Source organism: Pan troglodytes, chromosome 19, assembly GCF_028858775.2.
Source record: "Pan troglodytes isolate AG18354 chromosome 19, NHGRI_mPanTro3-v2.0_pri, whole genome shotgun sequence".
NCBI lineage: Eukaryota > Metazoa > Chordata > Mammalia > Primates > Hominidae > Pan > Pan troglodytes.
The window spans coordinates 26,612,242-26,679,222 of NC_072417.2; the positions used below are offsets into that span (position 1 = coordinate 26,612,242).

At 52.1% G+C, this 66,981-nt stretch overlaps 6 protein-coding genes and 1 non-coding gene across 9 annotated transcripts in view; 6 read left to right on the forward strand and 1 right to left on the reverse strand.

Moving 5' to 3' along the window:
• Positions 1-4,102: 4,102 nt before the first annotated feature.
• KRT19 (keratin 19) lies at positions 4,103-8,945 on the forward strand. Its single transcript, XM_511487.6, has 6 exons — positions 4,103-4,695; positions 7,287-7,369; positions 7,561-7,717; positions 8,020-8,181; positions 8,292-8,417; positions 8,565-8,945. Exons 1-6 carry the CDS (start codon positions 4,276-4,278, stop codon positions 8,817-8,819), a joined length of 1,203 nt encoding a protein of 400 aa, XP_511487.3. The 5' UTR covers positions 4,103-4,275; the 3' UTR covers positions 8,820-8,945.
• An 87-nt stretch (positions 8,946-9,032) lies between these two features.
• On the forward strand, positions 9,033-18,835 carry KRT15 (keratin 15). Of its 2 annotated transcripts, none has more exons than XM_016931830.2 (9): positions 9,033-10,881; positions 12,694-14,247; positions 15,411-15,493; positions 15,612-15,768; positions 16,314-16,475; positions 16,569-16,694; positions 16,887-17,107; positions 17,906-17,931; positions 18,460-18,835. In XM_016931830.2, the coding sequence occupies exons 2-9, from the start codon at positions 13,750-13,752 to the stop codon at positions 18,510-18,512; spliced, it is 1,326 nt and encodes a 441-aa protein (XP_016787319.2). In that variant the 5' UTR covers positions 9,033-10,881; positions 12,694-13,749; the 3' UTR covers positions 18,513-18,835. The 2 variants fall into 2 exon arrangements, with proteins under 2 accessions (XP_016787319.2, XP_063654658.1); XM_063798588.1 differs by having other exon boundaries at positions 10,635-10,881; positions 14,116-14,247.
• Positions 18,836-26,947: 8,112 nt separating this feature from the next.
• Positions 26,948-31,636, forward strand: KRT13 (keratin 13). Its single transcript, XM_003315439.5, has 8 exons — positions 26,948-27,504; positions 28,836-28,918; positions 29,117-29,273; positions 29,462-29,623; positions 29,748-29,873; positions 29,966-30,186; positions 30,816-30,841; positions 31,259-31,636. Exons 1-8 carry the CDS (start codon positions 27,010-27,012, stop codon positions 31,363-31,365), a joined length of 1,377 nt encoding a protein of 458 aa, XP_003315487.1. The 5' UTR covers positions 26,948-27,009; the 3' UTR covers positions 31,366-31,636.
• An 8,512-nt stretch (positions 31,637-40,148) lies between these two features.
• On the forward strand, positions 40,149-46,576 carry KRT36 (keratin 36). 2 transcript variants are annotated; one of them, XM_054670287.2, is made up of 8 exons: positions 40,149-40,393; positions 42,713-43,307; positions 43,989-44,071; positions 44,314-44,470; positions 44,975-45,136; positions 45,236-45,361; positions 45,542-45,762; positions 46,141-46,576. In XM_054670287.2, the coding sequence occupies exons 2-8, from the start codon at positions 42,777-42,779 to the stop codon at positions 46,334-46,336; spliced, it is 1,476 nt and encodes a 491-aa protein (XP_054526262.1). In that variant the 5' UTR covers positions 40,149-40,393; positions 42,713-42,776; the 3' UTR covers positions 46,337-46,576. The 2 variants fall into 2 exon arrangements, with proteins under 2 accessions (XP_054526262.1, XP_001168025.3); XM_001168025.6 differs by lacking the exon at positions 40,149-40,393 and having other exon boundaries at positions 42,384-43,307.
• Positions 46,577-51,590: 5,014 nt separating this feature from the next.
• KRT35 (keratin 35) lies at positions 51,591-55,926 on the forward strand. Its single transcript, XM_054670488.1, has 7 exons — positions 51,591-52,115; positions 52,961-53,043; positions 53,239-53,395; positions 53,764-53,925; positions 54,273-54,398; positions 54,899-55,119; positions 55,433-55,926. Exons 1-7 carry the CDS (start codon positions 51,645-51,647, stop codon positions 55,578-55,580), a joined length of 1,368 nt encoding a protein of 455 aa, XP_054526463.1. The 5' UTR covers positions 51,591-51,644; the 3' UTR covers positions 55,581-55,926.
• Positions 55,927-64,471: 8,545 nt separating this feature from the next.
• Positions 64,472-64,662, reverse strand: LOC112206203 (U2 spliceosomal RNA). The gene has a single exon (XR_002940396.1). It is a non-coding gene; the product is annotated as a U2 spliceosomal RNA (small nuclear RNA).
• A 535-nt stretch (positions 64,663-65,197) lies between these two features.
• KRT32 (keratin 32) overlaps positions 65,198-66,981 on the forward strand; it is a 7,884-nt gene continuing 6,100 nt past the window's right edge. Inside the window, 3 exon segments of the mRNA NM_001098552.1 lie at positions 65,198-65,760; positions 66,442-66,524; positions 66,689-66,845. Coding sequence (NP_001092022.1) covers positions 65,293-65,760; positions 66,442-66,524; positions 66,689-66,845 — 708 coding nt within the window. The 5' untranslated portion in view covers positions 65,198-65,292.

The following is a 66,981-nucleotide window of genomic DNA, read 5'->3' on the forward strand; positions in this document are numbered from 1 at the left end:
TGGACACCAGTCTGTCTCCTCTGCTAGGCTCAACTTGGAGGAAACTTGCTTGAATGGCCCATTGACTGACCAAACAAATAATTGTGCATCAGAGCAGGCAGGGCAAGTTGGGATCTTGGCAGATGATACAATGCCTTCCCCAACTTGGTGGATCTTTCTCCAGGGCAGCAGAAGAAGGCACCTTGATCCCTTTCCCATGAGAGGAGGGCAGCATTAGCAATTGGGACTGTGGCTTGAGGGAGTGAAAGATTTTGGCCCAAATACCCAGTCCACTACTTACTTGTGTGACCTTGGACAAGGTATTAACCGTTTTGAGCCTCAATTTTCTTGACTGTAAAATGGGGACAATAATACTTAATTAACATGATTCATTGAGATAATATATGCAGAGTGTTTAGCATGGAGCCTGGCCCAGTAGATGTTGGCTATGATTATCTACTGTATTATTATCAACTTGGTCATCATTATTCTTGTTGTCATTATCACACCATTCCATTCTATCCAAGGACTAGGTGTCTCACCCCCAGCTTCTTTCCTGTGGTCTCCAACGACTATCCCATTTCTCCTGGGATGATGAAAAACCCCCTACCTTTAACCTCTCCACTCTGGGAACCACCTGCATCTGCTGAAGGATAAGAAGCTTCGTGCGTATGTCCAAGTGGAGATGCAGAGGGGGCCTCAGCCTCAGTGTTAGGACTTAGAAACGAATCCCAGATCTGCCTCAGTTCAGTTGGTTGAATCATCATGTGACCCCAGGAAAGTCACTTTACCTTTCTGAGCATCCTGGGGCTGGACTGGCTTTTTCTGTAATTCATGGGTTATTAATAGATATTTAAAGATTCCATGGTCCAGTACACTTGGGAAATACTGGTTAAAGGAAGTTAAATAATAACACTTGTAGCCAAAATTATAGTAACAAATACTATATAAAAATAACATTATATAATAATAATAATAATGCTGTTTGAGTGCTATTTGCCAGGTGTTGTGATAAACCTTTTACAAGCACCATTACATTTATCACTTGAAGCAACCCTCTGAAATAGGTATCCTCCTCCTCCTCCTCCTCATCATCATCTCTATTTTACAAATGAGGAAATGAGGTTTCCAGGGCTTCTGGTACTGTGCCTTGTGAAACTCCAAAAGGGAGTCAGAGAGAGCAGAGTTTCCGATCTTATTTGACAGGGATCTCTTTTCCTACAGGGATCTCATAGTGCTGGGGTTCTGTAGAATCCAGTTGGGGAAGGCTGGGCAGGATCCTCCCTGGGATTCCTTTGAGCTCACCATTCCATACCCATCACTTCTGACCCTCTGTACCCCTCTTCTGCAGACCCCAGACCTGAGACTGGAGACATGAACATTGGATGGGTGCTCCTCTGACCAGGTTCTGCCCTCCTGAAGCCAGAGGCTGATGGGAGCCTCCTGGTTGTGAGCACTGTTTCCTAAATGGGAGCAGCAACTTGACCCCCAGTTCCATCTCTGGGTAGGGCAGCCTCTACAGACTGTTCTCCTGAGTTCTTGATGAATCGGAAAGTGCCAAAGGCCACATACCTCATGGCCAGGCACTGTTTCTGGCCAGAGAGAGGGAACAAGGTATTCTCCCTAGCCCAGCCAACAGTTCAGTCTGGGGTTGACTGCCCTTGGCACTGGCGTGATAAGATTTTGAGGGAAGGCACCCAAAGGAGTTGTTTTGGGGGCCGAGACTTCCTTGGAAGGGAGAGCAGGGCCTCCGTTACTCTTGGCTGATAGTCAAGAAGCTGGAGGCCAGAATCTGATACTCCTAGCAGTGGACCTTTGGCAAATTACTGCCTCTCACCAAGCCTCTGTTTCCTTATCTGTAAAATGGAGATAAGAATACCTTTTCCACTGGGCTGCTGTGAGGATCCAGTGAGATCTGAAAAGGCTGTAAACTGTGCTACCCTATAGTCAACTGTCCTTCTGTTTATGGTCTTAGAGTAGGGGGCTGGGACTCCAAGTGCCTCTGAAGGTTAGGGAGCTCAGAACACCTTAATCTTACGAATAGAACTGTTGATTCTATTCTTTGCCCTTTAATACAAAGTCCCTCCCCAGACCCTCCTATCAGGCCAGAAAAACAGAGCTGCCTATTGGGGCTTGGTGTGCATGGCAACTATCTGGCCAATCTCCCTTCCCTAGCGGGAGCAGGCCTCCTCATCAGGGCCTGATAAGGGAATGACTCAGAGCAGACCAGTCACAGGGTGCTGACTTTTATGGCTGGTCTTGGACTCCCCTTTCTCCCTCTTGGGCTCTCCAAAGACCTTCAGTCTTTCTGCAACTGATTCACTAGTTAAACAGCCTCAGACTGGCCTTCCTGAGGGCTCAGAGCAGTTCCTGGTGGGTGAGGGGTGTGGATTTATGGGGTTTCCTGCCCCAGTTCAAGGATGAGTTGGCAGCTAACAGATAGTTTGCTGGGAACTTAGGTTTCCGAGGCTGGAGACAAGTCTCCACCAGTCGCAGGTGACCCAGGTGATAATACACAGACAGGAGGACTGAGCTGGGCCACCCCTCTTTTTATGAGGGAAAACTGAGACCCAGAGATGGGCAGGGACTGGCCTGTCTCCCTTAACACCTTCTCAGGAGAGCCTCTGTTCCCAGCCTGGGTGAATGCTTTGCCATAAGGACAAGAAGGAACCATGGGGACAGTTCTGGGGACAGGGGGTCACTGGGGACAGGAACTGGGGTGAGGTTGTTGCAGCACCCTGCAGTGCCTGGCAGGGGGCATGGCCCTCCAAAGAGATCCAAAAAGGTGGGTGGAATTGTTGAACAGAGCAAGGGGTGGGGCTGTGTGGGGAGGAAGGCCCTGCCTCTATTGTCAAAACCCTTACCTTGTGCCCGGGCACTTTGTGTCGTTCTGCCCAGCTCATTCAAGCACTCATCTTTATACAAGGATGAGGACATGCATTCAGCAGCCCTCTGACAAGGAGGGCAGGGATTCATCCTATGTTTGCCTTTCAGTGGCAGATGCTAAATGCCTCATGGGCAAGTTACTGGCCTCTCCCAGGCTCTGCTTCCTCATCTTGGAAATATTAAAGCAGCCCAATACTCGTGTGGTTGAATGAATGCATGCTTTGGGGGATGGAAGGGAGGGGATCATCCTGGTGGCCAGGGATGAGTGGGCTTTGAGGGTTCCAGAGTGGGGATCAGGCTGGAGCTTAGTGTTGGAAAGGTGTCAGCTGCCAGAACCGCTCCCTGCAGCTGTTCTCAGGAGACTGTTGTCACCTGGGGCACTGAATGGCGACAGCAGGGTGAGGCAGCTTTGTCTTGAGAGGGCTGGGTTCGTGCAGCTCAAAATGCCCGGATGTGCCCTCATCCGGAACCGGCGCCTTTGTCAGAGGGGACAAAAGGGGAGTTGGGCATGGGTGTTCCCAAGAAGCAGGTTCTGAGAGGCTGTAATCTCCAGTGGAGGGCAGGAATCTGTGAATGCACTTTGTGGGGGGCGGGCTGGTTAGGATCGCAAGCAAGGGGCTCTTAACAGGGAGCACTCTGGTTAATCACTGGGGCTGGGCGCAGGGGCTCACGCCTGTAATCCCAGCACTTTGGGCGGCCCAGGCGGGTGGATCACTTGAGGTCAGGAGTTTGAGACCAGCCTGGTCAACATGGTGAAACCCTGTCTCTACTAAAAATACAAAAATTAGCTGGGAGTGGTGGCGCGTGCCTGTAATCCCAGCTACTCCGGAGGCTGAGGCAGGAGAATCGCTTGAACCCGGGAGGTGGCGGCTGCAGTGGGCCGAGATCACACCACTGCACTCCAGCCTGGGCGACAGAGACTCGTCTCCAAAAAAACAAAAACAAAATCACTGGGTCAGGAGCGTGTAGGAATATGACCCCAGAGGGACTGTAATTCCCAGTGGTGTCAAACTCTGGGTGATCTTAAAGGGTGAGGCTCAGAATGTGGCTTCCAGGGACCGGGGTGTCTAAGTACGTCCCTGACGGGGGAAAGGCCAGAACAGGGTCTGCAGAGCGAGAGTGGGGGAGTGCGGGTCGGAGCTTCTGCGCGGACCGGGGCGGGGCACCTCTGGAGGGCAGGGGCCTCTGGTCTCTGGGAGGGGAGGGAATTGACCAATGGGGAGAGAGCCCATATTTGCTCTCAGGAGCCTGCAAATTCCTCAGGGCTCAGATATCCGCCCCTGACACCATTCCTCCCTTCCCCCCTCCACCGGCCCCGGGCATAAAAGGCGCCAGGTGAGGGCCTCGCCGCTCCTCCCGCGAATCGCAGCTTCTGAGACCAGGGTTGCTCCGTCCGTGCTCCGCCTCGCCATGACTTCCTACAGCTATCGCCAGTCGTCGGCCACGTCGTCCTTCGGAGGCCTGGGCGGCGGCTCCGTGCGTTTTGGGCCGGGGGTCGCCTTTCGCGCGCCCAGCATTCACGGGGGCTCCGGCGGCCGCGGCGTGTCCGTGTCCTCCGCCCGCTTTGTGTCCTCGTCCTCCTCGGGGGGCTACGGCGGCGGCTACGGCGGCGTCCTGACCGCGTCCGACGGGCTGCTGGCTGGCAACGAGAAGCTCACCATGCAGAACCTCAACGACCGCCTGGCCTCCTACCTGGACAAGGTGCGCGCCCTGGAGGCGGCCAACGGCGAGCTGGAGGTGAAGATCCGCGACTGGTACCAGAAGCAGGGGCCTGGGCCCTCCCGCGACTACAGCCACTACTACACGACCATCCAGGACCTGCGGGACAAGGTGGGCGGAGGCCCGGCCGCGGGAAGTGCAGTGCACCTGCCGCGGAAACCCAGCCCCGCGGGCCGGGCGAGGTTCCAGGCGGGGCGGCGGGCAGGAGCCCGTTAGGACGTGGGAAGGTCCACAGGTGGGGCCGAGTAAAGGGGGACAGGAGACGTGCGGGGCAGGACCTCGGGGCTGGATGCAGAGGCCGGGGTGGTGGAAAGGGGAGGAGAACTGGGCAGGGCAGATAAGTGGGTGGGGCCTCTGGAGGTGGCGGGGGCAAGGTTGGAGCGCCGGGACGAAGAAGGGACGCGGGTCAGCGAGGCCTGAAGAGTGGGAGGAGATGGGACCCGGCTGTAGAGTGCCCAGAGGTCTAGGCCAGGGGCCGCGCTGCCGCAGGAAGATGCGAGAGTTTGGCTTTGGTGATCTGGTCCACCCGGGGCCAGTCTTGCCCCCTCTGCCACCGCAGCGTGGGGCCTCCTGCATTCCGTTTCTCTGGCCGGAAGGGTCTGGTGTTCATCCCTCTCAGGCTTTGGCCTCCTCCCACTCTCCCGCCCTGGGGCGCATTCGTTTAGGAAGAATGGGAGAGCCGGTTGTGGCCCCTGGGCGGGGTAAAGGAGGGAGGCTTGGTAAACCTCTGCTGGGGAGGACCCAGTACAGTGGCAGCTCCTTGTCGGGGAAAGAACGGATCTGCGTCACACGCTCTTACAGGGGAACCCTAAGGGGCCTGAGGGGTAGGGCTTGGTCTCCACCCAGAGGGAAGGAGAAATTTTTCGAGTCGTAAAGAAATGTATCAGAAGCCATGGAACATTTACAGCCGCACACGCTGGGTCTCCCAACACACAGATCCCCAAAATATTTTCCAGTGCTGTACTCGTGGCATAGACCCAGACCCACAGACCAGGAGGAAGCGCTAGAGATGTCAACAGCCAATAAAAACAGTGCTTTACACACTTGTAAAATTGTGACCTACAGGGGCTGGGCACTGTGGCTCACGCCTGTAACCCCAGCACTTTGGGTGGCCAAGGTGGGAGGATTGCTTGAGCCCCAGGAGTTCGAGATCAGCCTAGCAAACATGGTAAAATCCTGTCTCTACTAAAAATTCAAAAATTAGCTGGGCGTGGTGGTGCATGCCTGTAATCCCAGCTACCTGGGAGGCTGAGGCAGGAGAATTGCTGGAACCCAAGAGGCGGAGGCTGCAGTGGGCCGAGATTGTGCCATTGCACTTCAGTCTCGGCCACAGAGCGAGAGTCCGTCTCAAAAAAAAAAAAAAAAAAAAGGAATTAGCTTGGCATGGTGGCGTGTGCCTTGCAGCGAGCTGTACGTGATCAGTGCCACTGCCCTCCAGCCTGGGGCAACACAGCGAGACCCTGTATCAAAAAAAAAAAAATTGCGACAATAAGTACATTTTACTACGCACCCTTACGCATTCTTTTTCTCACCTCTGTGTGTGTGTGTGCGTGCACATGCACACACACAAATGGGTGAAACAATTCTCACCATACTAAGAGAAATCCCCTCTGATATTTTGTAGCCTATTCTGTTGCATTAAAAAACTACACAATCGGCCGGGCGCGGTGGCTCATGCCTGTAATCCCAGCACTTTAGGAGGCGGAGGCGGGCGGATCACGAGGTCAGGAGATCCAGACCATCCTGGCTAACACGGTGAAACCCCGTCTCTACTAAAAATACCAAAAAAAAAAAAAAAAAAAAAAAAAAAAAAATTAGCTGGGCGTGGTGGAGGGCGCCTGTAGTCCCAGCTACTCAGGAGGCTGAGGCAGGAGAATGGCGTGAACCCGGGAGGCGGGGCTTGCAGTGAGCTGAGATCGCGACGCTGCACTCCAGCCTGGGTGCGTCGCACTCCAGCCTGGGTGACAGAGCGAGACTCCGTCTCAAAAAAACCCCCCAAAACAAAACCAAAAAACCCCCCAAAAACACAAAACTATACAATCACCACCTGGTGCCTTGACTAATGAGTGATGACCTGCTCTTTGAAAAACAGAACACAATTACCTTATTCAATGATAAGCTGGCTGTTGCGAATGCGCCCTTTAGGTCAGTAAGACCTCAGGTTGGGGTGAACTTAGATGAGGCATCATCCTAAACTTTAGTTTCCACCTCTGTAAGATAGGAGTACCCACTGACCTAGCAGTGAGGTTCCAGAAGCTATAAAAGATGAGATTCAAAGTGCCTGGCACATAATTGATACTCAACAAATGGGATTCTCTTCCCTGGGGCAAAATATGCTTCGCATAGTTGGTGGGGGGGCAGGTATAGACAAAATCTACCCCCCATCTGGTTTATAGACCCCCTTCAGGCCATTTAGAGTTTCATTGCACACAGGTCTCAGAGATTTCCTCCCCAGGCTTGCCTTCCTGCCCTCCCACACCCAAGTCCCCCTGGCTCCAGTTTTCTTCCTGCCCCAGCTTCTGGGCATGGACTGTTTCCAAGGCCTCCCAGAGAGCGGGCCAATGGGTGGCAGATGTTGGCTAGGGCTTTGGTCTCTAGGGTGCCGGGGTATATTCATTTGCTCCCCTCTCTCTTCTGGGAAGAAAGTGAGTGGGCAGTGCCTGTGTGTTGAACTGGTACCAACCTCTGCCTCTGCCTTCCAGATTCTTGGTGCCACCATTGAGAACTCCAGGATTGTTCTGCAGATCGACAATGCCCGTCTGGCTGCAGATGACTTCCGAACCAAGTGAGTGTCTCTGCCCTGGGGGCTGCAGAAGCCAGGACTGGGGTAGGGGTTGGGGGGTTTGGAATCTGCCCTCACCTAGCCTAGATGGCCTGAAGCTAACCCCCCTATGGACTCCTGAACTCTGGGGAGGTAGGGAAGTCTTCAGAGATGCTGAGGAAGCTCTGCCTGGCTGCAACTATTTCCTTTGAAAGGTTTGAGACGGAACAGGCTCTGCGCATGAGCGTGGAGGCCGACATCAACGGCCTGCGCAGGGTGCTGGATGAGCTGACCCTGGCCAGGACCGACCTGGAGATGCAGATTGAAGGCCTGAAGGAAGAGCTGGCCTACCTGAAGAAGAACCATGAGGAGGTGGGTTTCAAGCTGGGCCTTTCTTCCCTCCTTCCCTAACCTCCCAGGGCTGAAGACTCTTTTATTCTGTATTCTCTGACCGTGGTAACACTTGGCGCACCCTCACCATGGCCCTGGGTGTGGGATCATGGATCCCAGGGTTCCAAGAGGAATCAGTGATGACCCAGTCTGTCCCCCAGTGCTAATTACTAGGTCTGCACCTGAAAACTAAGCCCCTTTAGCCTGAAGGGTGGGGAAGTGACCTGGGCCAGGCCCAGTGGGGTCTGGGCCCTGACATGCCCATCTCTGCTGCATCTTTTCAGGAAATCAATACGCTGAGGGGCCAAGTGGGAGGCCAGGTCAGTGTGGAGGTGGATTCCGCTCCGGGCACCGATCTCGCCAAGATCCTGAGTGACATGCGAAGCCAATATGAGGTCATGGCCGAGCAGAACCGGAAGGATGCTGAAGCCTGGTTCACCAGCCGGGTACGTAGAGGGAAGCAGGCACCCTTTGGGGGTTAGGAAGGGGAGGGCTTGGTGTTCCCTACGCGAAGGTCTGACTCAATGCTTATTCCCTCTTCTTCCTCTCTCTGCAGACTGAAGAATTGAACCGGGAGGTCGCTGGCCACACGGAGCAGCTCCAGATGAGCAGGTCCGAGGTTACTGACCTGCGGCGCACCCTTCAGGGTCTTGAGATTGAGCTGCAGTCACAGCTGAGCATGGTATGTGTCCCCCCCCACCGCCACCGCTTCCCTGTGCAATTCACACTTATACCCCTGCAGCCTAGGGCAGCCTGGCCGGTGGCTGTGCCCATGCCCTCTCCGGGAACCAGACTCTGCTGAGTCACACCCCCCTCTCCCTATCCTCAGAAAGCTGCCTTGGAAGACACACTGGCAGAAACGGAGGCACGCTTTGGAGCCCAGCTGGCGCATATCCAGGCGCTGATCAGCGGTATTGAAGCCCAGCTGGGCGATGTGCGAGCTGATAGTGAGCGGCAGAATCAGGAGTACCAGCGGCTCATGGACATCAAGTCGCGGCTGGAGCAGGAGATTGCCACCTACCGCAGCCTGCTCGAGGGACAGGAAGATCACTACAACAATCTGTCCGCCTCCAAGGTCCTCTGAGGCAGCAGGCTCTGGGGCTTCTGCTGTCCTTTGGAGGGTGTCTTCTGGGTAGAGGGATGGGAAGGAAGGGACCCTTACCCCCGGCTCTTCTCCTGACCTGCCAATAAAAATTTATGGTCCAAGGGAGGAAGGACGTTTGGTTTTTATTTCAGCCCATGGAGAGAATAGGTCGTTCGGTTTGTTATTTGAGCCCATGGAGAGATGGGTCCTGCCTTGGCCCTGTTTAGGTTTTATTTGAACCAAAGTTCACTCTGTCCCAGGAAAGGGAGGGGAGGGTACTCACATACTTTGCCTGTAATGGTAATTCCTGTTTACAGAAGTCTTCATTTATTTAACCCGTTCCTTAAAATAACCTCATGAAATAAGCATTGCTTCCATTTTACAAAGGTAAACTAAGGCTCAGAGAGGTGAAGTGTTTTTTTCTATATGTAACTGCTCTAATGCATGGCAAAGGTGGGATTTGAAATTGTTTTTGCTTCTAGATTTCGTTTTCTTTCTACTCTACTCCCCAGGGCGTTGAGGTATCTGTGTGAAATTAATGTTTATTGAACACCTACTATGTGCCATTGAATTAAAAACAGCCCTAAAAGGTACTTAGTATGAGCTGCATGTTATAGATCAGGAAATAGGCTCAGAGAGGTTCAGTAACTTGTCCAAGGCCACACAGCAACTACATGGTAGAGCCGGGACTAGAACTTAAGTTGCCTGATTCTTAGCCCATGGTGCCAGCCCCTGCCAGGTGGTCTCCTGGAGTTGACGCCACTTGTGCCGGTCTTGCTGACATTCCAGTCTTGTGCCCTATGAAGGCTCAGGCCGGGGATCCCTAGGGGCAGTTCCTCCTGACACATTTCTCCACCTCACTGAAACTGGGGGTTTGGGGCCAGGCATCCTGCTTGGAGCAAGGCTGGGGAGGCTGTACCTGTCAGTGTGTGTTGTGTGTGTGCATGCACTAACACATTCACCCATTTTGGGGGCAGCCCTGCATAAGCCCTTTAACGCCGACCAGCCCATACCTGGGCCCAGAGCCCAGAATGGGACCCAGCAGTGACCCAGACCTCCCACAGAGACCCCCAACCCTGGCTTGCCTGGGGCCTGCCCTGGGCCAGCAAAAGAACGAAGTCCCAGCTTCCTGGTACAACTCTGCCCTTGGGTAGGTATGGCCCTGCTCCTGTGGTTTACATCTCAGCTGCCAAGAACTGAGGCCAATTCAAGGTAAGGAAGAGGCCCCAAAAGAAGTCCCACTTCTTCCTGGTGGAGAGGTGAGGGCTGCAGGCCCAACCCTGTGAGTGACGGGGGCAAGTGAGGGACACTAGTTCCACGCCTGCATGCTGCCAAATGTACTCAGCACCCTGCTAAGGAGGCTGGAGACCCCATCACGGCCATGGCAATCCCGAAGGAGGAGCTGTTTCAAGGTTGGTTATGAACATGTAACCCCAGAGCCCCGCTGCTGTAGCCTGGACTGGGACCCCCTTCTGCCCCCTCCCTAGCTGTCCTGTTCTGGCCTCCAGCACCCACAAACCACCACCCCCAACTTAACTTCTCAGGAAGCCTTGGAGCTGGAGGGAGAGGCCTGGCTGCACCCCCAGCTGGGACTGCCCAGAGGCGCTTGTCCCTGCCCATGAAAGCCTCCCTTGTCACAGCTGAAACCTTCCCTCTGCCTCAGGGGCCCCTGGAATGTGGCTGCAGGGCGGGGTCTGGGCCCACACAGGTGGGGCAGGTGACTGTCAGGTCTCAGGCCTGAGTGTCAGGAATGAAGCCTGCCTTTGTGTGTGCACAGTGCAGGGTGGGGCTGGACTGGGGACACCTTTCTGTCTCAGCCTGGAGACCTGGGATAGGAGAGAGAGGGGAGTGGGGAAGTTGAGGGGAGTGCCTTTACATCCTGCTGGTCATCGTGGCCACTTCAGTCTGTTGAGCATTTTCTGTGAGTCATCTTGCTCCAACTGAGAGTCAGGCTGAGCTGGAGTTATTTCCATTTTCCTGATTGGTAGACTAAGGCTCACAGAGAGGAGGTGGCATTACCCAAAGCCGCACAGCTGGTAAATGGGAAAAGAGGGGTTTAAAGGTAAGTCTCTGGGCTCCAGGACACACCCCCTGTCCCTGGCATTTCCCTGGGGAACAGGAGAGGTGTGGGAGGGTTCTAAGGTTGTTGGAGACTTCATTCTCCTTGTGCCCTCAAATGCTCACTATGGCCCTGAGGGGAGTCTGTGTTAATGGCCTAAGTTTAAATCAGGAACCAGGCTCAGAGAGGCTGAGTCTCTTTCCACTGGGCTGCACTGCCTCATTCTAAGGAGAAAAGGCCAGCTCCACAGATGGCCCCATCTGGCTGCAGTGGGCAAAGTTCAGAAACTGGCACAGCATCCTGGGCAGGCTGCCTGGGGCAGGGCCCGGGGCTACAGCCTGGGCTGGGGCCAGACAGAGCTTTATCTTCGCAAGGCCATCCCACCTGGTGCTAATGAGGAGGCTCCGGGCCCCACCCAGATCTGGAGCTCACAGTAGTGGTTTGGACTGAAACCAGGGATTTGTGCGTGGGGCAGCGAGGGGGGCAGCTGCCGCCCCTGGCCTGGGTCTGGGAGTATAGAGAAAGCCACCTCGAGGGGCTGCTGGAGGAGAGTCAGGTGCAGAAGGGGATCTGGCTGGGGTCCAGCCCTTCCTCACCCTGGGGTGAAAGGCGAGTAATTGTTCTTGAGTTAATTGCTGGGGCCACAATGTCTGCAGAGGCTTTTAATGAGCTCTGGATGATCTGAGTTTGATTATTTTTCTTTCGGAGGAAAAGACAATACCCTCCCACCCATGAGACAATACCACACTGTCTGTGCCCAGCATTGGAGGCCAGGCTCACTGCGAAGATGGATGAGAAGGAACCCACCCCCAGCCTTGCTGGCTGGCAGTTCCCCTTGCCAGCCCAGCTCAGATGCAGGAATTTGGGGTCTGCAGAAAGGACTCTTTCCCTGTGCCCTGTTTGGTTGAGGGTGTGAGGACCCGTTTGAGTCCTGGCTTTGCCCCTTACCAGTGGTGCCACCTGGCACAAATTGCTTCACCTCTCCAAGTTTCAATTTCATTCTTTCTGAATCTTGGGTGGGGGTCACCCTCTGTTGTGAGGATGAGAGGAGGCGATGGATGCAAAAGTGCTTTGTAAATCACAAAGTGCAGGGTAGAAGTAAAGGATTATGCTATTATAGCAAAATAAGAACCTAAGAACAACCTGCGTTGCCCCATAGGAGCTGGCTATGGAAGATCGATGCCGTTGAGCCTAAGAACATGTTCAGGCTCACAGGGCATGTTCTGATGCCCAACGACAAAGCCCCTCCTGGTGAGGGCACTCAGGCCCAGGTGCCGGTCATGCACCCTGGCCCCTGCATGTCTGGCACCTGGGTGGGGATCCAGGAGGGGGCAGGATGGGGGCTCTTGGGCCACAGGGCTTCCCTGGAAGTGAGAGTTGAGAGCGCCTCTTGCCACAGGGAAACAGAGACTTAAAAAGGTAAATGTCCACAGTCTTACCATGGTAATTGGTAGGGTCAGGATTTGAACCCAGGCCTCACAGTCTTACCATGATAATTGATAAAGCCAGGATTTAAACCCGGGCTTGAGGGACTCCAGAGCCCTGTCCACTTCACCATGCTGCAACCTGGGCTAGGAATCCTCTTCCTGAGTTTCTGTAAGCCCTGGGGCCAGGTCCAGAGGGCTGAGCCACACCTCCAAGTGGCACTGCCCACAGGTATCAGGTGTCCCTGGAAAGGTGTCCCTGAGCTGGTGGCAGAGAAAAGGGCTCTCCTGAGTGTTCAACTCCCCATCTGTGTGAAGCAATGCCTTGGTCTTCAAGATCTCCGGTGTCTTCCAGCCTGCCTGCCAGTCTCCCTTCTCTTCCCTTCCACAGCATTCAGGCACATAGAGCCTTCTGCAGCGGCCCCTCCCCAGCCAGCACTTGACAGGACAGATGGGGGCTAATCTGGCCCTGCTAAGCAGCGACATGCCTCTCCTGGAGAAGGCAGGGGCTTCCTGGAACTTGCCCCAGCCTTATCAGCGGAGGTTTGCCCCAACACATCCCAGAAACGAGCAAAGGTTCAGCGCCGTGCAGTTGGCAGGTGTTGGGATCATCCTTCATCCCCTTGTCAGTCCCAAGCCTGCTGGGCTTTTGTGAGGGTGCCAGGAACACAGGCTGGAGGATGGCAGGAGGGGAGTAGAGGTGGGAGGAGGGGAGTCCATCTGCAGCACCAGGTAAGGGATGGATGCTGGCTCCTCTGGTCACCTCAGCTGGAACACTACTCAAGGTCCCTGGCTCCTGTCCTCCACCTGCCCCCAGGGGCCCTGCATTCCCATCCCCAGGGCCTCCACTCTCCCTGAGCCCTGCAGTCTCTCTCTCACTCACTCACTCACTCACTCACTCACTCACTCACTCGCTCACTCACTCACAGGGTTTTGAGTTGGATAACACAGCGTAATGATCGGCAAGTGGACTCCCAAACTGAGAACACGGAGCTGTCCTCTTGGGGAGAGGCTCAGGGCTCGGGGAAGTGAAGTCCAGCTGAGGGCACAGTTGGCCTGAGCTGCTCTCAGTACAGGCAGAGGCCTTGGTAGCTGTGCTGTGATGAGAGTTTGCTCCCTGCTGCTCTCTTCTGGCATGGAGAGATGAACCTGTAATCCAAGTGTTAAAACCGTGCCCTGGGGAAAAACACTATTAATTCTGAATCATCTCTTTTGTTGCATTAAAAAAAAATAGAAGAGAAAAACTTCACATGAGCCACTCAAGGTGTGCAGGCAGCTGTGTTTGTCAGGAAGGCAGAAGGAGTTGGCTTTGCTTTGGGGGAGGAGACGAGGTCCTACAACACCCTCTGAAGGGTATATAAGGAGCCCCAGCATGCAGCCTGGCCTGGTACCTCCTGCCAGCGTCTCTTGGGTTTGCTGAGAACTCACGGGCTCCAGCTACTTGGCCATGACCACCACATTTCTGCAAACTTCTTCCTCCACCTTTGGGGGTGGCTCAACCCGAGGGGGTTCCCTCCTGGCTGGGGGAGGTGGCTTTGGTGGGGGGAGTCTCTGTGGGGGAGGTGGAAGCCGAAGTATCTCAGCTTCTTCTGCTAGGTTTGTCTCTTCAGGGTCAGGAGGAGGATATGGGGGTGGCATGAGGGTCTGTGGCTTTGGTGGAGGGGCTGGTAGTGTTTTCGGTGGAGGCTTTAGAGGGGGCATTGGTGGGGGTTTTGGTGGTGGCTTTGGTGGTGGCGATGGTGGTCTCCTCTCTGGCAATGAGAAAATTACCATGCAGAACCTCAATGACCGCCTGGCCTCCTACCTGGACAAGGTACGTGCCCTGGAGGAGGCCAATGCTGACCTGGAGGTGAAGATCCATGACTGGTACCAGAAGCAGACCCCAACCAGCCCAGAATGCGACTACAGCCAATACTTCAAGACCATTGAAGAGCTCCGGGACAAGGTGAGTCCTCGGATGTCAAAGAGAGGGGAGCAGGTGGCTGGTACCCTGTACACAGCTCTAATGTCAGTGTTACTGCTGACTCAAGGAAATCCTTTCCTGCCCAGGCAATGACTGTCTGGTATGTAATCTCAGCAAATTTGGAATGCACCTGCTGTCCAGGTGCAGAGGCCAGTGCACATCTTCTCAACTTGGTGGTGCTGGGGGAGGGAGAGAGGGGTCTTGGGAATCTGGTTAGGACCAACAGGGGCACAGGTGGGGGCAATTATAAAGAGCCAGAGGCAGTAGCTCACACTTGTAATCCCAGTGCTTTGGGGGGCCAAGGTGATAGGATTGCTCATGTCCAGGATTTAGAGGCTGCAGTGAGCTATGACTGTGCCACTGCACTCCGGCCTAGGTGACAGAGTGGAACCTGTATCTAATTAAATAAAAATAATTAAAAAAAAGAGCAACTCGCCCTCCCTACCTCATGCACCCTGCAGGCTTCTGCATAAAGTATTCCTTTACCTCTTTTGCAAGAATGGGATTGGAGTGTGGCCTCATGAGTTCCAGATGCTAGAACCTCTTGTCTTTTCCTATAAAGAGGTCTTTTGTGCCAAAAGTACTGTTGGGTCTTAGGAGACCTGGGAACTCATTACACATTCTGCCACCCACTCACTCACCATTTTACTCCCTAAGACTGGGTTCCTCATTCATAAAATGCCTTCTTAACTGCCCTCCAGGTTGCTACTGGCTGGAATGTTCTGTAGATCCATGGCTGTGTCCAAGGTGTGCAGGAGGCAGTGACCATGAGTTGTCCACAGGGGGGCTGGTGGAGTGTCTCTGAGAGAGCTATTGTCAGAGCTGGCTGCACCCCACTGCCCAACTCTCCTGGGCAACCAATTCCCACAGGCAATACTGCCTCCTTGGTCTTTCGTGCCCTGGAGACAAGGAAGGCAGCTCCTTAGGTGTCTCAAGGAGGCTGGATGGGACAAAACAAGAAATGGACACTGAAAGTGAGGCTGGACTTTGCCCACCCCAGAAGCCGTACAGATTTTTGTTGGTGGTGTCAGAGGGGTGATTGTCAGTGAGGGGTGATTTTCAATGAGGGGCTGGCCTTGGGTGCAGAACAGAGAGCAGCAGGGGAGAGAGAGGAGTCCTCTAGACACCGACTCTGTCTCCTGCAGATCATGGCCACCACCATCGACAACTCCCGGGTCATCCTGGAGATCGACAATGCCAGGCTGGCTGCGGACGACTTCAGGCTCAAGTGCGCTCCCCCGTCTCTCTCCTCTTCCTGCATTGCCCACTTTACTTGGCCTTCTCCTGGCTCTGACTCAGGCAGCCAAGACCCCTCCCACTTCCTTCTTTGGCCTCCCTCTCCTCAGGTATGAGAATGAGCTGGCCCTGCGCCAGGGCGTCGAGGCTGACGTCAACGGCTTGCGCCGAGTCCTGGATGAGCTGACCCTGGCCAGGACTGACCTGGAGATGCAGATCGAGGGCCTGAATGAGGAGCTAGCCTACCTGAAGAAGAACCACGAGGAGGTGAGAGCTGGCCCCCATCACCCCTGAACCCGAGAGAGGTGGGGAACCTCTTCCCAAAACTCACTTAAATTGCCCAGAGGGAAAGACAGCGGCTCCAGGAAGCCCTCCCAGATTTTCACGAGATTAAGTCAGTGGGAGGCAGAGTGGGGCTGTTGGCACTTCCTCATAGTTGGCCTGGGGCTTAGTGGTTCAGAAACACACCTACCCCACAAAACCAGGTGTCCTCATGGAGAGGAAGGGGCAGTGTCCTCTGGTAGCCCAGGCCCACAGCCAGGCCAGGTGGCCCGTATGAATGGCTGACTTCCTGATTGGCTTTGTGAGCTCACATCAGGGCCCTACAGTCTCGGGGTCCTCCCTTGGTAGGACCTAGAGCAGCAGAGAACTCCTTAGAGCTGAGGGGTCCATGTGACCAAACCTCTTCATGTGCAATGGGGAACAGCGGTTGGGGTGTGTTAGGGGCAGAGCCAGGATTGGCATGTGTGACGCCAGACTCTCAGGTCTCTCTTCTGCTCTCCGTCTCTAAATGGGTCCCTCCCATCCTGCAGGAGATGAAGGAGTTCAGCAGCCAGCTGGCCGGCCAGGTCAATGTGGAGATGGACGCAGCACCGGGTGTGGACCTGACCCGTGTGCTGGCAGAGATGAGGGAGCAGTACGAGGCCATGGCGGAGAAGAACCGCCGGGATGTCGAGGCCTGGTTCTTCAGCAAGGTGGGCCTTATCTCCTGCCCTGCCCTGCCTGCCCCAGGTCCCTGAGTCTCCGAGGAGGCCCCGGGGCTCACTTCTGTTGTGCATGACCTACAGACTGAGGAGCTGAACAAAGAGGTGGCCTCCAACACAGAAATGATCCAGACCAGCAAGACGGAGATCACAGACCTGAGACGCACGATGCAGGAGCTGGAGATCGAGCTGCAGTCCCAGCTCAGCATGGTACGGCCACTGGCGCCCCATCCCAGCCTCTCGGGTGGTAGAAGCTCCCACTCTTCCTGGCTAGTTAAGCCTTGGAGTTCTCAAGCCCCCTCAAGAGGTGGTTCCCTGAACTCCATTCAGTGCCCCCTCCCTGCTTGCCCTCAGTGGCTTCCTTTCTAGTCTGATGTGTCTATGCATCTGTCACTCCCCAAGAAAGCTGGGCTGGAGAACTCACTGGCCGAGACAGAGTGCCGCTATGCCACGCAGCTGCAGCAGATCCAGGGGCTCATCGGTGGCCTGGAGGCCCAGCTGAGTGAGCTCCGATGCGAGATGGAGGCTCAGAACCAGGAGTACAAGATGCTGCTTGACATAAAGACACGGCTGGAGCAGGAGATCGCCACTTACCGCAGCCTGCTCGAGGGCCAGGATGCCAAGTAGGCGCCTGGGCACAGGGGAAGGAGTGATGAGGGCTGCTTGTGGCTGGGGTGCAAGGTCATCCTAAGGGAATGGCAGGGTGTCCCTAAGCAGCCTTGAGGGACTGTGAAAAGAGAACTGAGCAAGGAGGGAGGATCTGGACTCCGCACTCTGGTCCTTGGCTGTTACCTGGGACAGGTCACTTCTTCTCTCTGGATCCGTGTTTCTTCTGTAAATGATAGAGGCTGGGCTAGTGATAGTTAAGATCTAGTGCTCATTCCATTCTCTGCATGAAATAGATGGGTATTCTTGTAGTTCAGAATCTTGACCAGGCTCGGTGGCTCATGCCTGTAATCCCAGCACTTTGGGAGTCCAAGGCGGGTGGATCACTTGAGGTCAGGAGTTCGAGACCAGCATGGCCAATATGGTGAAACCCCGTCTCTACTAAAAATACAAAAATTAGCTGGGCGTGGTGGCAGGTGCCTGTAATCCCAGCTACTCGGGAGGCTGAGGCACAAGAATCACTTGAACCCGGGAGGCGGAGGTTTCAGTGGGCCGAGATCGTGCCACTGCACTCCAGCCTGGGCGACAGAGTGAGATTCCGTCTCAAAAAACAAAACAAAACAAAACAAAATCTGTCTACTTGGGAGTAGCAGGCCTGGATGGGCTAGCAGGATGTCCCACCCCTAGAGGAGTCAGGTGTGTGGGTGGTGGTGGTGTAGGGTCTGAAGAACACTGCATAGCTATCTACATGAGCTTCCCTTAGGGACACTTGAGCTTGTGCCCTTTGCTTAAATCAACTTCCCTCTTTCTTTCAGGATGGCTGGCATTGGCATCAGGGAAGGTAGGAAGGCTTTACTCTTCTGGTGTGGGGTGGGGAGGGGAGATGTTGAAGCCACCACCCCCTTCGGAATAGGAAGGAAGGAGAAAGAGCCCAAACATCCCATTAGGTGGGAACATTCCCATTCATTAGATGCCTCTTCCCCAGTGGGACCTTCTGTCAGCCCCAGGTGAGATTGCAGCTGGTGATTTATTGAGAAACTTCCAGGTTGAGTAGGCTTCATTCAGGGCATGTCTCTCCCCCAGGCCCCATCTTCATACACTTCCGCTAAGATGCCCACAATTCATCCCCCTTCATGTGCAGCTTGAAAAACCCTGACATTGTTGCTCCCTGCCGGGCATACCTACCATTGCCACTGCCCATCTCTGTGATGAGGAATTCAACACCAGATCTCTGGCAGCTCTTGAGGGATTGGCCAGTGGCCATTCTCAGGGGTGCTGTCTAGTTTTCCCAGAGCCCCGCCAAGGTCCTGGCCACCGTGGCAGAGCGGGGAGGTTCCCCCACTCTAAAGCCTGCTCCTTCTCTCTCTAGCCTCTTCAGGAGGTGGTGGTAGCAGCAGCAATTTCCACATCAACGTAGAATAGTCAGTGGATGGAAAGGTGGTTTCTTCCCGCAAGAGAGAAATCTAAGTGTCCATTGCAGGAGAAACGTCCCTCGCCACTCCCCACTCTCATCAGGCCAAGTGGAGGACTGGCCAGAGGGCCTGCACATGCAAACTCCAGTCCCTGCCTTCAGAGAGCTGAAAAGGGTCCTTCGGTCTTTTATTTCAGGGCTTTGCATGCGCTCTATTCCCCCTCTGCCTCTCCCCACCTTCTTTGGAGCAAGGAGATGCAGCTGTATTGTGTAACAAGCTCATTTGTACAGTGTCTGTTCATGTAATAAAGAATTACTTTTCCTTTTGCAAATATCTCTTGGCAGTATGTCCAGTTTTTCTTGATGGGGTCCTGGTTGGCCTCTGATCTCTGAGGAGACCCAGGGTCCACATGGTGACATCTCCCCCAACTTTGGCCTCTTCCCTGCGTGGCCACAATTCTTTTGGGTACCCAGGGCACCAGTGGCTGGGACAAACATAGTGCTACTCAGGTAATTTCCTGTTCTGGGTCACCATGGGGTGACCAGGGAAGTGAGGGTGAGGAGGTTCCCTAAAAAGAGTTTGGTGTACCCAGCACAGAACTCAACACATCTAATAATTATGAATATTTACCAAGTGACTGATCGCATTGATTGTCTTTGTTCGCCATCCCATGGCTGGCATGATGCCAGGCACGCTCACCCATGGGGCTCATTTAATCCTCACCACTGTAGGTGGTCAGGATTTATTATTCTCACCTTAGAGATGAGGTCACTGGAGGCAGAGAGAAGAAGGACTTGCCCCAGGCCTTGTGGATGGATGATAAGTAGCAGGGCTGGGCCTGGGCCTGTGTCTGTAGGACTCCAAGACCAGGGCTTGCTCTAGGATCCCAGGGCCCTTTTCACAGCCTGCTGCCAGGACCCTGCTCCTTGCTTCTGACCCTCACCACATGTGCTGCTCCAATCTCCCATCCTTTCTAGCCAGGCATAACACCTCCAGAGTGGCCGAGCCAGTTCCCAATTTGACTCCCCTGCAGAGCTGGCCCCATCCCCCCTGAAGCTGATGCCTCCTCCCAAAAGGCACTTATATTGCCCAGAGGGAAAGACACCAGCTCCAGGAAGCCCTCGAGATTTTCCCAAGATTAAGTTGAAAGCAACATCAACCCCTCTTACCCTCCTTAATCCAAATCCTGCTCCTGCTCCCTCATCCCCAGCATCTCCACCAGAGTCCTTCTAGAGCAGTAGCATCCATGCACACATTGTTTGTGGCCTCTGGTCTCAGGCTGTTTTCTCTGAGCTCTTGCATTTATCGTCCCAAACCGAGGGCAGAAAATGAGGAAGCACAGAACTCTGGGTGCAGAGGCTGGGCTGGCTCAGGAACTGGGGTGAGAATTGGGGGTGGGGAGGGAGAACCGGTTTCTTGGTCTCACTGGGAAGAGCAGATTGGAGGTGCTTCTGTCTTTGGAGAATCTGATCTTTTGGGGGAAGGGTCAAGCCCTCTGAGAGGGTCCCCATGTGTCTTGTTGTGCAAAGCCCCTTCCCCACAAACCCCTGGTTGGAGATAAAGTGGTGCCTGCTCTTTCTAGGGGAGATTTAATTAAGAGTGTGTCTCCTGAGAACACACACAGGCGAGACTTCCTGGGGCTGGATGAAGGAAATGGAATTTAGTGAGTGTCTATGATATGTCAGGCCCTGGGTTGGGCATTCCGGGATGGCATCTCATTAATTCTTCCAATAGCTCTTTAAGTTAGTATCAGCCTTCAGCGTCAGTTTCAGAAGAGGAAACTGAGGCCTGGAGAAGTTTAGTAACCTGAATGAGGTCACAAGCCAGGAAATGGTGAAGCTGGGTCTGGGACTGGTCGCTCTGATTCCAGACCCTCGCTTTGCCCTTTAAGTCGTGAGGTGACAGAAGCTGCAACACTTTTCTTAAGAGATATGCTAACTAAAAATCTAAAACCCGTCTTTTTTTTAAAAAATTTTTTATAAGAGGCCAGGTCTCGCTCTGTTGCCCAGGCTGGTCTCAGCTCCTGGCCTCAAGTGATCCTCCTGCCTCAGCCTCCTGAGTAGCTGGGATTGTAGGAGTGAACTGCTGCGCCCGACAGAAACCCATTTCTTAACCTCTGCGGGCAGCATGCCAAATGCCATACAGTCATTAACGTCAGAAAGATTGTCCTCACGTCTAACCTTAGTCTCTCATGCTGTGGTTTAAGTTCACCCTGACATCCAAACCATTAGCTAGCTGCCAGATCCCCCACGTCCTGGGAACAGCCAGTCTCCTTCCCACTTCTCTTCGGCTCCTGCCAGTGGAAGCTAGTGGCCTGGCTGCTGCTTCTGCCTCACTGGCCTTCGGGCCTCTGTCAAGAGGTCTCAGGCCTCCCAAACAGCCAGCAAAGGGTTTTCTCAGCCTTTAGTTTCCAAAACTAACAACGACTGTGAAAGGTGCAGAGAGGCAAGATGACTTCGCCTATGGGCTGCGTCCAGTGTGCCTTCTCTCCGGGCCAGACTCTGGCTTGGGGATAGGAGGAAAATCTCCTATCTCCCTGAAGTACCTGTTTCTGCTCTCCTGGGATGCCTGGAGGGGCTGTCAGAGAAATCCGTGGAACTTGCCAAGTCCCGTTCCCAACCTGACCCTGGAGTGAGACACCTGCATCCAGGGATGGCTCATGCCTTGCTGAGCCTTTAATAGTCTCTGGGCAGCAAGGGTACACCTTCTGAGTGCCCTGGGCTGAGGTCAGGCTTGGTTTCCAGCCAATCAGAGAAGCAGGCAGTGGGCGATGCCCCTCCCTTCTCCCCATAGAGAGAGGGCGGCTTTCTGACCAGAGATTAGGGCCTTGGGTGTGTCCCCTGCTCAGGCTGGGCTTCTTAAGACCAGGCATAAGACATGCTTGCCGCTATCTCCCTGAGGACTGTGGCTGGCCCCTGCCTCTCTCTGGCTTTCAGTTTCCCCACTTTTCAATTGGGAGTCTGGCTGGACAAGATGATCCTGAGGGTCTCTGAGATGATCTGTATCCTGGGACCTCAGACGGGAGGCTGTGACAGCAGGGACTGTGTTCACTGTCTGCTGCTGAATTCTCAGTGTGAGTGCTAAATAAATATTTGTTTAATGCGTGAACTTGCTTCTCCTTTGCTTTTTCCTGCCTTAGACATTCATCAGTATGCTGGGCATGTGCCCACCTGGTGGCCACCTGGCCACCTGTCCCTCCATGGGCAGCTGGCAGCACAGGGGGAAATAAGGAGCAGACAGCATTTCTCCTGAGATTTTTCTTTTTCTATTACCACCAGCGGCTCTCCTGAATTGGAGCTGGGGTGACCCCATTGGACACCACTCATGTTTGCCAATCCTCACCTAAAGCCAGGGGACAAAATATCCCCGAAACAGCATCTCAGGCATTTATCCTGAGCTTTCCTGTGCCAGGAGCAGGATTTGGGGTATATTCAGCAAAGGTCCCATCATCAGGCAACCTGAGATGGAGTGGGAGAAGTAAATTAGGAAATCCACCTCCTGTCATTTGCCTGCTTGCTGTGGGCGCCATGCTGACTGTAGGGACCAGAAAAGGAAGGGAAGCAAAGCAATGTGTCCCTGCTGGGTGGAGGCTTAGAGGAATTCTGACAGGTCACTGAGCAATGCTGAGCTTGCATTTCCTCATTTGTAAAAGGGAGGCAGTAGCAACCTCCTGCCCGCCCAGCACCTCCTGTGTCTCAGGTATCTGAGGAGCCTGGAATATTAACTCATCTAGTGCCCATTTTTCAGTGGTGACCACTGAGGCACTGAGAGGTTGAGTGACTTTCCCAAGATTACACAGCGAGTCAGTGGTGGATGGAGGATTGAAACTCAGGTCTACCCTGTCCAAAGCCCTTGCTGAGCTCACTGGGTATCTGAGAAGCCAGTGGTGGTGTAAAAGGGATTTTAAAAAGTTGGGCGCTGTAGAAATGCAAGAGCCTAAGGCATTGAGGCTTAGCCTTGAAAGACTTCTGGGTGGTGCTGTGCCAAGCAGGCATCTCTGAGGAGTGGGAGCTGCCCAGAGGGCCTGGGGTGACTCTCTGGGGAAGGGTTGCCTTTCAGGAGGGGCCTCTTCCCTGTGGAGGAGCCTTGAGACCCTTTTTGAGGTTGGTCAGTCATCCTGGATTCTAGGTCCCATGGAGTCCAGGGAGAGAGGTGCCTGATCCAAGAAAGGAATTCCAGATTAGAGTCTGAGCGACAGGGTTGAAGCCTCACCTCTGCAGATAAACAATCTAATGACTGTGGACAAATCTTTGAGAATCAGAGACTCAGAAAGGCAACTTGCTGAAGGAAACTTAGAAATCATTTCAATGTACGGCCCATGATGAGCTGGTGGTACAGCTGGAAATTCATGCATTTTTCCCCCCTTATTCCCCTTATTCCTGGACCTCAGTATTCTGGGCCTTGGCATTCTGAGCCTCAGATTCCCCACAGGTGACATGAGGGGGTTGGATGAGAAAGTTCCTACAAGAATTTTGTGCTGAATGAGCACTCCCACGGGTGGGAAGCAGGACAGTCCACCGGCCTGGCCTGGGGTGACAGGTTGGCCTGAGAAAGGGAAAGGCCACAGAAGATACCCTTGCTTGGGTGGGGATGGTGCCAGCACTGGCCTGAAAGGGGCTTACCATGGACACGATTGCACTTTCGAGTTTGGGAAACGTGTTTAACCTCTCTGGGCCTCAGCTTTCTCACCTGAGAAAAGGGTATAATAAAAACAATAGAGTGGCTTTGAGGACCGAATGAGATTACATCTGTGGAGTGCTTAACCGAGGCTTCAATAAATGTTAGCTAGTGTTATTTTTATTATCTTTTAACATATATAGAATGTGAATACAGAAAAAAAACCCCTACTTTTTCCTATCTATACCCACGCTCAACATAGAACAGTTCTGTGTCCTCCCACCAAACAATCCTCTGAAACCAACTGGGTGTCCTAGAAGTCAATGTTATTTTGACACTAACTGTAGTTAGCACGGACCCCACAGATTAGGGGCTCAGTCCCACCAGGCTGCCCCAAAGCCAACTTCAGATGCCAACTGCAAAGAGTAGGTCCCGAGGTGACCCACAACTTCTGTCTGACTTGGCTAGAAATCACAAGGGGTTGATGACCCCCTTCTCGGGTTCAATAATTTGGTAGCACAGCTCGCAGAACCCAGGAAAACAGTGCACTTATTGTTGCCAATTTATGACAAAGGGTATTTTAAAGGATAAAAATGAACAGCCAGATGAAGAGATACACAGGGGGAGGTGTAGAGGTGTCTTGAGAGCAGGAGCGTCTGTCCTTGTGAAGCTGGGGTGCACCATGCTCCTGGGACATGGATGTGTTCTTGTTCACCAACCTGGAAGCTCTCTGAACTCCATAGTTCAAGGATTTGTATGGAGGCTTCATCACATAGCCATAGTCAATTACAAACTCAATGTCCGGCCCCTCTCCCCTTCCCGGAGGACCAGCGATGGGGTGGGCTGAAAGTCTTTGTGGTGACCAGCCTCCCTCCGGGAGCTCACCAAGAATCACCTCATTAGAACAGAAGACACTCCTTTCACTGGGAGATTCTAAGGGAGTAAAAGTTCTATGACAGAAACTGGGCTTAAAGACTAAACAGTAGAACTAAGATGCTCCTAGCACCCTTATTACTCAGGGAATTACAAGGGTTTTAAGAACATTCAGAGATCATACATTTGAATTCACAGCAAGGTTGCTGAGATGTCATCAGGGTAGAGAAGGCCAGAAGCCAGGTCTAAATCTTGCTTTCTTGGTATCCTTGGATAAGTGACTTTCCCTCCCTGAACCTTGGCTGCCTCATCTATAAAATGGGGCTGACTTAAACCCTCTCCCGTTGTGAGACTTGGCGACAGTGTGCTAAGCCCAGCCTTGCTTGCAGGGGTACTCATAATGCAGTTTTGCTGCTCCTTCCCTTGAAACGTTCTTGGGAGGAGACCGCAGTCATTGGGTTTCTTTTTGTTGTTGTTGTTGTTTTTGCCAAAAAACAAAGCAGAAAGCTTAAGACGAGGTAGCAGTGCCTCAGCCCCAGCGCTCTCTCCTTCTTCCAGTAAGACCAGGGTGGAAATAGGAAAAAAGATGGGTCCCTGGTTGGATCTCTGCCTAGCTTCCTCCCAGAGGGCTCTGGGATTCACTGCGGGTTGGAGGAAGGCAGTCCTGTGTCAAGGCATTACAAGTCCCCGCTAAGCGGGCAGAGGCTGTGCCCTGACCCTGCGAAGGAAGGAATGTCACGGGCCACTCCGTGTTTGTGTTACTGGGGCTTTGGAGGATCTGCGGCATTGTTACTCTGAGGCGTTGGCCTGAACCTGCTTGTCAGCTCTGGGAGGTTTGGGGCATTGTTACCCCAGGCCTGGCAGGTTCCATTAATCACCTTCTTGTCAGTTTTGATCCTCTACTGAGAGAGCAAGAGCTCCTGCTTTGGGCTGAATCACCCCTTTTCAGAGAGAGAGAGAGAGAGAGCTGAGCCATCAGCTTGGGCAGGAGGGCCGGGCAGGGTCAGGGGTTAGCCTGAATCCCTGGCCTCGCCAGGCTGTTAGAACACTGGCAACGTGCCCTGGCTCTGTCCCTGCTGATACCCCTGCGGGAAGCACAGGCCCGCTTCTCTACCCCAGAAAACAAAGGCCCAGAAAGCCCTGACTCAGATTTCTCCTTTCTGATCTTGCTGAATCAGTGAAGGGGGTTCCAGGAGAACCTCATGCCTGTGCCACCCCACCCAGCCCCTGGCCTGGTATCATCCAGACCTTTGTGGCTGCTGTGGGCCAGAAAGCTGCTCCCGAGATGCCATCGACAGCAACCCTGGCCCCTTGGTGAGTGGGGCCTGGGAGTCTGCATTCAGGGTCCTCCATTGTCAGCCCTGGAATGGAGGACCTTCTATCCTGGCCTCACAGATGCCATCTGAGGTCCTTTTCTCCCAGCCTGAATGGGGAAGCTCCCTCTGGCAGGGTTCTTACATAGTCCCTGAGTTTCTCAGCCACATCTCAGGATCCTAAGCTGAGACCCTGGCCCTGGGTCCTGTGTCACATCCTCTTATGTGGCCTCTTGGCTGGGACAGACCTCATATGACTGGCGTACTAGAAAGGACCCTGCTCACATTATTACAGGGCCGTCTTCCTGGATGTGGCTGTGCCCTAAAGCAGTCAGCGTAATGGAGTGATTCAACCCGAGGGCCAGACTGACCCAGGCATCTCAACCTCAACACTATCGATATTTTGGGTCTGATAATTCTTTGCTGTGGGGACAGTCCTGCACCTTATAGGATGTTTAGCAGCATCCCTGGTGTTTAGCTATCAGTAGTGCCCCCAAGTTGTGACAACAAAAATGTTCCTAGACATTGTCAAACGTCCCCTGGAGAGCAAAGCAGCCTCTAGCTCAGGACCTCTGAACTTGTCTATGGGGACAGAAGTTGGAAGAGTGGTTACATCAGGGGTGTGGAGTCAGGTAATTGACTGGGAAAAGGTACAAGGACCTTTATGGAATGCTGGGAATGTCCTGGGTGGTGTTTAAACAGGTCGTGCATACCCATGCATGATATCAAGCTGGACACGTGATCTATACATTTTACTGTATGAAAAATGTACCTAAAAAAATGCACCTTAGCGTCAGACAGAACCAGACTTGGATTTCAGTCCTGATTCTGCCCTTAAGGTTCATTTTCCTCATGTGTAAATGGGGGCAATAGTAGGACCCTCCTCCTGTGGCTGCTGTGAAGGTTAAATGAGATGATGAGTGTAAAGTAACTTCACCCAGTTCCTGCCTATGGTGAGGGCTCTGAGAATATTCGCTATGATAATGGACAGGGCCACTTCCTCTTTCCATGCCTGAGTTTCCACAGCTGTGTCTGATGGTCCCTAAGACCCCTTAAGGTCTCTGTCACTGTGACTTTTTCTGATGGCCTCGGAGCTATTTCTTTCTCAGTCTAAATACTTTCAAGGCAGGTGATTCTATCGGACCAAGCAAAGTTTGTCATCAGAGTTGCTGGGGCCCCTGGAGTAGATGAAGTGCTAAGAAGGATCCAGGGCATCCCAGTCAGAAGTTTTAGGTATAGAAAAAAGGAAGGTCGAGGGCTACGGTGACCTTGCAAAGCACAGAGCCACTCTGCACCCACCACTTTCCTCGCAGAAGCTCCTGGCAGGCCTCCGCATCTCAGGTCCCGTTCTAATACTGGGTGGGGCTCAGAGCCTGCACAGTGAACTCCTTAAGCGGAGGTGAAACAGAATTCACTTGTCAAAAGGGCAGTCTCAGGCAGAATGCTGTCCCCTCTGAATCATTCTTTTTATTAAGGATTAAAAAAAAAGCAAGGCACAACCCACCCTGGAGAGATCAGAGATAACTAAGCTTGTGGGAAACAGAAGTGTAGTTGGCACCAAGTCAGAGGGTGGGGAAGGGAGGAGAGAAGATAACCAGCCCCTGTGGAGGTGTATAAAAGGTGTCCACTCTGGGGAAGAGCCACAGTCCTCGGCCCAGGCCAAGCAAGCTTCTGTCTGCACCTGCTCTCAATCCTGCTCTCACCATGAGCCTCCGCCTGCAGAGCTCCTCCGCCAGCTATGGAGGTGGTTTCGGGGGTGGCTCTTGCCAGCTGGGAGGAGGCCGTGGTGTCTCTACCTGTTCAACTCGGTTTGTGTCCGGGGGATCAGCTGGGGGCTATGGAGGCGGCGTGAGCTGTGGTTTTGGTGGAGGGGCTGGTAGTGGCTTTGGAGGTGGCTATGGAGGTGGCCTTGGAGGTGGCTATGGAGGTGGCCTTGGAGGTGGCTTTGGTGGGGGTTTTGCTGGTGGCTTTGTTGATTTTGGTGCTTGTGATGGCGGCCTCCTCACTGGCAATGAGAAGATCACCATGCAGAACCTCAACGACCGCCTGGCTTCCTACCTGGAGAAGGTGCGCGCCCTGGAGGAGGCCAACGCTGACCTGGAGGTGAAGATCCGTGACTGGCATCTGAAGCAGAGCCCAGCTAGCCCTGAGCGGGACTACAGCCCCTACTACAAGACCATTGAAGAGCTCCGGGACAAGGTGAGCCCTTGGAAGCTGAGGAGGGGTCCTCCATGAAGGGCAGAGCCTCCAAGGCCAAGAAACACAGTGTTGTGGGGGACTAGGTGTGGATGGAATTCACAAACTTCTTGCAGGGGAAAAGCCTACTGTTTGACTACCAAGAGTCTCTACCTCTGATGGGCTTTCTCATGCCACAACTCCCCAAATGCATTTTCTCTCATTATTCATTTTTATGATTGTTATTACTCATGTCAGTTTTTTTACTGCTTTCCAGACAGTTATGTTATTCATGACTCGATCTCTATAATCCTAACCTACTGAGTTATCTGGAAACATAACAGGTTTAAAAGCCACTAAGAATGCATGAAATCAACAGAGAAAGAGAGACGTGTTCATTCATTGCCCTGGGAATAATTGTTTACTTTGTAGGGGACCCATTCAAACTGGTATTCTCAACTGGCGATGGCCAAGTTGGGGGAGAGAGAGGCAGAGGCTTAGGCAGTGCTGAGCCTGGGTGCCCTTTGTCAAGCCCTGTCTGTTGTGCTGTGATACCAGCCTGTTGGAGCAGAAATCTACCAGCCTGGGCTGAGTCTCAGCCATGTGGAGCAGGCTTTCACTGCTTTGGAATATAAACGTTTATACAAGAAATTCAAAGGGATGGGAATATTTGTTGGATTTCCCCTCCACTCAGCTGGGAAGTCAGCTCTAGCAAAGTGACTGTGAGACATGTGGCACCAAGCCGAGTCCCTCCTGACTTTCAGGGGATGGATCTCAAGACAGTGGCCTAGGGAGGGTGCTAGTCTGAGGCTGCCAAGACATGATGAACCAAAGATGTTCTCAGCAGGTTGTTCCTCAGAAATGCACTCCCTGCATCTCCCCTAGGGTGCTCAGACATGGAATATTAAAGTGATAGAAACGATTGGAGGGGATGCAGCCCCACTCCTCACTTTACAGAAGAGCAATGGAGGCCCAGAGGGAAATGCCTTGTCCCAGCTCACAGGACAGTTTAGAGGTAGAGCCCCATGGGAACCAGGTCCTGCCCGTGTTTTCCCAGGCCACCTCCTCAAGCACGTGGATCCCCCAGAGCAAGCTTGTCTAACCTGTGGCCGGTGGGCTGCATGTGGCCCAGGACAGCTTTGATTGAGGCCTAACACAAATTTGTAAGCTTTCTTAAAACATTATGAGTTTTTTTTATGTTTTATTTTTGCCAATTTCTTTTTAGCCCATCAGCTATCGTTAGTGTTAGCGTATTTGATGTGTTGCCCAAGACAATTCTTCTTCCAATGTGGCCCAGGGAAGCCAACAGACTGGACACCCATGCCCTAGAGGTTACCTTCTTCTGCATTTTGTAGATCCTGACCGCCACCATTGAAAACAACCGGGTCATCCTGGAGATTGACAATGCCAGGCTGGCTGCGGATGACTTCAGGCTCAAGTGAGTTTTTTTTTTCCCCTCCCTCTCCTTTCCCAGGAGTCTCTTAGTTTAGACAAAAGCTCATCTGACCAGTGACATTGGAGCATCCCAGGAGTGAAGGTCTGGAAGTATTGGAGTCTCGTGCAGGGGTAGGGAGAATGTCTCATATCATCTATGTCTTGCTTTTTCAAAAAACATTTCATTTTTTTACTATTTTAGGTATGAGAATGAGCTGGCCCTGCGCCAGAGCGTGGAGGCCGACATCAACGGCCTGCGCCGGGTGCTGGATGAGCTCACTCTGTCTAAGACTGACCTGGAGATGCAGATTGAGAGCCTGAATGAAGAGCTGGCCTACATGAAGAAGAATCATGAAGAGGTGAGCGGGGATTGCAGGCTGCCCTGGGCTCAACAACCTCCAGTGAGAAGGAGGAGCCCTCCCCTGCAACTGGACACAGTCCTCCACTGTGGGACCTGGAAACACTTTCCAGAACACTCTGCCAGCACTCAGAGCCAAGGAGAGGGAGGATGAGTAGCCTCACACATCTTCCTTTCCCATCCCCACAGGAGATGAAGGAATTCAGCAACCAGGTGGTCGGCCAGGTCAACGTGGAGATGGATGCCACCCCAGGCATTGACCTGACCCGCGTGCTGGCAGAGATGAGGGAGCAGTACGAGGCCATGGCAGAGAGGAACCGCCGGGATGCTGAGGAATGGTTCCACGCCAAGGTACCCGGCCCTCCCACCCCACATAGCCCACCCCATATAGCCAGGGGAGCCGGGCGGACACAGCCTCTTGGTCAGGCTGCTCGAGCTGAGCTTCCCCACCACCTTCTTCCTGCTTGCATTTCAGAGTGCAGAGCTGAACAAGGAGGTGTCTACCAACACTGCCATGATTCAGACCAGCAAGACAGAGATCACGGAGCTCAGGCGCACGCTCCAGGGCCTGGAGATTGAGCTGCAGTCCCAGCTGAGCATGGTATGCCTGCAGCCTCCTGCCTGGTGGCGACTACCTCTAGGTTTCCCTCTGGCCTGGCTCCCCCTGTAACTTCTTGTCTGTCGCTCCACCAGAAAGCCGGGCTGGAGAACACGGTGGCAGAGACGGAGTGCCGCTATGCCCTGCAGCTGCAGCAGATCCAGGGACTCATCAGTAGCATCGAGGCCCAGCTGAGCGAGCTCCGCAGTGAGATGGAGTGCCAGAACCAAGAGTACAAGATGCTGCTGGACATCAAGACGCGTCTGGAGCAGGAGATCGCCACCTACCGCAGCCTGCTCGAGGGCCAGGACGCCAAGTAGGTCCTCTCCAGCCTCTTTCTTAGGATAGTGACTGCAGGACCCGTGGGTGTCAGAGCAGGCAGGGCCTTAGAGATCCACCCCCTCATGTCAGAGAGGAGACCCCTCACTGTCTGACTTTACGGGGACATTTCCTTGGTAGGCTGCAGGGTTAACACCTTTAAACTTTCTAATTTGGGCCTCCAAGTTAGACTGGAGGGAACAGAGACCGTGGAGGGAACATCTGATATTGGAAAAACATGAGCTTGGATACAGCTCAGCTGAACAAAGCTATTACTATGGTGCTTTAACTGCCTTTAGACCCTTTGCAGAAATCAAGCCACCCCTGTGGGCTCAGGGCTCAGGTGGAGGGTTGCGGGTTTGGGCGATCCAGAGGGAGGACAAACACCCTGAATCTTGTGGCTAATAATATCTCCCCTTGAGACCTCTCAGACAGACAGACAGGAAAGACAGATAGTCCCAGTGGGCACCTGATGCTTCTGTCCCTTGAGCTGGGGGCACAGCTAGGAGGCACTAGAGTCCAGCCCAGGGGCTTGAAATTATAAGCCGAGGCACTTCCCCAGAGGAACAGGTAAGCACCTGCCCTCAGTTACCCTCTGCTCATGGCCACCTCTGTCCTCTCTCCCAGGATGATTGGTTTCCCTTCCTCAGCAGGTAAGGGAACAGCCCCATGGTGTAGGGGGAGGCAGAGTTAGGCTCCCATTCACTGCCCCAGTGGGGGTGGGAGCTGGCGGGGAGGGAGGGAGGCAGAGTTAGGCTCCCATTCACTGCCCCAATGGGGGTGGGAGCTGGCGGGGAGGGAGGGAGCCAGTGCTGGGCTCTCCAGTGTAGGGAGGGGGAGAGCTGGGGTGGAAGTGGTCATTCGCTCATTGATTTTCCTTTTGAAACTGATGGCTCTGCCCCACAGAGCTATTTGGCTGTCTTGGGAAGAGCCATCTTTGGGGACAATAAAGAGTCTCCATTCATGCACCACCTGACTAATGAGGAGTTTGTAAGCCCTCCAGGGGGGCCCTGCCCTGTCCTGAGGTGGGTCTTCTCCAGCCTGAGCATGTCTTGTCTCTTGTTTCCCAGGAAGCGTCAGCCCCCGTAGCACCTCTGTTACCACAACTTCTAGTGCCTCTGTTACCACCACCTCTAATGCCTCTGGTCGCCGCACTTCTGATGTCCGTAGGCCTTAAATCTGCCTGGCGTCCCCTCCCTCTGTCTTCAGCACCCAGAGGAAGAGAGAGCCGGCAGTTCCCTGCAGGAGAGAGGAGGGGCTGCTGGACCCAAGGCTCAGTCCCTCTGCTCTCAGGACCCCCCGTCCTGACTCTCTCCTGATGATGGGCCCTCTGTGCTCTTCTCTTTCTGTCGGATCTCTCTCCTCTCTGACCTGGATACTCTTTGGTTTCTCAACTTCTCTACCCCAAAGAAAAGATTATTCAATAAAGTTTCCTGCCTTTCTGCAAACATAGTTTTGATTCCGGCCTGGTTTCTTAGGTGGCCCCTGCTAGGGCCCTGGTTTAGGGGGTGAGGGGGACACAGCTGGGCGGAGTAGCTAATCCAGACAAGGACAAGCCTGGGGAGCTTCCTATCTAGGAAGGACAGACATAGGCCCATGGGCCATCTGAGCACACAGGCACAACAACGGCAAACACAGAGGACACAGGCAGCTCACAGACGATGGTGTCCAGCAGACATGGACAGACGGAACACACCAGAGGCAGCGCAGGGGCACGTGAGCCAGTTCAACAGCCTTGCAGATTAGGATGTTCAGTGAGAATGGCAGCTGATAGTAGAGTCAAGGGAGCGTGAAACATGGGCAAAAAGTACAGATGCCTCTGGGGCAGGCTGCAAGGGGCCAGTGAAGGGGTGATCTGGGGAGAAGGAGGCCCAGCCCCCACCTGCTACCTCCCTGCTTCCTGCAGAGAGGTTTCTTCTCAGGCAAATGGCTACCCGTTGGCCTGAGGCATCCACTCCTAATGTCCTCCCCAGCCCACCCCTAGGTCTTGCCACTCCCAACCACTCCTGGGACCAGCTCCCTGGCTGGCCGCTGCACTAACCTGGCCCCTTCTCTCTGTGCTCCCCGCTCTCTCCCTGCCGCTTTGGCTGCCCCTGCTCTGATTCACAGCCTCTTCTTGCTGTGCTCACTCCTTACACGTTGACTCACCTCCTGGATTCTGGTGTGTGTGTTCTTCTCTTTTTCCTCTTCACTGTCCCTGTGGGTCATCCAGGACATAACCATGGTTACAGTTGCCTGTATGTTCTGATAACGCCCAAACTCGAATCTCCACTGAGGCCCCTCCCAGCCTCAGACTCCCATTGCCAACAGTGAGCCAGACATCACCTCCTTCAATCCACCCATGCAAAAGAGCTCCCATCATCCTCCCAGATCTGCTCCTTCCTTGCCCTTTATCCCGGAGAACCTGGAAAGCTGAGCCAGGAGCCCAGGAGTCATCCTGGCCTCCTCTGTCCCTCACCCCCTTCACAATGCTTCCCGTGGACACTGTGTTAGCCATAATGTCCTTCCTGGTCCTAACTACGGGCACGTGGCCACAGCCTCCTCACTGGCCTCCCTGCCTCCATGCTCCACACTCCAGCAGGGGTGATTACTGGAAACTGAGTCTTCTTCTCAGCTTAGAGACACCCCAATCGCTCCCCGCTGGTCACTGAGGAAAGCCTAGACACCTCGCCTGCCTCCAGGTCCTGGTGGTGCAGCTTCTTCTGGCCTCTCCCCAGCTCTGGCTCCTACACTAGCCTCCCTCACTCACCCCAAATTCCTGCCATCCCAAACTGCCCTTGAGGAAGTGGGCAGGTGGCTGGGCACCCTGGGGATTTTGTTCGGTGACAGACCTCTGTCTGACCCAACCTTCTTCTCTCCTCTCTCTCCACACTCCTGTCATCATTTTATTGGAGACTACCAGTTTTTTATTCAAAATTCAGACTGAGATGGATGCCCCCTCCTCTGCAGCACCTGGCTGGGGTGGGGCACACTTGGGTGTTCACATGTGTGTGCCCACCTGTCCTAGAACTGACAGTGTCACTGAAGTGTCACTGAAGTGACAGTGAGAAAGGCAGGGCTGTGCCTTCCTCAAAGCGGCGGAGGCGGCGGGGGGGGGTCTCTCATCCAATAGAGTGCAGGTGGGCTCTGTCAGTGCTGATGAAAGGCAGAGGTGAATGAACAAACTGGGGAAATGCCCCTCCAGTGCCATTTGATTTTTGTTAAGGGGCTTAAGGCAGAGGGTAGATGGAGTTCCGGCACCCTGGCCATCTGCCCCCTTCCTCTGGCACCATCCTCATATTCCCTCCCCTCCCCTCTGCTGCTCCCCTGTGTGGTCTCCCCCTTCCTTGTCTTCCTTCTCTTCCCCCACTTCAAGCCTGAGTATGGGCTGCACGCAGTTGTCTTATTCACACAGTGGTTGCTCAGACATGCCTGGCCCAGCTTGCTAAGCTAGCAGAAAGGGGTCCACCCTCCACCATTCCAAATCCCACCCCAGACCCCGCCACCCACTTGTTCCTACAGAACAAGGTGGGGCTCGGCTCAAGTTCACGTGCCTGGAACAGCATCAGAGGAGCTAAGGCATTAAAGAGAAACAGGACATGCCCTTGCTCCCGGCACCTTTTAACGTTTTTGGTAACCTATTTGGTCAGCAGCTATCTATTGAGTGACCACTGTATACCAAGCACTGTGTGGGGTCCTGGAGAAAGAAAGGCAGATGAAAAGAAGGCTCTGTCTTCAAGGAGTCCATGGGTTAACAGGAAGGTAGGAGGAGACACCCACACCAATGAACAGTCACAGTCTTCACAACTCTGCTCAGGTTTCATCATTTGCTCTGGGGCTTCTCTGGTCTTCCCCACCGATCCCAGCAAGACCCTGTGCTGTCAGCAATGACTGGAGTGCAATGTTTGTGGAGCCCAGAGCCACAGGGACCTGATCTGCATTTGTAATCCTGGGCAAGTTACTTAACCTTCCTGGCCTGACTTCCTCATCTGCTAAGTCTTCCTTCCTCATAGGTTAATTAAAGTCAAGTGCTCAGAACAGTCACTGGTGCATAGTAAGTGCTCAGTAAACAAGATACCTCTGGTCATGATCTTTCTCGTTCTCTTTTCTAAGCTATGCGTTCCTTCTGGGTAGGGCTGGTTTCATCGTCAGTCTCATCCTCATACCTAGAATGTTATAAGGGCTCAATAAATATGTTGAATGGAGAAATGAGGGAATAAATAGATACAAGCTATGGGAAATGAAAGTGGTAAGTAAGTATTGTACAGAGAGCACAGGAGCCCCTACCCTAGACTGAGAGAGGGGCCTGGGGCCTCAACGCTGAGCTACCCTGGCTGCTCCAAGGCACCCTGGGGTCCAGATCCCAGGGCTTATGGGGCCCAGAGCAGCCCCTCTTCCTGAGACCCCGGGCATGGCTATTTAGGGGCAGCCCCCTCATTCTCTGAGCTAGTTTTGCAAAACTTGGTGGGGGGTGAGGGTAGTCGCCCACAGGAGCAGTGAAATGAGCTGCACTCTAGGCCCAGTGGGGACTCTGGCCTGGGAGCCTTTCACCCAGACCCCAGCAAAGACACTGAGAAGCTGGGCCCCATCTGAGGACCTATGTGGCCCCATCAGGAATCCCGGGGAAGCTCAGAGGGCAGGCCGAGAGCAGGTGTTTCTGCCAAAGCTACCCCAGGAGCCTTCTTGAGTTGGGAGTAGCAGGTGGTCATCCCGGCTCTCTGGTCAGAAGGGTAGGAGAGGCAGTGGGTGGGGAATCCGCCTCATTCTCTCTGGGACTCAACTCTTTATCAGGTGTGGGGTGGCCATTCAAGCGAGGGCAGATTTATCAGGCCTGCTGGGTCAATGCTCCCCTTCCCAGGGTTGACCTAGGTGCCACGCCCATGCCAGTCTCACACCGCTGATTCCCAGTGCTGTGGCTATGAGGAAACAGCCCCTTTCCATTGGCACCTGGCTAATCTCCATGCCAATGATTGTGAATGAGGCCATGTCAGCACAAGAGATGCTGGAATGAAAGAGATAACGGAAAGGGGGACACAGTAGCGCATCCTTTACTCTCATCCTTTCTTTCATTTCATCTTTACAGCAATCCCATGAATTGGCACAGCTGTGCCCATTTTACACATGGAAAGACTGAGGTCTGGACGGGGTCAAAGACCTGCCCAGCGGGAGGGCTGGGACCTGTGGTTCCAATGTGCTTTCCAAGACTGGGGCTGGTCCTTTGCCAAGGGTCAAGCATTCGGCTCCAGGAATCTGGGGGAGAAGTGAGGCTCTCTCCTAGACCCCAAAGCCTAGGGGATGAAGGAATCAAGCCTGTGATGTTCCTGGGGTGTCTTGGCACCTCAGAGCCAGGTCGGGTTCTGGAGAGAGGAGGGCAGCGGGTGGCACACACAGGTGGAGAGACGTGGCGCTGTTCTGTGACTCCTGGTGCTTCAGCCACCTCCTCCTCACCCCGAGCAATAGGCACCTCCCTCTCTTCCCGGCTCCACCCTGGGGAATGAGCCAGACTGCTGCCCTCCTCAATGCGATGGCTGTCCTGCCCGGGCCCTGCAGGGGGCAGGCTCACCCCAGAAAGCAGATCAGTGCCTTGATGGCCACCTGCTGGGATACAGGGTGGAGTGGCTGGGCCCTAGACCCAGTCCTGGCCGGGCCTGGTCTCAACGTAGGGCCCCGTCCGGTCCCCAGCTGGGCCCTTGACAAGCAGGGTGTGGCTGCAGGCACATTCCAGGCCTGAGACCCCCTTGGTGCCTGTTCCCCCTCTGTGTTGGGTGATAGCTTTTAGGATCCTCAGAAGACCCTTGACAAGCAGGGGGTGGCTGCAGGCACATTCCAGGCCTGAGACCCCCTTGGCGCCTGTTCCCCCTCGGTGTTGGGTGATAGTTTTGAGGATCCACAGAAGACCCTTGACAGGCAGGGTGTGGCTGCAGGCACATTCCAGGCCTGAGACCCCCTTGGCGCCTGCTCCCCCTCTGTGTTGGGTGATAGCTTTGAGGATCCATAGAAGATCCTGAGTATGAGATGGGGTGTCTGGGCCTTCCTGGCAGGGGACTCTCACTGTCCCAGCCAAGGGAAGCTCTGGGGAAGATTAGGAAGCAAAGTCACAGCAGGAGGTGCAGGGCGATGGGTGCGATGGACTCTTCCAGCTTTTTTTCTTTTTTTTTTTTTGAGAAAGAGTCTTGCTCTGTCACCCAGGCTGGAGTGCAGGGGCATGATCTCTGCTCACTGCAACCTCTGCCTCCTGGGTTCAAGCAATTCTTCTGCCTCAGCCTCCCAAGTAGCTGGAATTACAGACATGCACCACCACACTCAGCTAATTTTTGTATTTTTAGTAGAGACAGAGTTTCACCATGTTGGCCAGGCTGGTCTCTAACTCCTGACCTCAGGTGATCCACCTGCCTCGGCCTCTCAGAGTGCTGGGATTACAGATGTGAGCCACTGCGCCTGGCCACTTCCAGCTTTTCTTATCCAGCTGTGGGGGCCCTTCCTTCCTCCCTGCCTGGGTCAGGGCATCTGAGGGGCGGCCCAGGGACCTGCCCTCTTTTGGATGGTGTCCCTGGGACTGTTGGTGGCTGGAGCGGAGCAGAATATGTGGGTTGTGTCCCTTTGAGCAGCTCCTCTGGGGGCTTCGAAAGAGCTGGGCACACTCCACACCCTCCATCCTCCTGCAGAGTTTGAAAGAAAATAAGCAGGTGGCAGGTGCTGCTGAGACTTGCACAGGCACCTGTTGGGGGTGGGTATTTGGGGGACTTGGCCAAGAGCTGGTATCCCTTTTTATGAACAGTCATAATGACTGTGGCTTCTTTCATCCAAGGATCTCAGACCAGTTTGAAAGTAAAATCCACAGTGTCAGGCATGGTTAATTACAGCCTGGAGCCTGCAGTCTGGTTTGCAGACACGCTGTTGTTCGTAGGAAGAGAGTCAAATCAATTGCATGCCGGCCCCTGTAAATGCAGACTACAAGTCCAATCAAACAGGGTGTTTGGAAAATTCGCTTTATGGTTCAGCTAAGTGATACTTGAATCAAGGGGACGCTAGACACTGAGGTACCAGCTCTTTTCTCCCAGTGGGCCTGGCTGTGCATCTCCCACAATCACAGCTTCTTCAAGCACACCAAGGAGAGAAAGTACGCTCTGAAATGCTCCAACCATAAAAGTGGGGTGGGGGAGTTAGGGACTCAGTGAGTCTGAGCAGGAGACTGTGGACTCTTCCAGATGGGAGCTGGCAGCCAGTGCAGCTGTGCAGGGAGCGCTGGCCCCAGGGGAGAAGGTGGTGGGCCGTGAGATGTGGAAGGCCGAGCTTGGCCACAAGAGGACCAGAGAGGTATGGCTTAAGGCTGGGGTTAGGGTGGCTCTCTGGGCATCTGCCAGGGCAAAAGCAGCTTGGAGCAGAACCTTGAAGTCCTGGGCAAGTGCAAAAACCACACCCCAGGGGGAGAGAAAATACTTTTGTATTTTGGGGGAGATGAGATTTCTAGAGTAACTCCGGGCCTGGTCAAGTGGGACTTTGAAGGCCCAGTGAAGGTCAAGGCCTGATGGGGGCTCAGGAACAGGCCAGGAACAGCAGGTTGGGAAGCTGGACCTATGCTCCTTGTAGGGCCCTAGAGTCTCAGGAGGAGTCACTGCTCAGGACCAGGACCAACAAACACTGTGGAGGGGCAGCCAGGCAGTGGGGGGGACCTCCTTCATCACTGAGTGCATGTTCAGATTGTCTTGAGCCTGGTGAGGCCGGGTGATAGCAGGGGGCAGGTGGACATTTGGGGCACAAGCTGGGAGGTGGGAAATGGAGCAGAGAGAGACTTGCTAAATCTTGTCCAGGAAGGTCTGAGTCACCCTGTTGAAGGCAGCTGCCATCAGGATGGAATGTCACTGAGGTGGCCAGGATGGGAGGCAGGATAATCCAGCTTCTGCATCTCCAAGTACTGTTTGGACTTGGGAGGGCAAGAATGACAGCCACTGATAGCAGGGTGTGAGAGGACAGGAAGGCACGATTCTCCAAGGGAAGCCCTCTATGTCTGACCCTGAGAACAGCCAGCCATGGTGACAGGCCACCAGGGAAGGAGGGAAGAAAGAGCTGCATTTGTTTGGCCAAGGCTCTCAACCAGCGATGTTTCCTTACTGAGGGTTTCAGACACAGGACACTCAGATCAGAATTGCAGGTAAACAACAACAACAACAACAACAATACACACACACACACACCCTATAAGTATGCTCCTAATACCACATTTAAAAAATTTGCTAAATCTGGCAACCCTTTCTTTATCAGGTCTGTGAATGGCCCTGAGTTTTCCACCATCAAAACTGAATAAACAGCCAGGCACAGTGGCTCACGCCTGTAATCCCAGCACTTTGGGAGGCCGAGGCGGGTGGATCACAAGCTCAGGAGTTTGAGACCAGCCTGGCCAACAAGGTGAAACCCCTCTCTAATACAAAAAATTAGACAGGCGTAGTGGCGGGCACCTGTAGTCCCAGCTACTCGGGAGGCTGAGGCAGGAGAATGGTGTGAACCCGGAAGGCGGAGCTTGCAGTGAGCCGAGATCTTGCCACTGCACTCCAGCCTGGGTGACAGAGCAAAGCTCTGTCTCAAAAAACAAAAACAAAAACAAAACTGAATAAACGAGACTTTTCCTGGAGTTTTTGGAAAAATTACATTGGTGGCTAGAAAGGGCTTAATTGTAGGGTTTCCCCTTTCTGTGAGGCTTTCTTCAACTTTGTGTACCTGTTGTTGCATGTCTGCACTAGAATCTAACGTAAGCTGACAGTGGATTTGGCATGAGCTGTTGATGGGGTTATTTGACACAGAATATATAGAACTCTGCTTTTCAGGGGAGGGGCCAGGGCTCCCAGGTGCTTTGTCGCTTGAACACATTCTTTGTTCCAAGGAAAATTCAGTCATGTGGAGGAAATGAGAATGAGTTGTGGGTCTCCCAGGGTCCTGGGTGACCGTTGGGTGCTGGATGGATCTGAAGAGGTTAAAACATGGAATGAACATTTCTTAGGTGCCTCTTCTGGTGGGAAATTCTCTAGGATCTGGGTTTATGGACCTCAAGGGTGGAAGAGGCAGTAGGAGAAAACCAGAAAGATGGAGCTGAAACCAGCAGGCTGCTCTAACAGAGACAACCATTGGCCTTCTGCAGAGATCTTATTCTTGTCTGTGCCCATTTCTGGTTGGCCTGGCCGTCCCAGAGGCTGCTGTCTGGTTTGTTTGCTTCACTATCTTTGGGGCCTTTGGGTAGTGGTGACCAGCATGTTCTGACCAAAGCCCAGAGAAGCATAAAAAGAGATACCCTGCTTGAAGAACTCACTCCCTCCTTGGGCACACTGTGACAGCAATGCCTTGTGCATGGAAGGGACTGTTCAGAGCTGGGCAGAAGGAGACTTGGGCTTGATATTTCAGGCCTTTGCCCATGGAGAACCTTGGTTTTCAGATGGAAGTTCATTTGAGTGTGCAGACTTCTTTCTGCCAAAGAAGGGGCCAGAAACTCAGGAGTTGATGTTGAACTTGGCGGCCTTCCAAGATGGGCGTGGGGAAAGGCCAGGATGCTTTCTGTTCCAATGGCAGCATTCCCCTTCTTCCTCCTGCCCCCAAGCTGGGATCATGGTGGATAGGGCATCCTGTCGGCACTGCAGCCTGCAGGTGGTGTGAGGGCTTTTGGAAGCTTCTAGAGTAAGGGTCAGAGGCCAGATGGAGACTTCTAGCTGAGGGGACTGCTGCAGCTCTGGACACAATCCTAGACCATGCCCCTTCGAGTAGCGGTCTTTTCTTAGACAGCTGGGTTAGGCCTCTGAATTAGTATTCCATTAAACCAGGGCAAGTGGTTTGTGCCCTGGAAACAGCATTGGACTGGGGTTCTGACTATATGGGTACTAAGAGCAGTTTCAGTCTCTTAAATCTGTGAAATGACTTCCTGTTTATCCAGCCCCTTTGGATGTAGTTCTCACAATCCCGTGATTGTGGTGTTATGACCTCCACAGACCTATTGTGAAAGCTGAGGCTCAGAGGGATGGAGCAGCTTGAACTTAGTTCTCGCTGAGTCCCGGCTCAGGGCCCTTCCCTTGGGTTGGGGGGTTGGCTGTGCAGTCAACAATAAGGAAAAAGGCAGGACACTGAGGGCAGCTGAAAGACTTTTACCTTTGACGAGCTGGTCACCTGCTCCAGGGAAGGTACATTCCTCTCCCCACAACCCTAGAGGCACCTCTCTGGTCCACAGTGGCCCTCCTGATGCTCAGGTGAGAATGATGGGGACATCTAGATATTCGGATTAGCAGACTCCTTGCTTATTCAGTTGTCCTGAGAGAAACCTAGAATCAGCTTCAGATATGGATCATACAGTACAGGGGTTAAAACAAAAAAGAAAATGAGGATATTAACTTCAGATGCCTACCAGCCAGAGATCCCGAACAGAGAAGAGCTCTGCAAAGGGCTTGGTGAGGGCTGCCCTATGGCCCATTTTGCAGGACAAGCACTCTGTGTCATGAACAAGGGAAACCGAGGCATGGGTGTATTGAGGACTTGCCTGAGTGGGCCCAACAGAGACAGCCAGACTCCACGCTAGTTGTCCCAGAAAATAAAGTGGGGGGTGCTTAGGGGAGGTTGGGTCGGAGCCCCAATCTTGGTCCTGATAGTCCAATGGTTCTCAACTGGGGGTGGTTTTGTCCCCTGACTCCTAACCTGGGGAACATTTGGCAATGTCTGTAGACAGTTTTGGTTGTCAACACTGGGGCAGGGGGTGGCTACTGGCATCTGGTGGTAGAGTCCAGGGACACTGCCAAACATTTTACAAAGCACAGGAGAGCCCCAAACAACAAAGAATGACCTGGCACGAAGGGCTGAGGTTGGGAAACCCCATGACAATCCAATCCTAGGCCCTGCCAGGAGAACTGGGGAGATTGGGTGGCTGTGAGGAAGCCATTGCTGGGGCAGCTGGTGCTCTGGAGGGCTGATGCTATGCTCTTGCTCCCAGAGGGGCTGCACGGGGTCCACTGCCAGCTGCTCCTGGACATCTTGTCAAGGTGTCCACCTTGCTGGGAGAGGCATGTTCACCACAGCCAATCCTCCCTGGATAATTTCAGAGAGAAGCTTATAAAACATTTTAAGAGGTTGGCAAATTACAACCTTAGAAGCACATAAATGCTTCCATAAATGCCAGCTTTGCAAACCAAGCGTGTGCGGGGGCAGAGTGAGCAGGTTTCCCAAGCCTTGGGAAAGTCCATGTTTCAAGGCGGAAGACCCAGGTTTATCTTTGGTCCCCAATTCTCAGGTTCTTCTCTCTCGGCTTGCTTAACTATCTGGCAGTATTTAGCTTTTTTCTTTGTATTCCTCCTCTGTCCAAAGAGTCCGCCATTGGCCATTTCTGTGACCTGTTAAGGGACCAGGAGGGTCAGAGCAGGTTGTTCTAGGGTCCTGATTCTACCCATGAGGTTCAAAAAGCTGACGGCCACAAAGGAAACTGCCCTCCAGCTCTGCCCAGTGATCCAAGCATGCAGATTCCATAATAGCAGGAGTCTGTGATGATGTGTTCATTGACTGAGGGACTGGCTATGGGGCATCTCCTTCTCCCACTGCCACCCTGCTGTGCCCAGTGGGCAGACAGACCATTCTCAGCAGTGCCATGTGAGTGCTCACACTCACGAACCTTTGCTGGTCACAGCCGTAAACCATCATCAAAGACTGTCAACCTAACCTAACCTAACCTAACCTAACCTAACCTAACCTAACCAACCAACACTTCTGCAGGACCCAGTGGCTTGCAAAACACTTTCACTTCTTGTTCGATCCTCCTTATATCTGTGTGAAGCAGGCGGGACAGAAGGACGATCTCTACTGTTCCAGTGAAAACACTGAGGTTCCCAGGGAGGAAATGATGTGCTCAGTATCACAGGGCAAATTAGTAGCAGAGCCAGGATTTGAACTACGTCTCCTGTCCCTAAATTCTGGGTACCCAGACTTGACTCCAGTTGTGTGGGGAAGCAGTGGGGCAAGGAAGTAGGATTTGGTGTCTGAGAGCCCTAGTTTCAGACCCAAGCTCTGCCAGTCACTTCCTGTTCACCCTGAGCAAGCTATTAAACCATTCGGAGCCCCAGTTTCCACACTGGTAAAAATGAAGATAAAATCAGCCACCTCCTAGGATTGTTACGAGGTGTAAATGAAATAACAATGAGCCTGGTACATCACAGGTGCTCCCTGAATTTTAGTTCCTTTGCTCCCTTTTACTATCCCAGTAGCCCAGGCAGGGGTGAGCAGCTATGAGGCGTGGCAGCAGTGGATGGAAGTGACAAGGGACAGATGAGGCTCCCCAGGGGAAGGGAGGTGGAGAAAGCAGGAACCAAATGTCATTCGTGCAGCCACTCCCGATTTATGGGATCTGGTGCAGAGACTCTTTGAAGAGGCAATAAAACTCATATTCTGCTAGGAAATGACAACAGTGGAGAGTCCTGACTTAGCAAACCAAATTCAACGATTTGATTTTTTTTTTTTTTTTTTTTACAAGGCATGGGGTTCCGGATGGGTAGCAAAAATCACATTCTAATATTAGCTATCTGGTGTAGGAACAGGCTTTCCCAAGAGCAAGAGATGTGTACCATGCCAACACCCAATGGTGAGTGTACATAAATGCTCCATAGAGGCCTTGAGAGTCCAGAACCTGAGCTCCTTGCTAAGCTGCAACCTTCCTCTGCTAGCACCATGGCCACCCAGACCTGCACCCCGACCTTCTCCGTTGGGTCTATCAAGGGCCTCTGTGGCACAGCAGGCGGCATCTCTCGGGTGTCCTCCATCCACTCTGTGGGCTCCTGCAGGGTCCCCAGTCTCGCCGGTGCTGCAGGGTACATCTCTTCTGCTAGGCTGGGCCTCTCTGGCCTTGGGAGCTGCTTGCCTGGCTCCTACCTGTCTTCTGGGTGCCACACCTCTGGCTTTGTGGGGAGCGGGGGCTGGTTCTGCGAGGGCTCCTTCAACGGCAGCGAGAAGGAGACTATGCAGTTCCTGAACGACCGCCTGGCCAACTACCTGGAGAAGGTGCGTCAGCTGGAGCGGGAGAACGCGGAGCTGGAGAGCCGCATCCGGGAGTGGTACGAGTCTCAGATCCCATACATCTGCCCAGACTACCAGTCCTACTTCAAGACCATCGAAGATTTCCAGCAGAAGGTGAGGGAGACCTGGCCCCTTTCCAGCTGAGCAGCCCAACTCTTAGGAGGCGTCTGTCTCATTCCAGGGCCTTTCCAGATGGGACGGTAGCTTTTAGGGAATTCTCCTGGTAGGGCAAACTTTTCTCTCTAGGGCTTTGGTTTCCTGGGGGACCCAGGCTTCTCTGCTGGTCTCTTGCTTGTACCTTGTTGCCAGCCATTCCTCACCCCCCTCCCCTTGCTGTAGGAAGGGAAGGAACATGTACCAAGCCCCTACCGGATACAGCACTGTGCCTGACACTTTCCTATTCCCTGGCTTATTTATTCTTCATCTTGGAGAGATTGGTATTACTGGACCCATCTGACAGATGTGGAAGTTGAATTTTGAGGGGTTCAGCAACTTGCTCAAGAGCACACAGGCTGAGTGTTAGATGCAGAACCTGAACTCAGGTCTGCCTCACCCTGGTGTATCTTGCTGTGCCACTCTGAAGGCTACAGGCGCCAGGACTGATGGTCACTGACATCCTCGGGATGCCCCTGCGGGGTGGATGCTCCCCCCACACCTGGGGTGTGGCTCAGGGCTGGAAATGCTGAAGGGGCTGGTGGTACACAGTGGCACGGCCTCTGTGAGCTGAGCTATCCCCCTACCTGCCCCCACACTGCTGGGCCTCCTGTAGCTTATGGGAAGCCTCTTGTTCCCCAGATCCTGCTGACTAAGTCTGAGAATGCCAGGCTGGTCCTGCAGATTGATAATGCCAAGCTGGCCGCTGACGACTTCCGGACCAAGTGAGTGGGCCTGATCAGGGAAGGTTTGCCATGCCACTCCCTTGCCTCTGTCCCCTGCCTTTGGGAGCTGGTGATGTGGGAATAAGGCTGGATGGGAAAATGTGGCATGAGCCCTGGACCTCAGGGGAAAGGAGTGTCATGCTCCTGATCCCGTCAGCCACTGCAGCTGGACAGTAGGGCAGGGGTCCCTGCTGGTGTGTGGTTTCCTTTGCTGCAGACTTGGCAGGGTTCTGTATGTGCAGGTATGAGACAGAGCTGTCTCTGCGGCAGCTAGTGGAGGCCGACATCAACGGCCTGCGTAGGATCCTGGATGAGCTGACCCTGTGCAAGGCTGACCTGGAGGCTCAGGTGGAGTCCCTGAAGGAGGAGCTGATGTGCCTCAAGAAGAATCACGAGGAGGTGAGGCTGGTGCCATGTGACTTCCCAGTGTTTCCCATCCAGCTTAGGAAGCCACTGCTGGCTTTCAGTTTTCTGCGCGGCAGGAACTATACAAAGGCCTTGCATTTCATTCTCGTTTCATTTCATCCTTACAATAATCCCAAGAATTATAAACTGTTACAAGCTCCATTTTACAGATGAGAAAACTTAGGCACAAAGAGGTTAAGTTGCTTGCCTAAGGTCATAGAGGGTCTACACTTTTGCCCATAACACTACATGTCTATTTGGGCTCTAGTGCCTGATAACAGCAATTTAATTTGCCTAGGGTTTGTATCATCTCACAAATATCCCATAGAAGGAGGTAGGTATATACGGAGAAGGAGACCAAGGCTCAGAGATATTTAAGTATCCTGTCTAATGCTATGCAGCTGGTGACTGAGGGAAGAGGGTTTGAATTTAGGTCATTGAAACCTGCAATCCAGCATCTTTTTCACAACCTCATGCCGTCTTGCCTCCTCTCTGCAGGAAGTCAGTGTACTCCGTTGCCAACTTGGGGACCGACTGAATGTGGAGGTGGATGCTGCTCCCCCAGTGGATCTCAACAAGATCCTGGAGGATATGAGATGCCAGTACGAGGCCCTGGTGGAGAATAACCGCAGAGATGTGGAGGCCTGGTTCAACACCCAGGTGGGGCTGGGGTGCCCTGGGACCACAGGCTCCTGGGCTGGGGTTACCCTTGGAAGTAGCTTGGTTTGACCATGCTCTGGGCCCTGGCATGTGTTTCAGACTGAGGAGCTGAACCAGCAGGTGGTGTCCAGCTCGGAGCAGCTGCAGTGCTGCCAGACGGAGATCATCGAGCTGAGACGTACAGTCAACGCCCTAGAGATTGAGCTGCAGGCTCAGCACAGCATGGTGAGTGGCCCCTGCCTGCGTCGCCGGCCACGGCCTGCGGCAGGTCCCCGACGCACCAGCCTCAGCGTGCAGGCTCTCATGGGGTGTGATCACAGGCCGTAGGCAGATGCCCAGGGCTGTGGGTTTCTGGGGTCAGGGGATTCCTCCCCAATAGGCAGCTCTTCCTCTTTCCCGTTGCAGCGGAATTCCTTGGAATCCACCCTGGCCGAAACCGAGGCCCGCTACAGCTCCCAGCTGGCCCAGGTGCAGTGCCTGATCAGCAACGTGGAGGCCCAGCTGTCTGAGATCCGCTGCGACCTGGAGCGGCAGAACCAGGAGTACCAGGTGTTACTGGACGTCAAGGCCCGGCTGGAGGGCGAGATCGCTACCTACCGCCGCCTGCTGGAGGGAGAGGACTGCAAGTGAGTGGCCCTTGGGCTGGGGTAGGGCTTGACTGAACCCTCAGTGCCATGTGGAGGGCGTCAAGCCCAGAAGTGGTTGTCGCCCAGATGAAGGGAACTAAACCAAAGCCCCTTGAGATTCTCCATCTGGTCCCAGGCTTTGGTAATGCACAGCGGGAGAATCCAACCCAACACACGCCGCGTGTTTTCCGCCATCTTTTCTGATTGGCAGTTTCTGCTCTTCATTCCTGTAGCTCAGTCCTCTCACCCTTGGGGAATTCAGAGGCACTGAGATGGTCCGGGGCCACCGGTCTCGCTTGATCCTCTAGATCTGTTTAACACGAATCTCAGCCCAGTGCTCCGATGCCAAATGCACCCTGCATGATTTTGTTTCCTCAGGCTTCCTCCCCCACCTTGTGCCACGGCATGCAAGCCTGTTATTAGAGTTCCTTCTGTCCCCCCGGTGCCCTGTGTCCCCGCTGTGCCCTGCACCCCGGCTCCCCAGGTTGGCACTCAGATCCGCACCATCACCGAGGAGATCAGAGATGGGAAAGTCATCTCCTCCAGGGAGCACGTGCAGTCCCACCCGCTGTGACAGCCCACTTGGTCCACCAGGGCAGGGCCCTGACCACAGGAAGGAGGACACCCCTGTGGCTCCTGGAGGCTTAACGACCCTGCCCTTCTCTAGAGGGGTCCCCCTACGCTTAGCAGGTTTTTCTACCAAAACACTCCCCGTATTGTGTTTCCGGACTTAACTGTGCTTTTACGCCATGCAAAACCAGGTTTCCTGGAAATTTACCCAATAAAGTGTGTTCTCCTGGCATAGCAAACTCAACCCTGGCTAACTCTGTTGATGCTCATGTGCTCGTGTGGTTCATGGGGGTGTCTGATCAGGGGCTGCAGTATAGTTGTGGGGTTTCCATTTAGGTCTATCTTCTCGGGCTCTGAGTGGGAGGCGGTGGCAGGGTGATTTGAAGTATTTAATAACAAAGATGCCTCAGGGGCTGGCCAATGAGAACAGACACTGACCCAGTCTGGATGGGTGCTGGCCATAGCTCTCAGCTTGGCCCTGCCTGTGAGTAGACACCTTAGGGCGGCCCCAGAAGAGGCAAAGGCTCCAGAGCCAGTCCTCATCCATAGCCCGACCTGGATTCGGTGGCTATCTCTCTTTTTCTTTCAGCTTCTCCTCTCTTGCCCAGCTGCTGTCACCCTGCTGCCCGATACTGGGGATGGTTAAGGAGAGGGGGTCCCAGGAACAAGCAGAGAGTGCCAAACGCTAGGCAGCCATCCTGAGCCAGCCATGCCAGGGAGGGCAGTCAGGGAGAGCAGGGAGGTAAAGGTGGAGGGCAGGTGAATCCATGTCCCAACAAGGCACATAGGGCCAAACTGAAGGGTGCCAGGGACAGTGGGGTGGGGGTGGGGGCTCAGACATGGAGTTTGGGGAGAGGACAGCCAGGCTTCACTGTGGAGCAGAGTTCAGAGCCCTGGATTCCACTGGCTGAGTCAGGCAGGTCTGCAGGTGGGGCCTAACTCTGCCAGCCCTGGACACCCCTCTGATCAGAGAAGCATGGCCTGGGAGAGGTCTGAGGGCCTCACGGTTGGTTCCTTTGCCCCTGCTCCAGTCTTCACTTGAGAAAACAGGCCCAGAGAGGGCAGTGACTTGTTCCAGTCCACAGAGCAGTGAGTGGCAGAGACCTGGCCATCACCTGGCTATTCTGACCCTGACTCTGGAGCTCTTCTCAGTACAATTTCTTTCTCTCTCTCTCTCTGTCTCGCTCTCTGTCTCTGTCTCTCTCTGTCTCCCTTCCCTCCTCCCCTTCTCTTGCGCTCACTCTCCTCTGGGGTCTCCTCTGGGTCATGGCCAAGACATCCATGACCTGGCTCTGCCTCATGTCATCAGCTACTTGCTGCTAAACGGGACTCTTCAATCACTTGCTGAGCAAGCCAGAGGTGCAGCAAACTTATCAGACAACAGGAGAAGACGTGCATAGGTAGCATCAGAGAATCCTGCACTGAGCCCGACTCTGCCACTCTGTGCTATATGCCCGGTTATGTCATGAGACCTCTCTGGTCTCAGCAGGTTCATCTGTGAAATGGGGCTGCCAGGAGGCTCTGATGAGACAGTGTGTGTATAGCTTCCAAAAAGTGGTAGCTATCAGTGTTGCTCTTACTACAAATGCAGAGTCCCTGGCTTCAGAGTGTTGAACAGGAACCCCCACTGCATGGGCCAAGTGCTTTGCTTTGTATCTGGCAGGATGCTATGGTGAGGGCTGTGCTGCCAGCAGTGTCCTTGGAGCTGGAGAGTGAACCCAAAGGCCTCAGCCTCAGAGGATGCACCTAGCTTTGGGCAGGGGGGGCAGTTGGCATGGCTCTCTCACCTGCCCTGCCCCTTCCCTCTCACTGCTCCACTCATGCTCTAGGGCCTGAGGTCTGCACCCCTGACCCTGGCCTGAGGCCAGTGGGTGACCAGGCGTGCACAGAGAGCATTGCACCTCTCTGTGCAATTTAAACAGGCAGGGGTCCAGGAAAGGACCGAGTCTCCGGGAAACAGCTGAGCTGCTTTGTCACTGTGGATGAACCACACAGGGCATGACCTGACAAGTAATCACATCATCAGCACCTTGTGTTGTACAGTGCTTTCCCTTTTTATGATCACTCTCCAGTTTACAGGGCACACTCATAGCCTCATCTGATGCACGCAATCAGCCCTGTGTGGCTGTGAGCTCTTTATTTATTCATACTTGCCTAGCTTTTAATTACATTGTCCAGAGCATATGTATCAGTTAGGAAACACCTCCTATCTCAACCTCACACACACCCTTAACTGAGTTGCAATTGAAATCACTGACCGACAAGCAAACCAGAATTCAACAGTGTTGTGGGGGTAGGTGGCGACTGGTCTAAAGTCACACAGCAGGCGGCTGACTTAGGAGCCTTCTTAGGTCTTTGGGCTCCTATTTCATTGATATGGAGAGAGATATAGAAAACATTCAATAAAATTTCCGCAGAGTGAATATGATGTTTTATTTCAAGGCGGTCTGGTTTTTCTGATCTTTTTTGTACTTTCCAGATATGCTATCTGACTGCCTTTCTCATTCACATATACACATCAATTAATCATCAAAGAGATAACGACGGAACATGGCATACACAGCTAATCCAATCTTAAGGCTCAGGCCTATCTAGGAAGGAGCAGGGGTGGCGGAAGCGGCTGGAACAAAGAGTGGATAACAGGCACAATTCCAGAGGAGCTCACGTCCAGCTGTGGAGACACCTCGCCCCCTCGCTCCCAGCAACTGCACTGGGATAGCAGGAGCGGGTGTGGGCAGGGTTTCAAGTTTTGGGGAAGAGGAGAAATCACTGAGGGCTGGGGTGACCAGGAAAGGCTTTGGGGCAGATTTGGATTTGATGGGCAGAAAAAGGAGGAAGGAGGGCAAAGGGCATTTTAGGGCCGTATTTAGTGTATCCGTGGCATGATCTGGGGACAGCCTGGACCACATCTGAGCAGAGTACAAGGATCCTGTAAGGAAAGTTACTAGGAATGTGCTAAACAATGTTAGTTCTTGCTGATAAGGGGTTCTAGATAATCATGTCATTTAAGAAAAGCATGCTAAAAAGGAACAGAGATAGATCAGACCAATTTACAAAATACCTTAAAACAGCTTGAAAAATATTACATATATGTTTTATAAAGTTATCTAAAAATCTTATCAAGAATTTTTTAGTCACAACTTTAGCACTAAATTGGTTTATGAGATCCATCTCCCTTGGGCTGAATGGCTTTTGGCCCAGAAAACACTTTGTTCTTGGCCAAAGGGGCTGGTTAGTCTGGACAGGTGCTGCTCACCTACACAGAGATGCCGGATCCCCTTCCATCTCTGAGTCTCAGTTTCCTCATTTACAAAAGTAGGAATAGTAGGCTGGGCGTGGTGGCTCATGCCTGTAATCCCAGCACTTTGGGAGGCTGAGGCAGGCAGATCACGAGGTCAGGAGATCGAGACCATCCTGGCTAACACGGTGAAACCCCGTCTCTACTAAAAATACAAAAAAAAAAAAAAAAAAAAAAAAAAGAAAATTTAGCCAGGTGTGGTGGTGGGCACCTATAGTCCCAGCTACTCAGGAGGCTGAGGCAGGAGAATGGCGTGAACGCTGGAGGTGGGGCTTGCAGTGAGCTGAGATCGCACCACTGCACTCCAGCCTGGGCAACAGAGTGAGACTCCATCTCAAAAAAAAAAAAAAAAGAAATAGGAATAGTTAAGATTGACTGTGTTTTCCTTTCCCCGCTCCCTACTGTCTTTTGTTTCCTTCCATTCTTTCTTTCCTTTCTTAACACAATTCACCATGGGAAAAATCACTTAATTAATTAATTAATTAATTCATAGACATCTAGAAGCCCTGCACCGTGCTTAACACTACAGAGATTTAAAAAAAAAGTACAAGGTCAATCCTTGCCCCCATGCTTACAGTCTCCCTGGGAAAATAGGGCTGAAACACAAGACAATCAGAAGACGTCAGTTAATGGGAGGCCAAGAAATCCACCAATAGTCACTGCCTTGGGCATTCAGAGCTGGGAGGGCACAGCAGGGCTGGAGCAGGGGCCAGGCTCCAGGGGGAAGGCCTGGCCAGGACTGGGCCCTTAGAGGCAGTGGGGTGGGCCTGGGGTTTGGAGCTGCAAGGCCTGGGCTTTAGCCTCCCTGGGAAGCCTGTGTGGACCTTGGGTAAGCAATTTTCTACTCTGACCATTGTCTCCTTCTGTAGGAGTCAGCACCTTTCTATCCACGACTGTGTTGGAGGGTGTGTGTGAGGCCTTAAAGAAGATAGCATGCCTTGAACAGTTGTACAGATGATTTTTCAGCTGTGATCTGGGACAGGCTCCTGAAATAGTCCAAGCCTCCTCTATTTAATGGGCTATTGGTGATGCCAATCTCATGAGTTTGTGTGAGGACTGAATAAGAGAATGCATAGAGACAGATCAGCGTGGGGGCTGGTGGGTACTAAATGCTCAGTGAATGATGGTTGCTATCATCAGCCAGGTTATTGATAGGGCTGTGTGAAAAGAGCTCCAATTCAGGCAGCCAGAAGGAAGGGCTTCTCCATTTCTCAACCAGGGCTGGGGAAGACACACCCTCCTAGATGTCATCATGGGCAGGTGTCCAATTAACTGACCTCTAGGCATTGTGGCTAGAACTTAGTCTCTACAACCTGCACAGACTTCCTGGCAAGGAAAGAGTAGGGAAGTGTCCATCAGGGCTCTGCAGTATCTAGGGTGATAAGCTGCCCCATTTTGCCCAGGACTGAGGTTTCCCTGGCATATGGAACTTTCAGAACTAAAGCCAGAAAATTCCTGGGGAAACCAAGAAAATTGGTCACCCTAGCCATATTTTCTGGGCCAATTCAAGAGCCTTCTGTGTCTCCCTGGCCGCAAGACCCCTGCCTTCCTGCACCAACCAAGTTTACCCTTCCATCTTCTGGGAGCACCCCAGAGACCTCCTCTACTCCCTCAGGCCAACAAAAGAAGTCAAAGTTGGAGAAAGTCAAGACAGTGGCTGAACTCCCATGCTTGCTTAATGCGGAGGCTGAGGTCTGGGCTCAAATGACAGGTCCCTTTGAAGAACTGACAGGGACTTGGTCTTCCCAGTGATGTGGGGTGGTGGAGAGGAGTCTTGACATAGTAATGGGGCTCCTATTTTATGAGACTGGTAAATTTTCACAGGAAACTAAATAACAGGTTAATGAGGGGTTTTAATAGAAAGTAGTGTTAACTTTAATGAGGAGAAAACACTTTGTAAAGGCCAACAAACGCCCACTGGGGCAGAGATATAAATCTGGGGTAAGGAGCTGCTTCTCTGCTTTGGGGTGTCTGGTCTCAGAGACCTATCGATTGCATCTGAGTTGCAGGGGCCATGGCTTCCAAATGCCTCAAGGCTGGCTTCTCTTCCGGGTCTCTCAAGAGCCCAGGAGGGGCCAGTGGGGGCTCCACTCGTGTGTCCGCAATGTACTCCAGCAGCTCTTGCAAGCTCCCAAGTCTCTCCCGTGTGGCCAGAAGTTTCTCTGCCTGCTCAGTGGGTCTGGGCAGAAGCAGCTACAGGGCCACCAGCTGCCTCCCTGCTCTCTGCCTCCCTGCTGGAGGCTTCGCTACCAGCTACAGTGTGGGTGGGGGCTGGTTTGGGGAGGGCATCCTCACTGGCAATGAGAAGGAGACCATGCAATCCCTGAACGACCGCCTGGCCAGCTACCTGGAGAAGGTGCGTCAGCTGGAGCAGGAGAACGCCAGCCTGGAGAGCCGTATCCGTGAGTGGTGTGAGCAGCAGGTCCCCTACATGTGCCCTGACTACCAGTCCTACTTCCGGACCATCGAGGAGCTCCAGAAGAAGGTAAGAGGTTCAGAGTGGCTTTGGATTCCCAGGAACTTTGTGTCACCAGCATTCATTGGTAGTTCTGTTCCCATAGGGCATGTTGGAAGTCACCAAGCATGTTCATCTCTGTGGCCTCATTTGCTCCTCCCAATAACCTTATGAGGGAGGTATCATTAGCCCATTATACAGTTGAGAACACTGAGATTCAGGCTGGATAAGTGACCCAGATGGCAGTTACTGGAGCCAGAGCTTGAACATCAGGTCTATGAATGAACTCTGTGACATTTGGTGGTATTGCCCACTCCTCTGAGTCTTCTGAGTTTTCATTTCCTCTTTTATTTAAAGTCAGGGGATTGGGTTTGATGTATTTAGTGCAGTGCAGTTCAGGCTTCCCATAAGTAACTCAGGGAAGAAAATGCCTGTCAGAGGAGTTTCTTTCTTGCCAAGGGCACATATCCGCTTCTTGCCTGGCCCAAAGTTATAGCTGGCTCCTGTGAGGGACCATTTATGACCAGAGAATCCCGGGGTATGTTGTTGGCAATGAAATGCCCTGGGCCCCCAGTAGGTCTGGGAGACAGGGAGATTGGAAGAAGCCTCATTTCATCATGCCAGGCCCTTCCTGTTGCATTTTCATGCAGCTATCTAACCTGAGTAACAGGTCACAGATACACTGCACTGGAAGAAACCCTGGACTTTCCATAGTTGATCCCTAGAGCCTGCCCATAACCCTCCAATGCACATGGAGTAGCAGAGGTCTAGGATGGGTGACTTCCTCCTTCCAGAGTCAGCCCTTGTCAGCTTTAGGGAGCTCCAACAAGTGGAATGTCCTTTCTTGCAATGAAATAACTTCTTTATATCTCCAGACTCTATGCAGCAAGGCTGAGAATGCCAGGCTGGTGGTGGAGATTGACAATGCCAAATTGGCTGCAGATGACTTCAGGACCAAGTGAGTTGTCCTGCTTGTCATGTGGTTGGGGGCTGCTAGAACTGGACACAGTTGATGCCTGAGCTCAGGGTTTTGGCTGTACTCTGTCATTGGGGCATAAAAGCAGGACTCACAGCACCTGGACAGTCTGAGGGCAGGCCTGACTTAGATGCAAAAAGGAAATGCAGACTCAGGTGCCCTGTTCTATGCCTGCAGGTATGAGACGGAGGTGTCCCTGCGGCAGCTGGTGGAGTCAGACATCAACGGCCTGCGTAGGATCCTGGATGACCTGACCCTGTGCAAGTCTGACCTGGAGGCCCAGGTGGAGTCCCTGAAGGAGGAGCTGCTCTGCCTGAAGAAGAACCATGAGGAGGTGAGCATGGGGGAAGAGGTGAACACGGCAGAGCAGATGAGCATGGGGGAGGAGGTGAACATGGGGAGGAGGTGAACATGGGGAGGAGGTGAGCATGGGGATGAGGTGAGCATAGGGGGAGGTGAACATGAGGGAGCAGGTGTGCATAGGGAAGAGGAGGTGAGCATGGGGAGCAGGTGAGCATAGAGAGCAGGTGAGCATGCGGAGGAAGTGAGCATGGGGAGGAGGTGAGCATGGGGAGCAGATGAGCATGGGGAGGAGGTGAGCATGAGGAGGAGGTGAGCATGGGGAGGAGGTGAACATGAGGAGGAGGTGAACCTTGGAGGCAGCCCTCTGGGAATTAGTACTTATCCTGGTCTGTGCTATAGGAAGTGAACTCACTGCGCTGCCAACTTGGTGACCGCCTCAATGTTGAGGTGGACGCTGCCCCACCTGTTGACCTGAACCGAGTTCTGGAGGAGATGAGGTGCCAGTATGAAACCCTGGTGGAGAATAACCGCCGGGATGCTGAAGACTGGTTTGACACCCAGGTAGGTACCTGGAAACAGTCAGTGCAACAGGGGTATGTGGTGGCTCACATGGAAGTGACCCTGGGGCTCTGAATCAAGAAATCTAACTTTGAGTCCCATCTCTGTTTTGACCTTGCTGACAAGGTCAAAACAGACCCACTTCAATTGACCTTGCTGACAAGGTCAAAACAGACCCACTTGGGCAGGTTGCTGTCCTCTGAGCAACAATGCCCTCCAGTATAAAATAAATGAGTGGGACTGGGGAATCGGGAAGGTCTTTCTTGGCTCATGATTCTAACTGGCCTCTGTAGCTCTCTGAAGCCAAGTCCCTGGTGTGGCTGACCAGGTTCTGTGTGTGTATGTTTCAGAGTGAGGAGCTGAACCAGCAGGTGGTGTCCAGCTCAGAGCAGTTGCAGTCCTGCCAGGCAGAGATCATCGAGCTGAGACGCACGGTCAACGCCCTGGAGATTGAGCTGCAGGCCCAGCACAGCATGGTGAGCCCCAAGGCAGGGTGGAGCTGCCTCTGGACCAAGCCGAGGAGCACACAAGCTCCCCAGCTTCCATGCTTTGACCACACAGGCGGACTCCAGGGGTCCATGTTCTTGAGCACCAGGGGTTCTCTATGCAGAAAAGAGGGAATGAGGGACCAGCCCCAGTCACAAATCCCCCAGTGGTAAAGGACAAGAGACCTGTAGCAACTGACATGTCCAGGCAGTAGGTCCTATATTTGTGCAAGCAGATACATCTTCTGAGTAACTATCAGTTACTCAGAGATGACACTAACAGGGAGATACTTTCTAGATCAAAGAAGCCACAGGGGCTAATTAGCTCATCTCAAGTGAGATGTCTGATTGTGGTTCATCCTAGCTCAAACTCTGATTCTCCGAGCTTCCGTTCTTGGATTCTGAGGCCTCACTGAGACCCAGATGAATCTTCCTTGCTCCTTCTCTGACCTCTAGCCTTTTTCCTCCCTACACAACTCTTGCCCTCACAGAGAGATGCTTTGGAATCCACCCTGGAAGAGACGGAGGCCCGCTACAGCTCCCAGCTGGCCCAGATGCAGTGCATGATCACCAATGTGGAGGCCCAGCTGGCCGAGATCCGGGCTGACCTGGAGCGGCAGAACCAGGAGTACCAGGTGCTGCTGGACGTCCGGGCCCGGCTGGAGTGTGAGATCAACACGTACCGGGGCCTGCTGGAGAGTGAGGACAGCAAGTGAGTATCACTGCATGTGCTCTTGTCTTCTCACTGCAATCTACCAAGTTCTGGGAAGACAGCATGGTGCCTAGAAAGAGCCTGGCATTCGGAGTCTGGAGTCCTGTTCTCTTAGTTCTGGTCTTCCTGAAAACTCATCACGTGACTCCAGCAAGCCCCCTTTCCTCTCAGGGCCTGTTTCCCTTTTGGTAAAACAAGGGGGCAGGATCAAGGTGGTTTTTAAGGTGCTTCCCAGTTTGCATAGTCTAGGATCTACTTGAGTTACTGCAAACAGCAACTGGAAAATCATAGTAATTTGTTTTCTTTTTTCTAGGCTCCCCTGTAACCCATGTGCACCTGACTACTCACCCTCCAAGTCATGCCTTCCCTGTCTTCCTGCGGCCTCCTGCGGTCCTAGTGCAGCCCGCACAAACTGCAGCCCCCGCCCCATTTGTGTGCCCTGCCCAGGGGGCCGGTTCTGAGAGCGGGTGACCCAGACGGCCATGGCTATTGTCTCCAGGGCTTGAACTTGGCCTCTACCCAAACTTAACCCTTGTAGCCCAATCCCCTCTCTTCGCACAGAGCCCAGGCCCAGGGTCTGGCTGAAAAGGCTTTCTGCAAATACATGCCCTAAAGTTTCTCAGAGCCTGTCACAAAGGCCGGCTGCCCCCAAAGGTCTCAACTCCTCATCATTTCAATGGGTGCCAGGGTCTCTGTTCTCAGGCTGCCTCCTGGGTCAGGTTTTCCTTCTGGGTGCTGTTCCGGTGGATTCTGAAATGCAGTAGAGGGCTTTTGTTGGCAGAACAATAAAGTGCATTTGCTCAGGCCCCTGATGCCTAACTTGCACCATTCTGGTGTTGTTGGCTTGTGTCTCTGCTGTGTCCAGGGGGTGACTGTTGGGCAGCCGAATGGGAGATGTGTGACCAAGTATGACCCTTTGGATGACAGGGTCACTATGCCCCTGTTTGGGGTGGGTAGAGGCCTACAGTGAGAGCTTTTGCTTGGCTTCCCTGATGAAGACCTTTCTCCAAGATTCCAGTGTGGTGCCAGGTGTTTTCAGACCGCTGTGGAATCCCTCTTTGTATACGTGGTCACCTGGGGATCCCAGAGTGGGAGGGACAAAACTGAGATGGAAACTGAGATCAGCATAACAGGGAGGGTTTTAGGCCACTTTATCAGCCTCTCGTCTGTGGTCCTTGTAAGACCGGTGATAGGGTGTCTCCCTCCCAGGGTACTTTTAGGGGTGCATTTACATAAGCCCCCTCCCATTGCAGCCCTTTCATGCAGCCCTCCAAGTTCAGCAACCCCCTTAACAACCCACAGCCCGTCATAAGCAGGAGACGGAGAGTGCGCTCGCCTTCAGGGCTTCTATCCCGAATGCTAAGGCTCTTGTCCTTAGGAGGCTTGTTCATGTGCTCCTGTGCTCTTGGCATCTGGTGAGGTGTACAACGAGCCCTCCTCAGATGGGTGTGAGAGCTCCCAGCAGCTTGACCCAAAGGCTCTCATCTGTGTCCAGAATGTCCTCCCCAAACAGGCAAGGCAAATAGCAAGTTCCCTTAATCCCAGTGGGAAAGGGAGAAGGGCCAAGACCAAAGTTTCTGAGCAAAAAATGAGGATGTGCGTTCCCAGTTGGCATGTGCTCCTCATAAGATGCTGAGAGCACCTGCTAAGGAGCTTCAGTGATGTTAAGAGAGCTGTAGCCATGTCCAAGGGGAGAGCAGGTGGCTGGAAGATGCTGACTAAGGCAAGCCAGAGACCCTTGTCCCTTGAGGACATCTGCTATAGTTCACTCTGATTTGAACACAGAATCCTCTCCTTTCTAGCCCCCTGCAAAGAGGGCCTGGGCCTTTGGTTGCTCCCAGCCCCACCTTGCTCCTGGCATCTGGCATCACCTCCGTGTTGGTCTTTTTGGAACCCCTTGGCTAATTTTGGTGAGGCTTAGGCACCGGAAAGGGGTGGTCGCCTCAGGATCATTCACTTCATTCAGCAAACCCTTACAAAGCATGCCCCTGCGCCAGGGGGTGTGTTAGCTGCCAGGGGAGGACTGGTCTGTGTAGGAGGGGGGCCTTGGGATGGGACTGGAAGGATGCTCACTTGCCACTTTTTTTCTTTTCTATCTCAGTGGTGTCAGTAGACTGGCTGAAGCAGACCTTGACATTAGTGCAATAAACGTGGGCTCCGAATGTGGAGTCAGATGGACCTGGGTTCAAATCCCCACCCACCACTAACTACATGTGGGAGGTTTAGCAGGTCATTGTCCATTTCTGAGCTTCAGTTAAATAGAGAACATGACACTTATGCTGTGAAGTGAGGCTGAGAATGCTTTGCCCAGCATATGCAGGGCATTTGAAGATGGCTTATCACCACCAACTCTCCCTTCCAGCTGGACGACTGGATTGCTATGAGGCTGGGCATCCACATTTCCCTGGCCAGAGTTTCACTTCTGACGTTTCCTTCCCGGTAAACCAGGCCAGCTAAAGTGAATATGCAGTTATATGCTTCATTATCTAATTCCAACTCTGAGCAAAGTCAGCGGGGAGCCTCATGGCCAGCAGCACGTGGATGCTGTCTGGAGCACTTGGGCTCGGTTAACTCTGCTGTGTATAGGTCACGCCCTTCTTTATGGCATTCTCTGTGGCACAAATCCTTTCCAAACCCATCCTAGCTTCCTCCAAGATGTAGCTAACTAAATCATCTGTAATCCTACTTCTAATTATTATTTACTTCATTTGCTTGTGCTTTTTAATTATAACGCTGTTTCCATTCAACTACAAGTTCTCAACCTTGCCTGTACATTGGAATGACTTGGAGGGCTTTAAAAAATACCGATGACTGCTCTGACCCCCCAAAATTCTGCTTTAGTTGGTCTGGGATATGAGTCGGTACTGGGATTTTTGAAAGCTCTCTGGGTGATTTGAACACGCAGCCAGGGTTGAGAGGTCATTTGTCAGGTAGAGGAACTTTTGGCAACACAGCTGGGAGTGCAGGGGCCTCAGGGCAACTCTGACATAGACCCTAGCACCCCCAGGTCTGGTCCCTATTATGCTTTTGACTTTCTCAGTTCTGCCATTTCTCTCTCTTTCGACTTCAAATTTTTGAACTACATTTTAAATTTGTTATATTTTTTCTCAAAAAGTCATTTTTTTTCTCTGTTTGCTCCTGTTTTATAACATTTAGTTCTTGTTTCATGGCTATAACTGCTATATGTATATACATCTCTCCCACTCTGAGGTTATTTAAAAAGTATATATATATACAGTTTTGGATTCTGCATTATTTCTGTTTTCTTCAATTTCCTTTTTTACTGTTTTGTTTGTTTGCTTGTTTTACTTTGTCTTTAATATTGGAAGCTTCCTTCAAGTATCTGGTCATCCTTTTGTTTATATTTTATGACGAGACACTAAAAAGCTGATAGAAGGTGCTACGTGGATGGGCAGGTTGGCAAACCGGCTTTTTGCATGGTACAAACACCTCAGTTCAGTTTCTGTAAGTCTTTTCTCTGGAGGTTTTTTTTTTTTCCAAAGAAGGAGCCTCTGGTTTTCTGCGGGGGAATGAATGGAGGGAGACAGTGCTGGCCCAGGCTGTGACACACATCCTATCTGCTTTTGTTGAAACAGGCCCTTCCTCCTGGATTCTTTGCATCCCTTTCTCTTCTCTTCCTAAACTTATTTTCCTGATAGTTTGCTCTGGCCCCAGAGAGGTTGGGGTACAGTGGAAAGTCTGTGGATCAGCCAGACCTGGGCCTGAGAACTGACAGTGCCCCACTTTCTCTGTGGCTACCTTTCCCAGACCCTACTTCTCCATCTTCACGACATACCCCAGATCTGGCATATTGCCTGGAACTGTGGTCTTCTGTGACTTTGGATGCTGCTGCTACTACCTTTATCAATCCGCTCTTTTTTTTTTTTTTTGAGACGGAGTCTCGCTCTGTGGCCCAGGCTGGAGTGCAGTGGCGCAATCTCGGCTCACTGCAAGCTCTTTCTCCCGGGTTCACGCCATTCTCCTGCCTCAGCCTCCCAAGTAGCTGGGACTACAGGTGCTCGCCACCACGCCCAGCTAATTTTTTTGCATTTTTAGTAGAGACGGGGTTTCACCGTGTTAGCCAGGATGGTCTTGATCTCCTGACCTCGTGATCCGCCCGCCTGGGCATCCCAAAGTGCTGGGATTATAGGTGTGAGCCACCGCACCCGGCCTCAATCTGCTTTTATATGAAACCTGGTCTTTCCTTCACAATGGAAAACTCTGCTCATGCTGGCATTTGGGACTGCACCTCACAGCGACAGCCTCTCAGCATCATCCTGGAGCCCCTGCTCCTGGTTCCTGTTTCTCTCCTCCTCATTCCTTCCTTCCAGGATTGTCCTGTGAACTTCAAATCCTTCTCTCCTTTCACCCTCTGATGTCTTACCAGCCAAATCAAGGCATTAGGGTCCCCCCTTTTAACCCAAGATCTTCTTAATGTAGTTTCCCAAGTAAAGACATTTTTTTTCCTGCAAGATGAATTCTGGTGACAGCTGTTAAAATATATGCAGGCACACTTTGATTTATTGAATTTCAATTTATTGTAATTCCCAGATATCGTTTTTTTTTTTTTTGTTTTTACAAATTAAAGTTTTGGCCAATCCTGCCCAGAGCAAGTCTGTTGGTGCTAATTTTTCCAACAGCATGTGCTTATGTGTCTCTGTGTCACATTTTGGTAATTCTCACAATACAAATTTTTTCTTTTTCTTTTTTTTTGAGACAGAGTCTCGCTGTCTGCCCAGGCTGGAGTGCAGTGGCATGATCTTGGCTCACTGCAACCTCTGCCTCCCGGGTTCAAGCGATTCTCATGCCTCAGCCTCCCAAGTAGCTGGGACTACAGGCACACCATGCCTGGCTAATTTTTGTAATTTTAGTAGAGATGGGGTTTCGTCATGTTGGCCAGGCTGGTCTCGAACTCTTGACCTCAAGTGATCTGCCCACCTCAGCCTCCCAAAGTGCTGGGATTACAGGTGTGAGCCACTGTGGCTGGCCAAACTTTTTCATTACTGTATGTGTTATGGTGATCTGTGATCAGTAATCTTTGATATTACTGTTGTAATTGTTCTGGGATGCCCCAAACCATGCCCAGATAAGATGGGGAACTTAACTTATAAACGTTGCGTGCGTTCTGATGGCTCCACCAACTGGCCATTCCCCCATCTCTCTCCCTATTTTGGGTCTACCTATTTTCTGAGACACAGCAATATTGAAATTAGGCCAATTAATAACCCTACCATGGCTTCTAAGAGTTCAAGTGAAAGGAAAAGTTGCAGGTCTCTCCCTTTAAATAAAAAGCTAGAAATGATGAAGTTTAGGGAGGCGGCATCTTTTATAGCTAGACAGGAGGAGTCTGCCTTCAAAACCTTCAAAGGATGGGCTGACTCTCTTGCTAGGAGCTAATGCAGCTGATGACTTCAAGTGGGAAGTCAATGCTCATTTACCATTCTGAATATCCTAGGGCACTTAAGAATGATGCTAAATCTTTTCTGCCTGTGCACTACAAATGGAACGACAAAGCCTGGACGACAGTGCATCTGTTTATAACATGGTTTACTGAATATTTTAAGCCCACTGTTGAGACCTACTGCTTAGAATAAAAGGTTTCTTTCAAAATATTTCTGCTCATTGACAATGCATCTGATCACCCAAGAGCCCTGATGGAGCTGTCCAAGGAGATTAATGTTTTTGTGTTTGCCAACACAACATCCATTCCACAGCCCATGGATCAAAAACTAATTTTGACTTTCAAATCTTATTACCTAAGAAATATATTTCATAAGGCTATAGCTGCCATACAGAGTGATTCCTCTGATGGATCTGGGCAAAGCAAATTGAAAACCTTTTGAAGAGGATTCACTATTCTATATGTCAATATTTGTGATTCAAGAGAGGAGGTCAAAATATCGACATTAACAGGAGTTTGGAAGAAGTTGATTCCAACTCTCATGTATGATGTTGAGGGGCTTAAGACTTCAGCAGAGGAAGTAACTATAGATGTGTTGGAAACAGCAAGAGAATTAAAATTATAATTGGAGCCTGAAGATGTGACTGAATTGTTGCCATGTTATGGCAAAACGAACGGATGAGGAACTGCTTCTTATTCATGAACAAAGAAAGTGGTTTCTTGAGATGGAAACTACTCCTGGTGAAGGTGCTGTGAACATCACTGAAATGGCAACAAAGGATTTGGAATACTACATCAATTTAGTTAATAAGGCAGTGGCAGGGTTTGAGAGGACTGACCCTAGTTTGGAAGAATTTCTACTGTTAAAATGCTATCAAACAGCATCACATGCTGCAGGGAAATCTTTCATGAACGGAAGAGTCAACTGATGCAGCAAACTTCACTGATGTCTCATTTTCAGAAATTGCCACAGCCACCCTAACTTTCAGCAATCATCACCCTGATCAGTCCTCAGCCATCAACATTGAGGCAAGACCTTCCACCAGCAAAAAGATTACAACTTGCTGAAGGCTCAGATGATCCTTAGCATTTTTAGCAATAAAGCATTTTTAAAATTAAGTTATATACATTGTTTTTAGGCCATAATGCTATGGTACACTTAATAGACTATAGTATAGTGTAAATATATGTTTACATACACAGAAAAACCAAAAAGTTTGTGTGACTCACTTTATGGTTACATTTGCTTTATTGTGGTGGTCTAGAACTGAACCTGCACTATCTCTGAGGTATGCCTGTATCTTCCTCTATCTCAGTGGGTCTCCAAACCACCTGAAGGACATGCTAAACACAGGCTGCCGCATCCCAGCCCCAGCCTCAGAGTTTCTGATTCAGCCAGTCTGGGATGAGCCTGAAAAACTGCATTTCTTTTTTTTTTAAATTTTATTTTTATTTTTATCAAAGCAGTGTATCTGCATTGTTTAAATAAAACAACATTAAATAGCAAATATTTAAAAACTGCAACATCTATGCCTTCTTTCTTTCTTCCTTTCTTTCTTTCTTTATTATTATTATACTTTAAGTTTTAGGGTACATGTGCACAATGTGCAGGTTAGTTACATATGTATACATGTGCCATGCTGGTGCGCTGCACCCACTAACTCGTCATCTAGCATTAGGTATATCTCCCAATGCTATCCCTCCCCCCTCCCCCAACCCCACAACAAATGAGAACACATGGACACAGGAAGGGGAACATCACACTCTTTTTTTAAAAAATTTTACTTTAAGTTCTGGGATGCATTTGCAGAATGTGCAGGTTTGTTGCATAGGTATACATGTGCCATGGTGGTTTGCTGCACCTATCAACCCATCATCTAGGTTTTAAGCCCCGCACGCATTAGGTATTTGTTCTAATGCTCTCTCTCCCCTTGCCCCCCATCCCCCGACAGGCCCTGGTGTGTGATGTTCCCCTCCCTGTGTCCATGTGTTCTCATTGTTCAACTCCCACTTATGAGTGAGAACATGTGGTGTTTGGTTTTCTGTTCCTGTGTTGGTTTGCTAAGAATGATGGTTTCCAGCTTCATCCATGTCCCTGCAAAGGACATGAACTCATTCTTTTTTATGGCTGCATAGTATTTCATGGTATATATGTGCCACATTTTCTTAATCCAGTCTGTCATTGATGGGCATTTGGGTTGGTTCCAAGTCTTTGCTATTGCAAATAGTGCTGCAATAAACATACTTGTGCATGTGTCTTTATAGTAGAAAGATTTATAATCCTTTGGGTATATACCCAGTAATGGGATTGCTGGGTCAAATGGTATTTCTGGTTTTAGATCATTGAGGAATCACCATGCTGTCTTCCACAATGGTTGAACTAATTTACACTCCCACCAACAGTGTAAAAGCTTTCCCATTTCTCCACAGCCTTGCCAGTGTCTGTTGTTACCAGACTTGTTAATGATCACCATTCTAACTGGCATGAGATGGTATCTCATTGCGGTTTTGATTTGCATTTCTCTAATGACCAGTGATGATGAGCTTTTTTTCATATGTTTCTTGGCCACATAAATGTTTTCTTTTGAGAAGTGCCTGTTCATATCCTTTGCCCACTTTTTGATGGGGTTGTTATTTTCTTGTAAATTTGTTTAAGCTCCTTGTAGATTCTGGATATTAGACCTTTGTCAGATGGGTAGATTGCAAAAATTTTCTCCAATTTTGTAGGTTGCCTGCTGACTCTGATAACAGTTTCTTTTGCTGTGCAGAAGCTCTTTAGTTGAATTAGATCCCATTTGTCAACTTTGGCTTTTGTTGCAATTGCTTTTGGTGTTTTAGTCATGAAGTCTTTGCCCATGCCTATGTCCTGAATGGTATTGCCTAGACTTTCTTCTAGGGTGAAAACTCACATTTCTAACATGTTCCTGAGTCAGGTTGATGCTGAGAGCGACTGATAACACCTTATTATAATAATTATAGTTTTTGGGTGAGAGGATTAAATGGGCAAATTAATGCCAAGCACTCAGCACCATGCCTGGTATTTGTATACATTCCACAAGTGCTGGCTATGATTCTGAAGGGTGGCCTGATGAGTCTCATCCCTTGTAGTTGGTATTGCCATCACACCTCCTTCCATCTGATGCTATAATCTTCTCTAAATAGGTAATCCAGACAAGGTACTGGAATTTGTAGTTGTTTCAGAGAATCAAATTGTGAGAGTATTCGATCTGACCCTCTCAATTGGCATGAGGAAACTGAGGTCTGGAGAGACAAAATTACTTTCCCAAGGCCACATGGCAAGTCAGAGGCAGCATATCTACGCTCTCCTTTTCTTATGCAATGAATGAGCTGGGTGGCATTTTCCCTTTCCTGTTCTTGTACTGACATTTCTGGGAATATGTGAAACATAAGGCAAGTACTTATACCCCAAAATTATATCAAGAAGATTACTGAATAAAAAAGTGGCTATATAGTACGCACATACTACATGTGAAGCTCACAGCTTTTGCAGCCAGGACTGAAAACCACTGCTCTAGCACGTTGCCTTCTTAAGTGAATGCCCAGGGCTTCTATAGTTGGACATATGCTCCCTGTCTCCTGGCCTAGCTCATTCCAGGGCTATAGAACGTCCTTTCCCAAGGGAGTGGATTCACACTGCTTCCATAGTCTGAGATCCTGAAGTGAGACTTCCCCATCTGCCACAACAGAAAGTAAAAGTAGAACCTGTTCCAACTATTCTCAGTCTGTTCAACAAACAATTATTGAGCACTTGACAATTGTGTATATGGTGCCGTGATAATTGAATGGATGGTCCAGAGGGGGTCAAGATAGAGCAGCTGCCACCTGGAGATGTTCATGATATGGACTTTTCCAAGAGGAAGAGACCAACTGGAAAGATGTACCTGATTCTTAGGCTTCTGTTTGGGTCTTTTTTTTTTTTTTTGCCTTTTGAAGGGGTGCAGCATTCCTGGAGGTACTGCAATACCAGGTCAACATGTAGAGTGAACAGAGCAAGCTCTTATTCCATCTCCCTGCTCCCAAAATCCATTTAATATGTTGTCCTCAGATGGAGGACGTATCAGATATTAAGACGATAAGAACAGATACCACACTTGATCTTAGCCAAAAGGCTGAGAAGTGATGCTGCCTATGTCTTGAGTTCATTCTCTCCCCACTGATATTATTTTCTTCCCCTTGGCAGGAAGATGATGTCTGTTAGGAAGCCTCTGAGGTTCCTGTTCCTTTCTGCTGGATTTATGCCGCTGCCAGCATCGGAGCAGTTTCTACCACCCACACATTTCCTTGTTAAATAGCCAGGCCTCTTCCCATGGGGAATGCTTTCATTAAAAGAGGCAGCCACTGCTGCACAGACCTGCAGGCTTCTCAGGGCTAGAGCAGGCGGGGGTGCAGTGGGCAAAGCCAGTGGAGGCACAGGCTGGGTTGTGGCAGTCTCCTGGAGGGCCCGCCCTAGTAATGAGGGCCCAGGCATGCGGCTGACCCTTTGAAGATGTGTCCTGAAGCTCTCTCATGGTGATCAATGACAGGAACCCAGACTCCTGCTTTAGCCAAATGATAAGTTTGGCCTCTTTTATTGGAAACCAAATTACAAATTAATTAGCAGCTTCCTCTGGGGCTGGGTATAAACATCAACACCACCCAATGATGAATTTCTATCATGAGCCCCCTCACTGCAAGGGCATAAAATGGCCCGGGCGGCATGGGGTCTGTAGACATCCAGGCAGCTGTGGCTGAGGAGAAAGGGCCTCTCCAACATGACATCCTCCTGCTGTGTCACCAACAACTTGCAAGCCTCTCTCAAGAGCTGCCCCCGGCCTGCCTCGGTCTGTTCCAGCGGTGTGAACTGCCGGCCTGAGCTGTGCCTGGGCTATGTCTGCCAGCCCATGGCATGCCTGCCTTCGGTCTGCATGCCCACCACCTTCCGGCCAGCCAGCTGCCTCTCCAAAACCTATCTATCCAGTTCCTGCCGGGCAGCCAGTGGCATCTCCGGCTCCATGGGCCCCGGCAGCTGGTATAGCGAAGGGGCCTTCAATGGCAATGAGAAGGAAACCATGCAGTTCCTTAACGACCGCCTGGCCAGCTACCTGACGAGGGTGCGGCAGCTGGAGCAGGAGAATGCGGAGCTGGAGAGCAGGATCCAAGAGGCCTCTCACTCCCAGGTGCTCACCATGACTCCTGACTACCAGTCTCATTTCAGGACCATTGAGGAGCTCCAGCAGAAGGTAAGGGCAGTGGTGAGGTGAATAGGCTCTCTGGGAAGGGAACTGGACTAGCTGGCATTCCAGATTGGAATCTCGTTAGCTTATTAAGCTATGTTCAGGACAAAGAGACTTCCCTAGGGCATAGGGTTATTTTATAATCTGAGCACTCAGCCTGAGGCTTTCATATGGAGAGATCTGGGATCTAGTCTCAGTTCTACCATTGCCTCATTGCACGACTTTGGGGGTCCCATCCCTTCCCCAGGCCTCAGTTTTCTCATCTGTAAAACAGGGATAATAATGGTCGTTATCTAATGGGGTTGTCAAAAGGATTTGATGAGATGATGCAGGTCAAGTGCTTGGAACAGCCCCTGGTCCACGGTAAGTTTTCAGTAAATGTCAAAGACCCTTCTAACTGTCACATGAGTGACTTCAGACATGAGATTCTTTCCTTCCACATTGCTTGGCACATCCAAAATGGGGAATTTGAATTTACGAAGCTTCAGGTTCTTAAAAAATACATCTCAAGTTCTCCAAGGACTAGCAATTCGCTAAATATCTCCCAGAGTTCCAGGGAAGAGGACCTTCTGCAGGGATGGCTGCAGGGCTGCTGGATCCTACCTTTGCTGCTGTCTTCTCTTCATTTGGGTTCTTCTTCCTTCGTCTCATCCTGAACTAACCCTCTCCATGTGCCTTGGCCTACAGATTCTGTGTACCAAGGCAGAGAATGCCAGGATGGTTGTGAACATTGATAATGCCAAACTGGCTGCCGATGACTTCAGGGCCAAGTGAGTTCAGTCGGGGGGCTGGAGCTGGGGAGGACCTGTCCTCATAGGCTCTGGGGCAACTTTCCATTAGTTTCACGGAGGGTTGGAAAGTGCCGGCAGTTGAAGGCCTTCCCTGAGTTCTGCATTCTGTTTCACCCTTGGTTGCTGACCCTGTCCTTGTGCAGGTACGAGGCGGAGCTGGCCATGCGGCAGCTGGTGGAGGCCGACATCAATGGCCTGCGCAGGATCCTGGATGATCTCACTCTGTGCAAGGCTGACCTGGAGGCCCAGGTTGAGTCCCTGAAGGAGGAGCTGATGTGCCTCAAAAAGAACCATGAGGAGGTGAGGCTGGAAGTCCCGCTGAAGTGGCCCCGGGAAGCAGAGGGGGAGGAACGTGGGGTATGGGGTTGGATAGGCGTGGGTTGAAATTCCCAAGCCTGCCACATGTTGTTTCAGTGACTTTGCCCAATTTATGGAA

Excerpts from the sequence above, each read along its gene's own strand:
- KRT19 (XM_511487.6), top strand. The coding sequence starts at position 4,276 with ATGACTTCCTACAGCTATCGCCAGTCGTCGGCCACGTCGTCCTTCGGA. Across the intron at positions 7,718-8,019 it reads TGAAGAAGAACCATGAGGAG|GAAATCAATACGCTGAGGGG; the intron begins GTGGGTTTCAAG and ends GCATCTTTTCAG. Across the intron at positions 8,418-8,564 it reads TGCAGTCACAGCTGAGCATG|AAAGCTGCCTTGGAAGACAC; the intron begins GTATGTGTCCCC and ends CCCTATCCTCAG.
- KRT15 (XM_016931830.2), top strand. The coding sequence starts at position 13,750 with ATGACCACCACATTTCTGCAAACTTCTTCCTCCACCTTTGGGGGTGGC. Across the intron at positions 15,494-15,611 it reads GCGGACGACTTCAGGCTCAA|GTATGAGAATGAGCTGGCCC; the intron begins GTGCGCTCCCCC and ends CCCTCTCCTCAG. Across the intron at positions 16,695-16,886 it reads TGCAGTCCCAGCTCAGCATG|AAAGCTGGGCTGGAGAACTC; the intron begins GTACGGCCACTG and ends TCACTCCCCAAG.
- KRT36 (XM_054670287.2), top strand. The coding sequence starts at position 42,777 with ATGCTCCATAGAGGCCTTGAGAGTCCAGAACCTGAGCTCCTTGCTAAG. Across the intron at positions 45,137-45,235 it reads AGGCCTGGTTCAACACCCAG|ACTGAGGAGCTGAACCAGCA; the intron begins GTGGGGCTGGGG and ends CATGTGTTTCAG. Across the intron at positions 45,362-45,541 it reads TGCAGGCTCAGCACAGCATG|CGGAATTCCTTGGAATCCAC; the intron begins GTGAGTGGCCCC and ends TTCCCGTTGCAG.
- KRT13 (XM_003315439.5), top strand. The coding sequence starts at position 27,010 with ATGAGCCTCCGCCTGCAGAGCTCCTCCGCCAGCTATGGAGGTGGTTTC. Across the intron at positions 28,919-29,116 it reads GCGGATGACTTCAGGCTCAA|GTATGAGAATGAGCTGGCCC; the intron begins GTGAGTTTTTTT and ends TTACTATTTTAG. Across the intron at positions 29,874-29,965 it reads TGCAGTCCCAGCTGAGCATG|AAAGCCGGGCTGGAGAACAC; the intron begins GTATGCCTGCAG and ends TCGCTCCACCAG.
- KRT35 (XM_054670488.1), top strand. The coding sequence starts at position 51,645 with ATGGCTTCCAAATGCCTCAAGGCTGGCTTCTCTTCCGGGTCTCTCAAG. Across the intron at positions 52,116-52,960 it reads TCGAGGAGCTCCAGAAGAAG|ACTCTATGCAGCAAGGCTGA; the intron begins GTAAGAGGTTCA and ends TTATATCTCCAG. Across the intron at positions 53,926-54,272 it reads AAGACTGGTTTGACACCCAG|AGTGAGGAGCTGAACCAGCA; the intron begins GTAGGTACCTGG and ends TGTATGTTTCAG.